Here is a 72089-nt window from a genome sequence, read left to right on the forward strand (position 1 = left end):
TACCGTACAATCCTTTTAACTTCATCCTCTCACATAACAACACCAATACCTGCATCTCATAACAACTCAACAACTCAGACCAACAATACCATTTCAGTTACACCTTCCCGCCTGCAATCTTCAGATCACTATAGCCTCACAAGTATACCAACTACTGAAACATCTTAACTCAGCCCCCAACCATCATGTTCACCATCATATAATTCATGCCTTCAGTCAACCACCATACCTCATCTGAAGCACTAATTGCACTTCACACACAAAACTTTAAACCCATGTGCATTAGCATCTCAACTGTAACTCCATAAGTGGAGCAACACTTCTTATTGTCTTATCTCCCATAAGCTACAACATCACACAAACAATACCACCAGCACCGTCAGACTATCCCCAACTTCATCTGCATTCAATCACCCTTTCAAAGTCATCACCACCAATTACAGCTGCACCACAACCCCTGTAACTCATCAGGTACCTAATTAACATCCATTGCTTCACTTCAGATTACCAACAAGAATTATACAACCACCTCTACTAATGTATTCAGTGTACTCCGCACAGTTCAGTTCCATACCCAACACATCTACCACAGATCTTAATTCAATTATCAACTACATATAATCAATAAAATTCAATAGCTTTACTAAATTAACTCAGGAACAATTACCTCAAAGTAATTCCCTTCAGCATCCAATCATCCCCATCACCACCACATATTCTCAACAATCCTAGTTTATTCTCAATCTCCATTAAAACAAAATCAAACCCTAACAACCAAAATCAAACTATTCTTCCCCCTCAGACTCTAATCCAGACAAAACCCACCTTCAATTTCTTCTCAATCATCATTATACAGCTCAACTCTTCCATGCATGAAACCCAACTCAAACCCTAATTTATAATTCCCAAATTCCCAATTAAACTGAAATTAGAACTCCATACATTTGATTCTACTTCAATCTAAACAAACCCATCTTCAATTGCTTACATCCATCCTTGATTTCACACAAATACTCAACTAACTCAAGAACCCTAACTTTCCAAATCTCTTCTTCTCTAAATATTCATGTCAACACAACCCATCTCTAATCTTCTCCTTAATTACTCAATTTCACCATCTACATCTTCACAGAACTTATCAAGAAACCTAATTCTTAATTTCACTTCCTCCTTCGAGTCTAAATCAGCAACAAACCCCATCACCATCACTACCAACTACTGCATAATATTCTACACCTCCTATCGATCACAAAACTTCCGCTTAATCTCTCGAATTCGACAGAGAAGGAAGAACATGAGAAGAAAAGAGAAAGAGAAAGAGAAAAGAAATAAAGAAGAAGAAGAAAAGAAGAGAATGAAATCTTCTCGAACCGGTTGGGTATAAGGTCATCCCAAAAATCTAAAGGCACACGAGAAAAGAATAAGGGCATCCAGACGGCTAAGATATATCTTCTTCGTCCGGTGTCCGATTGACACGTTCGAGTAGGCCACACTGCGTAACTTTTTGAGATATATCTAACGATACTAGTTTCGAATCTAAATTGTAGTTATTTTAATTTCTCATAATTAAGTTTTATATTAATCGAGTCATTATCGACTTAATCGGTATCTTGATCATCGCTAGACCAGTCAAATAGCGTTGACGATCTTGAGGGTCTTTACAACTTCATTTTCTTTCGGATAATTTAGGACATCTTCGACATTCATTGAATTGCGATATCCCAACTTCTCGATCAAATATGATTGGATATTGTGTTTATAAAAATATGATTTGATATTGGTATTGTATTTATATAGGAAATATAAAAGATATGATATGGTATTTTGTTTGTATAGAAACTAATTATTTGATATGAAATTTATCTATAAGTTAATAAAGTATTAATTATTTGTCGGTTAAATAATATCTCGCTTAATTAATAAATTTTGATGGTCCCGATAACATTAATTTATAGAGTTTCTACTGTATATCCATGGACACTCTTACATGGACAAGGTCACACAAAAATTGTATCATTTTCTCCGCAAAACCCAAACGACAATAAATTTAAGTATAATATTTTGATGATATGTTCCTCTTATAAGACTTTACATTCCCATATAAAAAAATGAGCGCAATTCGAGATGTATAAAACGACCATCTACCCCTTTGAATATCAACCGTTCAAAGTTAACGGTTGAAATTAAGATCAGTAGATGGTGAGGTTTGCTATCTCGAATTGCGTTCATTTTTTTTGTGGGAGCGTAGTCTTATAAAAGGAATATATCATCAAAATATTACACTTAAATTCATTGTCGTTTGGGTTTTGCGGAGAAAATGGCACAAATCTCTCTTTATAGCCCATTATGTCTGAGTATGGATCCCTTCACAAATAAAAACTAGGGGAAATAATCGTTTGGTCCTTTTTTAGATGGTCCCAAGACTATTTGGTCTAGCGGGAAAAGTCGTTTCCTGTTTGGTCTATAATTATTTAAAAATATTGATGAAAAAAAAATCCTTCCGTAATGTTTCAGCTTTAATTTTCGTACTCTTCTATTCCTATAATTATTTGAGTTCATGCTCTCTTATGAACTCTGAACTTCCTTTTATTTTCGTACAGGAGTTCTTTCTCTTTGATGAACTATCAGGCATTGGTCATGATTATGTAGATCTGAGTTCATTCTGTTTGATGAAACAACTTTAAAAAAAGGAAAATAACAAAGTTCATTCTTTAAAGTGAACACCCAACAAAACTTCTACTATTTATGACAAAAAATAGAATTCATTCTTTCTAATGAACACACAACAGAATAAACCAAAATTCAAACTATAATAGAGTTCATTCTTTAAAATGAACACCCAACAAAACTTCCGTTATTATGAACAAAAAACAGAGTTCATTCTTTCAAATGAACACCTAATAAAAACCAAAATTAAAACAGAGTTCATTCTTTCAAATGAACATTTAATCAAAGTTCATTACTATGAACAAAAAAACTGAGTTCATTCTTTCAAATGAACAGCTAATTAAAACAAACTAAATTAAGACTAAAATAAAGTTCATTTATAAAAATGAATACATAATAAAACACAGAGTTCGTTTTTTCGAATGAAACACATAACAAAACTTTCATTATTATGAAGAAAAAAACAGAGTTTATTATTCGAATGAACACCTAATTAAAAACACAGATCTACAAAAATCAAAGAACAAAAAGATGATTTACAAAGATTAAATGAAACTCACCAGAAAATCAAATTAATCTCTCTAAATCAAATCTTCATAATCTTCGAATCTTCAAACCAAACATTCATAATTTTCATAATCTTCAAATCTTCAACAGCAGTAGAAACTCGTCTTCATCATCTTCAACAATAACAAAGAAGAAAGAAACATAGTTCATTCTAATCAATGAACTTCATCATTTTCAACAGCAGCAGCAGTAGCAGCAGAGAAGAAGAAAGCACAAAATCATTGTTGTCTTCATCATCTTCATCGTATTAACCAACAGCAGCATCAACAAACAGTGACCAAGAAACACAAAATCTACATCGTCCTCATCATCTTCAACAGTAGCAGCAACAACATAAAAGAAAAAACTTAAAACCTTCGTCGTTCACCATCATCTTCATCATCAGAAGCATAAAAACAAAAATGGAGAGAAGAGAGAAACTAGATCTGAAAGTTAAAGAAGAGAGAGAAAGTGAATTTGGAAATAAAATATTTTCTATTGATTTTATTTTATACATATGGTCCCAAATTAAAGGGTATTTCTGTCACTATAAAAGGAAAGTTACATCATCCATGACATCATCGTGCATGAGTATTGTCCACCCTAGGACCAAAAAATAATATCTAGGACCAAACAACAATATATATTTTTAAAAAGGACCAAACAGACTGTTGACTCGGTCAACTGGACCAAACTAACTCTAATATATTATTATTAGGTCTAACTGGTATATCCTACTAAAAACTAAGTAGTAATAAATTAAAAGTTAAATTTTTTGGGATATGTTCTTATTGCAAAGCTCGACATACCTACCGGAAATGAGCGCATTCCGAAATGTATAACCCCATCATCGACCGATCTTAATTTCAATGGTTAAAGATCTGTTGATTCTCAGGGGTTGATTTTCAAAGTAGTGGATGGTGTTATACGTTTCAGAATATGCTCATTTTTGGTGAGAGCGTAGAGCTTTATAAGAGGAACATATCTCCAAAATATTAGTTTCAGATTCGTAATTTTTGGGTTTTTTTTTTAAATAAATAATGTCCAATAAGTGAGATAATGTGAGAATAAAAGTGTGAGGGGATCCTCCCTCATTTGTATATCATTCGATGACTCTATGCTCTTTGATGTGCCTCCCTATGATAAGGATAAAGGGCGTCTAAATACGATGAAACTACCAATTTACCTTCCATTAAATCTTAATACTACCAATTTACCCCCATTGAATCATAATAATTCTTTTTATTTCCATTTCATCTCTACTCTTTCATCAATCGATTCTTATTCTCTTCTTCTCCCTTTTTTTTGTTTTTTCATTTTCAAATGAAAATGTAGCGCCCCCTAAGCTAGCAGCTGACTAATCCTAGAGATTAACTAAATAAAGAGGCACTACGAATCTAAATCAAATAGTTAAACATTCACTTAAGAAATCTGCTACAAAACTTAACTCAAAACTAGCCCAGCTCAGAATTATATATATACAAGAGCTTCTCTCAAATGATACATATACATTAGTCATTTGGTTTACAAATAAAACATACAACATAATAACATAGCCGAAGTTAATCAAACTAATAAACTCAACTCCTCGAAGCTTCAACTGCGCACCTATGATCTGTCTCTGAAACTGAAAGTGGGAATGGATGAGCACATCATCCCTAAAAGGGTGCCCAGCAGGAATAACATTTAACTTTAAAGAAATCATGAGAAAGATTTAGAAAACAATTCATGTTTTCCCAAACATCAAAGTGACTAAGTCACTGGAAATGCCCAAACATGTATATGGACAAACTCCTTCTTCAAACAATATATATTAGTGATGCCGGGTTTTTGCACACCTACATAGCTATATTGATGCTGGGTTGTTCCACACCTAATAAGCATAAAAGATGAATTCATGTAGATATAAATGAAGGAGCGTATCCTATATGCCACACATGGAAATTCTCATTTCCCATAACAATTCATGTTGACAACAAAATATTACAGGTCCTTTCCAATTCATGGAAAGATTCAAAGAATCAACGGAACAATCATAATACAAACTAAACAATGCATGAAATGCACAAACTGACAATGCATGAGTTTGTTAAACATAAGATTTTGTAAAAGAAACAACAATGGTTTCAAAAGAGTTAAAAGTATTCCCACCTCTTTTGATGACAAGCCACGCCTACTTCGATATCCACGATCCACTGGTTCATCCTTTGAATCGATCGTTGTTAAATAGACTAACTGTTAATCATACAAGCACTCTAAGAATTTAGCCAAAAGGCTCACACAAGGCTCATAACATAATCTCATTCAAGTTCCATTTAAACTAAGTAAACTATCTAATGGTTCTAAGCCCGTTTATGACTTTACACCTTTTTATTATCTATCTTTATCATATCTAAAGTTTACCAATTCAATTAGATTAGTTCTATAATCCATTAGATAAGTCTTTAAGAAGATCTAAAAAACTGTAGAAGAAACTGAAGGCTAATTCGGACCCTAAGGATCCAAACAATCAAAATAGGAGTACTAGGTCTAAGCCCAAGTCCGCCAAACTCAGCCCATTAACATAAGGCCTGGTCAACTAACAGTCTCTAACGATCAAACTGTCGGTCAAGGTCAACTAACAGTAAACGTCAGTTGACAGAGTCAACTCGGTCAAGGTCTACTGAGTCAAAACTAGTCAGGTCTGCTTATTGGGTTAACTCAGTCAGTCAGACAACTGAATCAGACAAGGACAAACCGAGTCAGACTGAATAAGTTCAGTCAGATAGGTCAAAGGTTCTTACACAATTGTGATTTTAACCCCAGTTCAACTTCATTTTGTACATTGCATCAATACATTCATTCTTAAACAAACTTCAAATTTGAATTACAACTTCAAACTATGCTTACCTGCAATTGCAGCTTTAAGCAACAATGTTCCTATATTCTGCTACAATATCAATTCACATAGCAACAATAACTCCAGGTCTACAACCTTTGGTTAATCACCAACTCCTTTCAAATCCATTTCACCTCATCTTTACAAACAACACCATCTCCAGTGACCACTACTTCTAATCGTCAACTCAAACAACAAAACCATCATGAACTAAACTTCATATCAATATTTACCAACCTGAAATCTTCATTTCTAAACTACAAATTTAATTACAACCACAGTTCCACTGACACTTCCTACAACTGCAACTCAACCATAACTTCAATTTGATAACCATTCTATGTTCCACTATCAATTAAACTTCATCAATATCTGTAAATAACATTTACCAACTCAGACAACTTGGTATACACAACTGGAACTCCAACAACACCCTCATTATCACTTCAATAATTACACACACATATATTCATCAACTCAATTCCACAATCATCATCAACTTCTCTACCACCTCTGCAATACAGAAACACTAGAAGCAATATTGTCATCCAAACTCATCTGTCACTACAACATCATTATCAATTTCTCAAAATCTCAACAACAACAGTTCATCCTTTAATTTCTCAAGGCTTATATCATCAACACACCTCAATTTCAATTTCATTCATAACTACTTAACCTCAACAATTTAAACAATCCAATTTAAAATCACAAACTTAGAATAATTAGAAGCTTACCCAAACTTTGGTATCCCCTTAATTACTAATACGCCAAATCAATTCCACCAAAGATCCAGTTTCTGTTTTGGGAAAGAACAAGAACCCTAATTCTCGAATCTTCACCAAATTGACTTCAGAACTTCATTTAAACAAATACCCATTAGTTCTCAGTCCATCAACAACTCGATCTACATCTCAAATCCAAACAACTCCAAAATCAAATTGAAAACCATTATTTTGATTTTTCCTGATTTTGTATCAACACACGACTTAACACCACCATGATCATCAGATCGACCAACCCATCCTTAAATATCTTCTTAATCATCTGAAATCGTAACTCCAATGAATATCAGAAACCCTAACTTCGATTTTATATCATCATCTCAATCTTCTTCTTAATGTTTAACAGAAACACCAACTCCTACCTCATCAGAGCAACTTCATCGGCAAACCCTCTCTAATCGATTCTCACACTTCTCTCAGAAACCGCAGCCGTGAAGAACATGGGAAGAAAGAAGAAACGAGAAGAAGAAGAAAGAAAGAAGGAGAAAGAAAATAAGAGAATGAAGAGAAAAAGAAAGAGAAACTAGAGTTATCTTCTTGATCTGGAGATAAGGCCGATCAAAACTTATTAAGGCACCCCAAATATTGATACGGGCGCCACTCGGTCTAGAAGCAAAACGACTATTTTTCCCTTCACACGTATCTAATGATTATATCTTCGTCTGGTATTCAAATGACACGTTCAAGTAGTTCATTCTGTGTAAATTTTCGAGGTCTATCTAACGATACTAGTTCCGTATCTAGTTCGTTATTAAATTAATTCCTAATAATTAACGTTCGTGTTAACTAATCGAGTTATTATCGGCTAAATCGTCACTTGACTGGTCTAATAGCGTTGACGAGCTTGAGGGTCTTTACATTCTCTCCACCTTATATATTTCCGTCCTCGAAAATCGAACCATCCTTCTGGTCTTCATAACTCCCCACCTTATAATTAATCTCATCTCTTGTTTAAGCGCAAACAACACAAAACAAAGTACAAACCTATATGGCTCTCTACAACTAAGATTAAAATTTGTAGTTGTAGGTTCAATTATGCTGATTAAAGATCTATTTAATATGGAAGTCTAATTAAGTTTCTTACACTAATTTATACAATGAAAACTGTATATTATAGTCTTTAGGATCTTTACACTAATTTCTATCTATGAGATGATTGTCTCTAATTACAAAGGAAATTCCTACGAATCTTTCTAAGTAAATTTGTAATTATTGGTTTCCTAACGAATTATACCAAACTTCTATGATCGGTCATCTCTGAATGCAGTTGCCCTGTCAAGATTGGTCAAGCCGAACAATGCCTTCCTACGAACATACAAAACACAACCTTCACTATTCCCCAGTGCTGGATTAACTAATTATTAATTTATTAAAATTAATTAGTTTCTAAAATTTTATCGTAATTGGTGTAAGTATTATAATTTATTTCGTAAAATATATAAATAGTTCACAACATTTTAAACAATTTAGTTATCTAAATTATTACATATTATCTTCAATGTATCTATTTGTTTATTTCATTATGTAACTGGATATAAGTGACTAATCACTACCAATTTGTCACAATCGTTTGGTATTAACATTTATTTCTTATTTCTTAGGCCGATAAAAGTTAATCGTAATTAAATTTTATATTATTGCTAAATAATCCTTAAGTTGTACAATTAACAAAAATTACATTTTGATGTTATTATCCTATAGTTATTATAATAATATTTTTATTATTAACATCGATGGTCGAACTCTTATTCTAACTAGTCTTCCAATTATTATTGAGTCCCAAAAGTATCCTTATTATGTGATAATAAATTATTGACCCTACAAATAAGTCAAGGTGCTTAAAAAGTATATATGCGACTTTCAAGATTTATCAATAATACTAATCTCACTATTTTTAGTATTGAATTGTGTAAGTGTGCATATTTTTAGATTAATTATTCTCAAATCCTTATTAGCTAAAGTTATGGGAGTACGCAACAATTTTTACTGAATTACACATACAAACAAACAAACAAACAAATCATCAATCAAATAATTCTTTTAATTATTGATAGCTTTTAGTGATTAAGATTTACCTCACAACCGAACCCAGTTCTAAACTAATTTAGTTCTCTAACTGGCACTGGCTATTCCTATTATTTCCCATATAAGATCTAATAGTGAGCTTTGATACCAACACTGTAGCGCCCCCTAAGTTAGCAGGCTAGCAGCTGACTAATCCAAAAGATTAACTAAATAAAGAGGCACTACGAATCTAAATCAAATAGTTAAACATTCACTTAAGAAATCTGCTACAAAACTTAACTCAAAACTAGCCCCGCTCAGAATTATATATATACAAGAACTTCTCTCAAATGATACATATACATTAGTTATTTGGTTTACAAATAAAACATACAACATAATAACATAGCCGAAGTTAATCAAACTAATAAACTCAACTCCTCGAAGCTTCAGCTGTGCAACTCTGATCTGTCTCTGAAACTAAAAGTGAGAATGGGTGAGCACATCATCCCTAAAAGGGGGGGCCAGCAGGAATAACATTTAACTTTAGAGACATCATGAGCAAGATTTGGAAAACAATTCATGTTTTCCCAAACATCAAAGTGACTAAGTCACTGGAAATGCACAAACATGTATATGGACAACCTCCTTCTTCAAACAATATATATTAGTGATGCCGAGTTTTTCCACACCTACATAGCTATATTGATGCTGGGTTGTTTCACACCTAATAAGCATAAAAGTTGAATTCATGTAGATATAAATGAAGGAGCGTATCATATATACCACACGTGGAAATTCTCATTTCCCATAACAATTCATGTTGACAACAAAACATTACAGGTCCTTTCCAATTCATGGAAAGATTCAAAGAATCAACAGAACAATCATAATACAAACTAAACAATGCATGAAATGCACAAACTGACAATGCATGAGTTTGTTAAACATAAGATTTTGTAAAAGAAACAACAATGGTTTCAAAAGAGTTAAAAGTATTCTCACCTCTTTTGATGACAAGCCACACCTACTTCGAGATCCACGATCCACTGGTTCATCCTTTGAATCGATCGTTGTTAAATAGACTAACTGTTAACAACACAAGCACTCTAAGAATTTAGCCAAAAGGTTCACACAAGGCTCATAACATAATCTCATTCAAGTTCCATTTAAACTAAGTAAACTATCTAATGGTTCTAAGCCCATTTATGACTTTACACCTTTTTATTATCTATCTTTAGCATATCTAAGGTTTACTAACTCAATTAGATTGGTTCTATAATCCATTAGACAAGTCTTAAGAAGATCTAAAAAACTGTAGAAGAAACTGAAGGCTAATTCGGACCCTAAGGATCCAAACAATCAAAATAGGAGTACTAGGTCTAAGCCCAAGTCCGCCAAACTCAGCCCATTAACATAAGGCCTGGTTAACTAACAGTCTCTAACGATCAAACTGTCGGTCAAGGTCAACTAACAGTAAACGTCAGTCGACAGAGTCAACTCGGTCAAGGTCTACTGAGTCAAAACTAGTCAGGTCTGCTTATTGGGTTAACTCAGTCAGTCAGACAACTGAATCAGACAAGGACAAACCGAGTCAGACTGAATAAGTTCAGTCAGATAGGTCAAAGGGTTTTACACAATTGTGATTTTAACCCCAGTTCAACTTCATTTTGTACATTGCATCAATACATTCATTCTTAAACAAACTTCAAATTTGAATTACAACTTCAAACTATGCTTACCTGCAATTGCAGCTTTAAGCAACAATGTTCCTATATTCTGCTACAATATCAATTCACATAGCAACAACAACTCCAGGTCTACAACCTTTGGTTAATCACCAACTCCTTTCAAATCCATTTCACCTCATCTTTACAAACAACACCATCTCCAGTGACCACTACTTCTGATCTTCAACTCAAACAACAAAACCAGCATGAACTAAACTTCATCTCAATACTTACCAACCTGAAATCTTCATTTATAAACTACAAATTTAATTACAACCACATTTCCATTGACACTTCCTACAGCTGCAACTCAACCATCACTTCAATTTGATAACCATTCTATGTTCCACTATCAATTAAACTTCATCAATATCTGTAAATAACATTTACCAACTCAGGCAACTTGGTATACACAACTGGAACTCTAACAACACTCTCATTATCACTTCAATAATTACACACAGATACATTCGTCAACTCAATTCCACAATCATCATCAACTTCTCTACCTCATCTGCAATACAGAAACACTAGCAGCAACACTGTCATCCAAACTCATCTGTCACTACAACATCATTACCAATTTCTCAAAATCTCAACAACAACAGTTCATCCTTTACTTTCTCAAGGCTTATATCATCAACACACCTCAATTTCAGTTTCATTCATAACTACTTAACCTCAACAATTTAAACAATCCAATTTAAAATCACAAACTTAGAATAATTAGAAGCTTACCTAAACTTTGGTATCCCCTTAATTGCTAATACGCCAAATCAATCGGGAGCAGAACTCAATTCATTGTTTCAGAGATAATGAATGTTTCTAATTCTATTAGTGTTTGCATCTCGCTAAAGAAAAAATGACACATTTTGAACAATACATGTCTTTCACATCCAACATGGCAGGAATTGATTGAAAGTTTAGCATGGGCTCATGAACGCACACCTTTGGTTAATTTAATTCGGTCGAGAGATAAACCAGTGGCTCTTTCCATTGTGCAAGCAAGAATTCCACCAAAGATCCAGTTTCTGTTTTGGGAAAGAACAGGAACCCTAATTCTCGAATCTTCACCAAATTAACTTCAAAATTTCATTTAAACGAACACCCATTAGTTCTCAATCCATCAGCAACTCGATCTACATCTCAAATCCAAACAACTCCAAAATTAAATTGAAAACCATTGTTTTGATTTTTTCTGATTTTGTATCAACACACGACTTAACACCACCATGATCATCAGATCGACCAACCCATCCTTAAATGTCTTCTTAATCATCTGAAATCGTAACTCCAATAAATATCAGAAACCCTAACTTCGATTTATATCATCATATCAATCTTCTTCTTAATTTTTAACAGAAACACCAACTCCTACCTCATCAGAACATCTTCATCGACAAACCCTCTCTAATCGATTCTCACACTTCTCTCAGAAACCGCAGCCGTGAAGAACAGGGGAAGAAAGAATAATGTTTAACAGAAACACCATCTCCTACCTCATCAGAACCTCTTCATCGACAAACCCTCTCTAATCGATTCTCACACTTCTCTCAGAAACCGCAGCCGTGAAGAACAGGGGAAGAAAGAAATAATGAGAAGAAGAAGAAAGAAAGAGAAAAAAAATAAGAGAATGAAGAGAAAAAGAAAGAGAAACTAGAGTTATCTTCTTGATCTGGGGATAAGGCCGACCAAAACTTATTAAGGCACCCATAAAATTGATACGGGAACCACTCGGTCTAGAAGAAAAACGACTATTTTTCCCTTCACACGTATCTGATGATTATATCTTCGTCTGGTATTCAAATGACACGTTCAAGTAGTCCATTCATTGTAACTTTTCGAGATCTATCTAATGATACTAATTCCATATCTAGTTCGTTGTTAAATTAATTCCTAATAATTAATGTTCGTGTTAACTAATCGAGTTATTATCGGCTAAATCGTCACTTGAATGGTCTAATAGCGTTGACGAGTTTGAGGGTCTTTACATAAAATTTGTCGAGTATCAACGATCCACAAAACAATTAGTCACTTTTTTCTTCTTATATAAAATGACGGATCATCCACAAGTGAAGAAAGCCACTGGAATTACTTATCCTAGTTTGGACGATCTAGGAATTGGGAGAGCGACTTAAAAGAGAAGATAATTGGGGGTCAGAAGATGTTTTAGGTTGGTCAACTACGGCTTAGTATAAATCTTTTTTTAACAACCTCGAAATAAACAACCATCAAAGCCAACGGTTACGGAAGAAGAACCAACTTTTAGCGCCACACAAGCTGAGAAAATGGCATGAATTGCTTTTCAATTAACCCAATCCTTTAAATTAGGTTTTAATAACATGAAATCACTCAAAATTTGAATTTGACTTTTTTTTTTGAAATCAAAGTTTTACGAGTTTACCAGAATCTACGTAAATAGAATTGTAAACCAATTTCTCTAGGAAAAGGTCGTTGTTCATGCCCACAACGACCGCTTTTTCTGGAAGTGTTTTCTGGTTGGAGAAAATTTAACAAGAATCGGTCCATGTTCATGCCCACATAGACCGATTCTGGTATGGAAGACATAAATGTTTTTATGTATGTTTTTATTTTTTTAGAATCAGATTGAATGAATGTCCACATAAACCGATTATGTAGTCTTTGATTTCTTAACTGCTTAGCCCATAATCGGTTTATGTAAATGTCCATATAAACCGTTTCTTGGTGGAAAAAATTCCCAACTTTTTTGTATACTTTTTAACCTAGAATCGGATTACATGAGCACTTCTACAAAACAATTACTTCTGTGCCATGTTAAGAATCGATCTTTGTGTGTGTATCGTGTAATCGATTCTATACTTGGAATTCATAAATATACTTTGATTTGATTATTGTTTATCGTTTATCCCCTTATTATCCAGGGACAACAAGGGATACTAAAGACAACCCGAAAAGAAATATAAAAATAAACTTGCTTCTGCTCAGAGTCTGGAACCTCGTCGAAAGTGCAAAAACTTGGATGTTAAATACCGTAGGGGATCGACGGGTAAACCGAAAGGGATTCACATCTATGAACCACCACCTCAAGCGTACCTTCCACCACAAGATGAATGTGGTTCAGATACACCTACTGAAGAAGAAAGGAATGAAGAACAAACTGGTGACAAGGAAGTTGATGAAGAAGAAAGTGGCAAGGAGGTTGATGAAGAATAAGGAGGGAGAAGGAGAAGTTCAACAACAAGTTGAAGATCAAGTTCAAAAACAAGGTAAAAAAGATGGTCCAAAGAAGAAGAAAGGGAACCACATCCCTGACCCGAAGAAGATGTTCCCACGCAGTCTTACTGATCCTGTTTATGGGTTACCCAGTGATGAAGGACTATTGTTATAGGGGTACAAAGAGAGTTAGTCCGCTCTCATCTGCCCCTAATAGTAAATATCGCAACCTTATTTTATTTAAGATATAACTTATTATCCACTTAGTGTTTTAATTATTGTGTAATGATTATTTTTAGGAGCACGCTGATATCATGCTTCCTATGAAGCCAGGAACATCAGAGAGTATGATGACCTTATGGCCACTGGAAGGAAAAGAAGCTGGTGTATGAGAATTACTGGAAGTAATCAAACTATTCGATTTTACGAGGTTTTTGGTTGTGGTCGATAATTCAGTTATTGGAAACGACAAACCTCTTATTTCCGCCTTCACCGAGAGATTTTACAAGAAAAAAATACTTTCTATCTTCTGGTTGGATAAATAGTAATAAATCCAAATGAAACGGAGTTGATAAATAGTGAGGGGGAAAGACTAGCGTGAATGATCTTGGGTGGGACAAAATTTACAAGTTCACCAAGAATGTGTTCGGTTGGGATGAGGAGAAGACCAAGTCATAGATGCTTATAGGTCAAGCAAAGGAAAGGATATTTTGTCTTGCGAGCTTGAGGGACCAATTCATGGGAATACATAATCTTCTTGCATATGAAAAAGAGGTGACTAAGGAACATATCGAAGCTACAGTCCACGCATATGTGCTCTACATCTTGGGAGATGTTATCTTTCCCGATGTTTCAGGTTCCCGTATGACGCAAACTATATTCAACTGCTACAACCCTTTCACAAAAGTGTTGAATTCTTTTGGGGCTCTGACATCCTTGCACACCCGTTGAACAATTTGAGAAAGGATTCTAGGGCTCAAAGGAACCAAATTAGAGATGGATCTTATGCAGGTGCAGATATATTTGCAATTCCCAGAGTTTGCTGAAAAGGCTTTTATAAACAAGCACTGGGACAGTTCTTGTTATGGAGATAAATACACCTTCAACGGTAATCCAAAGTCCCCAAAAGAGGAATATCTGGAGTTGAGACACCGACTGGACAACTTTACAGCGAAAGATGTTGTCTTTCACCTTTACAAGTTGGATTTTGCTGAAGGAAGGATGGTTGGGTGCAAATATCAATGTTATTTTAACCCTTTGTTTCACCCCAAAGGATATGTAATGTACAATCCGACGAGAGTCGCGATATAATGCGACGGTATATAAGATATCTCAGCACTTGGAAAGTATAAATTGGACATGAAAAATTATAAGTCTCTTGACAACGATATTGAGGTTTTCACAATCTCGTACCATCATATACAGATTGGGATAATAGAAGATACCACATCAACAAGGTGGATGGATACCCCAAAACAAATGATTAGGCAACTCCGATTATATGACATGGTACCTCCATATTTTGTATACTCGAGTGATACGAGTAGAGGAGAGACCCCAAATCAAGGACCAAGAAAAAGCTCTCGAATATTTGGTGCATATTGTTACTCAATGGTTTCGTTAATGGTTTTAGCGTAATTTGTTCAATGTTTGTTGTTTAATATGAAAACAGAGAAGACGAATAGGGTGTCATTTGATAAACAAAGCAAGGCTATGTATATGAGAAGGAGTAAAGGTCAAAGAGAATCAAGAGAACAGTCTGGAAGAGGTAAATACGAGTACAAAGTTTGGGAAGCGGTGGAGAAGACAAATCCAAAGAGTAAGAAAGTCATTGCGAAAAGAAACTCTCAATGTGAATCAAGCGACGCCCAACATGATGTCGGCGAAGAAATACCTTCTAAACGAGGATGAGGTGTTCTTGGTCGTGGACGTGGACGTGGTGGGGATGTTGATGCTGATGAAGATGATGATGAATGAATGAACTTGTGCTTTTTAACTATGGATAATTACTGAGTCAAAACTTATGAATTAAACTTATGTTTGTTGGTCGAACTATGTTAGGTTATGTTCGTTAGTTTATGGATGAATGAATCTGGTTAGTTTTGAAGTTATCATGTTTGCCTAAGACGCGAAAAAAACTACAATTTGGGAAGAAAATATAGGATTATGGCAGTTTATTCAGTCACAATGTGTTTACGTTTATCTTCCTAAAAACCGATTACGGATTTTCTCCAGGGTTACAATTACAGAATCGGTATTTACTGTTTACTACATATATTGATTCTGAGAAGTTAATTATATTATTTTTCCAGGGTTCATAATCGGTTTATAGAGAGATAGTTAAAGATCGCTTCTGAGAAACAAAAAAATACAGAATGTTGATAACCTACTAGAATCGGTCTATGTGGTAACACATATAATCCGATTCTTGTAAGCAAAACAGTCAGCTTCTGTGTTTTTTTTTTTTTTTTGAAAAGAATCGGATTACGTGGAACCGACAGTGGTAAGGAAAATTTTACATGATTTAGCAAGGTCAAAACTGGTCTATGTGGTTATCATTAAAAGCCGATTGTCTGAGTTGATTTAAAAAAAAAATGTTGACTCTTCAACTATATAAGGACAATCTATTTCCCAAGCACATTTTCCCCTAAAATTGCAGCTTTGAGACACTCCTACTTCATTCACTACTCAAATAAAGCTTAGAAAAATGGAATGGGATCCGGAAGAAGATATACAACTCGTGAAATCGTTTATTCCAGCCTTCCACGACCTCCTAATGAACTATATTCAATGTTTTGGAAGAGATTTGAAAGAGTTCTATTACGAGCGCACACGGATCCAAAAAAACATAGATGGGGAGACCTAGTATTTCGATTCGAATACATAAAAAGTGCAATGCGAGAGTATGTTAAAATTAGAAAATGGTGTACGACCATCATCCACAAGATCCTCTTAGTGAAAAATGAGTAATCCCATATTTATATACCTATCTCGCCGTTTAACGTTTGCACCCTAGCGTGTAATTCATTTAATATCATTTATAACGGTTCAATGGCCTACGAAGAATTTGTAATAGGGAAACAAAGTTCATTCACCATATGGAATATGTGGTGTTGTACCATCATGCTCAGAGGTTTATTGACGATGTATTGATGTGTGAGATTCAAGAATTCACGTACTAAATTGTCATATATAATGTGTTATTTTCCTGAACTATGTAATGCATGTGCCTATAAATGAATATTTTTTTTATGAAAGTATCACATAATCGGTCTATGCGTACGTTAACAACTTTCTGTTTCTAATAGTTGTCTTTCGTGATAAGTAATAACCGATCTTGGGTTTTCTTCGTGAATTAAAAAAATCAACCTAGAATCGGTCTACAAGTGCATGAAATCCACCAAGTTTGGGTTGATATTTAAATTTTTATTTTTTTACTTTTTTCATGTATTGATGATGAAATAAGATTAGTTGATTTATATGTGAATAAGATTAAACATCTCTTAATCAACCAAACTAATACTAATTAATCAGGGATAAATTATCCATTTAAATAGTTGGCTACGGATATTCCGTTTTACTTCAAAATGTCTAATATTGTCTTCTGGTGATAGGCTTAAAATAACATGTGTAGGGAGGTTGATTTTATGGGTACCAGAACCAAAAATTTATTCGGTGTTAGTTGATGAAATTACCCTTAAAAAGTACATAAACTTTATTCACATTGGTGATTATTATGGGTAAAATGGTCATTTGATTCAATAATTTCTCTTTTGGGTTAGTTATAATGCTCATCCCACAACACAAAGAATTGGAGAAAGTCACTTTTTTTTTTGTTCACCATTGAGTTCTTTTCAGAGATCCAATGGAGTTTTGGTATTTTGAGATAGAATGAGACATCAAGAGTTTGGCTTGGGCACCAGGGGTTGGTGAGGAACTCTAGCAAGTCTTAGGCACTTTTGAAATCCAAACCATTTTTGTTCTTAATATTCTTACGGTATTTCACTAAATACTCTGTTTCATTTTAGGTTTTCCTTATTTCCAACCCTCATTTTTCCTATTTCCATCCACATTAAATCATATCCCCCAACTATCCTATGTATCATTCATTTTATATTTTGAAAAACCCTAAATACTACTTTATATATTTTGACATTTTTGTGTACCCTGTTATAGGGGCGGCATGTTCCATTAGAGGGGCGGCAAGTGTGATAATAATGTCCCTCTAGTTGGTTAGGGAATGTCCTATAGAGGGTGTAAATTGACTAGGTTACCCTTTTCACCTTAAATGGACTAATTTACCCTTCCTTTTTTGGTTGAAAAGACTGAATTGTCCTCTCTTATTTTTAACCTAATGGAATCAGAAAAATCAAAACAGTTTTTTTTCAACTTCTTCTTCTCTTCTCCTCCATTAAAACTGATTTTTCATCGTCCTCGATTGATCGGTGATTTGAAAAATTGATAACGTTGGTTGAAAACTATATGAGAGATGCCGAAGAAGAAGGTTGACAAAGATTGTAACCGTTCTAACAAACCACATCCTCCATCAAGTCAAGAACATCAATTTGAAACTCCTCAACCGTCAAAATCAAACACAATGACTTATATGAGGTATGTTTTGAAAAACCCAGTTAAGGTTTAGTCTATTGTGTTTGATTTAAGTTAGTTTTGTATCAAAAATTAGGGTTTTGGATCAAAATTGAAATTGAAATTTCTGTGTTGCATGTGAGTTACGGTTGGTAATAACACCAATTGGAACCGTAACTATTGATTTGGTTGATGCTACGGTTCGTTGTAACTGAAATACGAACTGTAAGTTCTTGATTTTGAGAAAAAATATGCAGTTACACTTTTTTTTTTTGCAACCGTAAATGGCTTACGGTTGGTCTCATTACTTTAGTTACGAACCGTAATTTGTCATGTAACTTTCATTTTTTTTTTTACAGTTTGTAATTGCATCACTGTTATCAACTGTATTGAGTTAAGACTTGTAACACAAATAACCTTACCAACCGTAGAACATCCTGTAACTTAGTAATTTGCCCAAAGAAAACTTACGGTTGTAAAATAAGATCAAATACCAACCGTAGGTTAGCTACAGTTGGTCTCGATCCATTAGTTACCAACCGTATGTTTGCTACGGTTGATCTTTGTTCATTAGTTACAAACCATAAATATGCATGCTCACCAATTTTTTTGTTTTTTGTTTTCTATATTATTTGTTATATCCTTAGTAAATCAATCAATTGTAATGCTTGTGTAGGAATCCTGATAGGGTGAAGAATAAGAGAGGAAATAACTTAACCTCGATTTACCCCTCGCGGTGACAAGCATTTAGGGGTAGATAATAGAGGTATCCACGAGAATGAGAAGAGGAATAATAAGTTTGAAATTAAGTTGAGAGAACAACCTGTGGCTGAATCTGGAGTTGAGTTAGAAGGAGTGGAACATAATGATCAAGAAGAGGTCGGAGTCGGAACTAACCGTGAAGGCAACAAAAATGAAATTGTAGAGGAAAAAACTAATTATGATGAAGATGAAGAAGAATCTAAAGATTCCAATGATGAAGAAGAGGATGAAGAGGAAGCAAATGATGAAGAGGAGGAAGAGGAAGCAAATGATGAAGATGAAGAAAATGATGAAGACAAGGAAGAGAAAGAAAATGTCATGGGAAAACAGGTTGTTGTTGCTGCACCTCGAGTGAAAAAATAAGCCGAGAAAGGAACCCGCACCGAAAGGGATGCATATTCCTAAAGGCAAAGAGTTGTTGTTGCCACCGAAGAAGAATAGAAGACCTTGGGGCGAGGCCCCAGATAAATCTTCAATCATATTAGGTTATAAATATTCCTGGGCCGCAAAAGTCTGTGAGATAAGGGTATGATTTTTCTTACTTTTCTTAAAACATTCAATTTATAACTTATTTTGATACATTTTGTTTGTTTATATTTTTGTTTTTTAGGACCATGCAAGATGCACAAAATTGCTCAAACGTCAAAGGGCTAAACATTGGCCATTAAGTAAAGAATGTTCTGCGGTTCGCAATCTAGTGGTTAGTACAGGATTAGGGCCCGGAATTCTTCATTCCCAATCGGAGTATGATATTGTTGTGGTATTTTCCTTTAGGGAACGATTTTGTCTTGAAACCGACATTTTTCATCTTCCATTTGGAGAGATGACAATAACACCGGACGATGTGAAGAAAATTCTTGACCTTGAAGTTGAAGGAAAATCTGTGGCAGAAGGTTTCGACAACAACATGTCTTGGAGTGACCTTTACATCCTTGTTCAAGAAACACTTGGGTGAGAGAAAGATGAAACCGAGATGGAGTTTCAGTTGGCTGGTGGTTATAACCCTGATGAACCACATAAACCACGTATCATCAAAAAGCTTTTGTTGAAGAATCTGAGGAAAAAGTTTAAAGGAACGCTCAAAAAGGAAAAGGCAGGTGAGGTGATGGATGAAACAAGATTTAGGTGTACAACCACAAATTATTTGTTGTATTCTCTTTGGACCGTTTTCTTTCTCGATAACTCTGGAAATAGGGTGAATGTTCATTACCTACGCTTGTTGAAGAATTTGGACGAGATCAAAAATTATTCGTGGGCCACTGCCACCCTTGCATATTTACTTAAGAGCCTAAGAAAGGCCTCAAGGCTTGGAGCTACTGAAATTGCCGGGAATGTTGCGCTTTTAATGGTAAGTTTGGTTACATTTTTATTATATGATAGTTTTTTATATTTTTAGTCATGTGCCAATTGTTTATACTTAATATTTTTTAGGCATGGGTTTATGACCACTTTCCGAGCCTGAGACCTCCCACTGAATGGGAAGAACATGATTATGGCCCTACAGGAAAGAAGTTCAAGTTCACTGGTAGACAACAAAGGTACAAAGAGGACAAACTCATTCGAATGAGGGAGAAAATAGATGCTTTCACTGTTGAAGATGTTATCTTTGACCCTTATTTGAGGATCCAAAATGGAGTTGATGCTCGTAGGTTCACAGAGACCGCAGGCTACAACGGACCATTGTATCATCCCACAGGTTACGTTATGACCAATCCTCGTCGAACTCTACGCCAAATTGGTCATATTCAAGAAAGGGTTATCATGGAAAAATTCATATTATCCAAGCAAGGATCCGAGACAAAAGGACCCGCAATTATTCTCAACTACCGGCCAACTCTGACGGTTGATGCTTGGAACAACCGCCATCAATAAACTTACCAACTCGCAACGGGAGAGGCAAGGGTTTGTAATAACACGAAAGAATCATCTGATGATTACATGGATTGGTATTATCATTTTGGTCATCCACATGTGATCAATAATGATGCGGAGGCCCAGCAACATATTCAAAAGGCTCTAGCACAAAGAAAGGTGGTCGACGAGACCAAAGAGAAAAAGGGTCTATTTGGTTTGACTTGGAAGAAGCTATACTTCATGTCGGTACGTAATTTTGTTATCCTCATGACTTTGGATTTTAAGATTATTGTATATTATGAAATAATCTCTTAGCACTCTTTTTTATATGTTAATATAAAGAGTGATCCCAAGGTTTGGCAGATAGCGTGACTACATGCATCCGTAGTAATGGTGTGATCAAATCTCCTCAACAAAAGATCTTACAAGACCAAATAAGGAACATGCATAATCCAAACATGGCATATTTGTTTGAGGGGTTGGTCACGGAAGAAAGAGGCATAAAGAGGAGTAGAAACTCTCTTGGAGGTGAGAGCAGTAGCCGTAGACAACCTTCACCTAGCAGCGAAGAGGAGGTGCACGGTGTGGGTGCTAGCCAGAGAGATAGTCGTGATCGCGGTCGCGGTAATCGCGGTGGTCGTCGTGATGGTCCTAAAACTCGTGATGATGGTACCACAAACAAAAGGGGTCATGGTGGGCGCCATGCTTAGTTATGGTTGTGTGTTAGTTATTGATTTATGTTAGTTGTGTGTGGTTAGTTATGAATTTCAACCTATGGATATTATGACAAACTAATAGTTGTGTGTTAGTTATGGATTTTAGATTATGGATATTATCTATGAATTTGAACTTATTTGTGTTAGTTATGGATTTGAACTTATGGATATTATATATGAATTTAAAGTTATGGATATGTATGTTGGTTTGTGACAGTTTTGTTTTGAAAATTTTAAGTTACATAGTCAATTACGCTTCGTCACCAAATAAGGAGACGAACCGTACATAGGGTTATGGTTCGTACCTAATATTTCTTACGAACCGTAAAACACACTGGAACCCAATTTTTTTGCTAACTCAAGTTACTATTTGTAGATCTTTCACTTTCACGAACCGTAACTTACCATTAGAAGTTATGATTGGTTTATTTATTATTCTTACAAACCGTAAAACACTCTGAAACTTTCAATTTTCAGATAAGACAAATTACGGTTGATTTGTACTAATCTAACTAACCGTAATTCTGTATACTTTTTTTTTGCAAAGTTACAGTTTGTAACCTCTGCCTTTAATAAATCGTAACTCTGGAATACAGTTTTTGCCAGAGTTACGATTGGTAAGTTAGAAATAGTTACGAACCGTAACTATGGAAAAAACTGTATTCCAGAGTTACGGTTCATCTCTTGATTGTAGTTTCCAACCGTAGCTTTACTTTTCCAACAACAAAAAAGTTGTTTGCACTGATATGTCCTTGTTTGATTTGAAAATATAGTCGTTGCAACGTTCAACAACTTTATTTTCAAAAAATAGATCCGTTACATAGTACATTTTTTGTGTATGACATATATATATATGCTTATCCTCCTCAATAGAAGTTACACCTCCACATGAATCATCTCTTACCTTAAATTAGATTATGGCTCAAAACCTTGAATTCACTTTGGAAGAAGATTTATGTATTTGACGCAACTTTGTTCTTTGCTATCCAAAAAGAGAAGAAGAACGACGTCGATGTGGTTTTGTGAGTACAAGTTATTTGAGAACTCTTTTTGAAAACTTTTGTTCCGAAACAGGTAACCCTTATAACCGCGATAAAATTATGTTGTATGTTCGATATAGAACTATTCGGGATAACGTTAAAGAATTTATGGCATTAGTTCATATTACGGGTGAAAAACGATTAAGGGGTGAAACTGACGCTGGATTTTTAGAGAGCTCTATTCAAGAATGGAGACAATGGAAAAGGTCGAGTTTTCAATACTTACCTCATTTCAACATCCTTAAAGATTTCTATCGCACTCGTAGACCTGGATATTAGTATCATTTTAAGTCGCATGAATGAATGAGTTGTAATGTCATTTATATTTGTAATTGTTTTAATGGTTGTAATTTTGGTTTAGTAATGAAGATGGTTTAATGGTTTTAAATTACTTATATTTGCTTTGTTTTTGTTGTCAAGGTTAGTTACGATTGGTAACAATATTATCATTATCAACCGTAAATGACAATGGCACTTAAAATATGTTTGTAAAGGTAGTTACGGTTGGTAATTGAATCTTGTTACCAACCGTAAATAACCCTGAAACCTTGCATCCTATTAATATTATCTCAACTAGGTATCACCGGGGCCTTACGGCCCCGGCTCAACTTACCATGTTAGTGTCAGTTTACATAATTTATTTATTTATCATTCCAGGGTATACTCATAATTTTATAACATTAGTAAACACCTAATAATATAATACTAATCGAATCAGTCTGCATTTAGGCACTCATTTCCAGCAAAAATAATAATCAATCACTTGATTTAATTTCATCAATACTCCAATAATTGTTTTCATTACTGGAGCGTTTGTAATCGAGTTTCGAGGTTAGTGGTCCGTTTCAAATTAACCAAGACATGTTCCGACAATTGCATTGTTTTGTTAGTTAACATACCATTATCCTTTGCAACAGGTGCACTTGCATTGGAAAGTACCAATGCCTCTAAGAGTAAATATCAATCTGGAGGTATGATTCAATGAATTCAAGAAGAAGTAAGTGCTCAGGTCAAAAAGTAGTACCATCTTTTTTTGAATGCTAAAACCACGACATAAATTTACACAGGTTCACATCCGGGTACAAGTGAGTCACAATGACCGGCGCGCCACAACCGGATGATCCTAGTAAAAATAGGAAGGTTATTTAGGAAGCAACGTAGTTTAGTTTAGAATTTAATGATGATAACGATGAGAGAGCAACAAATGAGATGTCTTTTTTCTCTACCAAACATATTTCAATATATTTAGAGAATGATACAGAACAGAAGTGCTCATATTGGGTCAACATATGAAAGATTAAATTGCTGGTAATTTACTTTGAAAGTACAATATGCTAGTCTTCTACTTAACAAAATACATGTAATAGAGCGTAAGATTTATAACAACGTGATACTAAAACATAAATTTGGTAAAATAAAATAATGGTATAAGCATGCTCAATTTGGTAAACATTATTTTCTAGCAAATAAGATTCTAATACATTGTAACTTGTTTTTCAAATCATCTGATTTAGTATATGTAACCAATTTGATTGCTTACAAATTTTCCGAGCAGTTGCACGTTGACAAATTATCTTGAACAACTGTATCAAGTTTCTAATGTTTAATGAAACTTCTAGAATTCATACGTGTATCTACTAATAGCAATAACAATGCAACACAATGTACATGTTTGGATTACATGATCATAAGAATCCATAAAATCGTTCATTAAATAACACAGAAAAATGAGATGTTTATCCCCACTTCTAGTTGTCATATTTCTACTAACCTGGTAACTACATACATTCACAAAATCACCAAAAACACAATCTATGTCACCACTTTCATCCACCACCATCGATCAACGACATCATGACAAACATGATCAGCAATATGATCCGGTTCTCTCTTCCTTAGATCAAAAAGATTAAACAGACAATCATCATGTAAATATATTAGTGTCTTTTCATCTCCTTTAGTATACATACCGATGTAGTTGAGTACTTTCGGAAAGTCGTATTTAAAAAGCACTTAAGAATAAACATTATACTTTTTAAAAACATAAAGAGTAACTCAGGACATAATATTTTAAATTAAAAATTATATTAATAAGAATATAATATCAGACTGAAGTAGGATTTAATAATATCATCGTAGTTCTCTTCCTAATATAATATAAATAAACTTTTAATATCAGATTAGTCCAATATTTGCAGAATCCTTAATATTTGTAATCTTAACGGGGAATTGGTTCCTGTGCAATTTGCATGGTATTATTGTCTTCTAATATTAACTATTTCACTGATATTGTCTCCCATGATTATCTTGGCCTTGATATCCCCGCCTCTAGCCACCGGATCTTCACCCATCCTTGATTTATCACAGTTATCGTGGATCGATCCAATATGTAGTTTTATAATGTGTTCTGGTAAATCGTCAAATTGTGCTGTATTCAGGAATTTGGAAATGAAACCTCTTCCGTTAAATATCGTTGGATGTCTCAGCTTCAGTACATCTTCACCGTAATATTTTTGTTTATCACATTTGATGATACCATCGCTTTTCCAAGTTGCTTTTCAACTCCATGTAAGCATCATCCTATGCACAATATACTTTTGTTAGATTAAAAATTAGTTCATTAAGAAACATTGCAAAACGTATGAACATACCCAGGGAAAAAGAAAAAAACTCCTAAGCATGTGGTAGTTTTCTAAATTGAAGAAGCTTAAGGAGACACCTACATGATCAAATCTAACTGCACCACTAACAGGAATATGATCGTAATGAGCATAAGCAGTCATATTCTAAGGTTATGGAATCTGATAAAATACAGTAATATTATCAGAAGTTAACATCATGATCTTCATTATTTTAATGACGAACATCTTCTAGAACTTAAATCCATGTTTATGTTGCATCATCAATATGTGCATAATGTCTACATATGGATGTTGAGAACTAAGTAGTATCATACACCAACCTCATTCTGTATTTAGTCAGCAATTTGAAATTAAAATTTCCACTTTTAGCATCGACTCCATCTTTTTTAAACATATTTCTTTAATTTGTGCTTCTAATGTCTTGGATTAGTAAGTTTCTCACAGCACTACAGTTCTACGCCATATTTATATCTAATTTTAAGATTTCCTACGGCTACAATTTCGTGATATTTATCAAGATTCAATGGCCATCACTCAGTTTAATCATTATCTAGATATATTTCTAACAATGACGACGAATACGCGTTGGAAAAAATATAAGTTGTTCCTGTTTATTTTTCTCCTATTTCCGCTGGCCTAAAGACCTTTTATTACAAAGGTTAACATCAGCATGTAAATTTGGTTCCATGCTTGGCTGTTTTTTTTCCATCTTCTATACGCTTTCGCTATGCCGTCGACCCTTTACTGCTAACTTTGAGATATGCATCTTTTGGTGGCATATTTGCTGCAGGATTTGTGTGAAGATAATGTGGATAGAGAACTGATAGCTGCAGGATCTGTGTGAAGATAATGTGGATGGAAAACTGATAGTACAGAATATAGAAATCTGAGTTTATTTTGCGAAGAAATTTTCGTTAACTTATCCTTTTACTTTTGTTTAAAAGGGAACTGATATACATACATAAAAGTATTAATAAGTTTGGTCGTGTTTCCATAAAAGGGATTCATGGTAAATTCCAGGCCATCCATTTGAAAACCCCATCCGGATGATTCCGGCGACCGGATAACAATTTTTCGTAAATCCTGTCTGTTCTTTGACTCTTCGATTAAGGATACACATAACTACTACCCGATGATTAAAAAAGCAAAAATGCAATTGGGAAAAACGGCAATAAAAACATTAGAACTAAACCAAGGCTCAAGCTTCATCTTCAACTCCCGAATTAGATTTGATCACGTAGGTGTCTCCTTAAGCCTCTTCAATTTAGAAACGCAACATTACCTAAAAGATAATAATAAAAAAAAGTTTTATTTTCACGGCGTGCCAAGTGGATCCTACATTTTTTTCTTCCTTTCTTCAAAAAAAAAAACTACATGTTTTTCTTCCCAGAAAAAATGTCCACGCGCAAACAACATTCCTAATTTTATGACGGTTAATTAGATATTTCGGGAAAAAATTATTCGGTCCAAACCCTGATGTAATAAACAACATCCTGGATTGGTTTCCCCAGATTTTGTAGTTGTCACTTGATACATTAAGATGATTACCTATAATCTTCAACGATAAGGAAAAAATACACTAAACCCCAAACCCATGTACTACGTTCAGTTTAGCATTTAAGACTTTAACTATCATATAAGACTTCTGGGCATCAATTGATTCAGATTCAAAATGTTGGAGACCTACTTCAGAAGAATTGATACCTTCAACATCCATAGGTAATATCCTTCAAATTATGCATAACTAATGATTTTTCGAGAGAATGTCTGTCTTTGATGCTTGCAGTAGGGCTTTAACAGATATTCAAAAAGTAAGCATTACAGGAACTCCCAGTAAAGATCCATGCGTTATGTTAAGAAAAAGCAGTTTTAGCACAAAATACAAAGTCAACCTTAAAAGATTACATCTTTAAAGGAATAAAATTGAATTTTTACAACTATAGTAACATGCATCAGTACATAAGTTAGCAACAACAGAACATAGAAATACCCCACAACTGTCGTTCAATTGGTAAAAAATGTGCATAAAAATAAACATGCAATAACTATGTTGTTCAGAAAACAAAAAAGTTAATAATTGCTCACAATTTTGTGCCTTGGGCGTTTATCAGCTAGTCGCCCTTAGGAGACTTGTGTGCCTAGGAGGGCACCTAGCTCGCCTTTGACAACATAGATTGCAAAGTAAATATCGAAAACCAATTAATCCGAGGTTGATAGCAATCATCGATTCATTAACAGATGGTATGTCATCATAGAATAATCGTTTATTATTATTCCAGATATCATTGCAACTTTGTGTAAACATGTCGGCCGATGATAATGCTAGATTTAGTGCAAAAACATGAGTAGAATGGGTGCGCTGCTTCGAACTGCATATACTAAGTGGTATCTATCTTATCAAATTCCCTATAATGACTACTGTTAATAATGTTGCGAGTAAGCATATTGTTGATATTGGAAGTGGAAAATTTTAACCCGTTCCGACATGAATCTGGGCATGTAGACGTGAATGGAGCGTCAAATCCGGGTTAAACATATGAAAATGTACCTAGCGATTACGAAGCTTTGCTTTGCTAAATGGGGTACAATGTAACATAAATTTTAGTTTTAATAAAGGATACATAATGATCTATCAGAATCATATCTACGAATATAAGCAAGTATTATATACATAAACGAAGTGTATCTTCATGAAGTTTAACCTTGCTCTTAACAAAAGCTGATGGATTGCAAATGAGAAATAAATGAAGTTGGAATAATATAAAGTAAAACATAAGTTAAGTTTCATTTACCTCTAGCGAGTAAATATACTTTCCCCTCACATATTCTTAGGATCTTAAATGATTTTTCGTGCTTACATCAACCCGTCAGTAAACCTAACATCATGTCAGGCCAGACTGCCACCATCCAGAGGAGGATAAACTCTGCAAACATAAACATAGTATTAATATGGATTATTACACTTAAGCAACAAAACTCCTGCAAAACAAAACTTCTAAAAAATCAGGATTAGTAAAAGCCACCCAGCATGACTCGTAGAATAATATTTCAACTTCGTAGAATAATCTAAGGAGTAACATCGTAGAATTATATTTCAAAATTCACCGAGATATAAATTGTTACCTTTGGGACAATTTTCTAGCGCAAATCAAGATCACAAAACCCTAATTTTCATTTATTATAAGAGGCGACCCTAATTTTGTTGAAATGCAGAACTTGTATTATATTAGTATCACAGTACGAAAACCTACACAACCCATATGACTCGTTGATGTTTTTAACTGTACATATAATATCAAAGCTTCCAAAAGCATTGTAGATTAGATGTACATACACGAACCGAATTCGGGTAACATCTCTGCCTCCCTCTTCTTCTAAACCCATTTCCATGTAAAAGTAAGTTGTTATTTTACTTCAGTAGAAGAGCAGGAATATAAGAATACAAAGAAGCCATTCACTTTCGATTTCATTATTTAAACCGAGAATGTGGTTTGGTTTTCTATAAATGAGCTTAGAAACAGATCACTCAGAATAATCAAAACAACCCAACCGTATTAAAAATCATGTAGTTGTGAAATTCAATTACCCATATCCCTATGTGCAAATTCCGTGGTACTTGAATTACTACTTGTAAGCTAGCGATGAAAATAACTAAACAGTAACCATAGAGTACTGAATCTGGTGTGGATCGAACAAACGATCTTCTGACTTGATGTCAGACGCACTACCATTGTGCCACAGACTCATATTCATTAATCAACGGTTTGAACCATGAACTCTGTTCTAAAATAAATTAATTAAACATGTCAAAATGAAAGATCTAAAGAAAGAACCACGTCGCTGATTTTGTGAATCTACCAAAACATAATCGCTAAATATACCATAACAAATATTTGCTTAGCGCCTGCTAAGTTCAGACAAAATAAGTAAAGGTCATTAGAGATTGAAATTGGCCTATCTAGCTTCTATCAATCATTCCTCTACTATATCCCAAAAGCAGGACGAAGTTGACCCAACTCGTAGTGAACCCTTCTTATCTGGGTCTGGGTTTGTGTCGTTTTATACATAGCGAACATAATACTATTGTAGATATTAGAAACTAAAATCTCATGAAGATATGCATGATACATCAATTTATTGTGTAAAAACAGGACGTGATACTATTACATTCATCAGTTTCAGCTGCATTTACTATATTCTCTAAGAAGTTTCAAAGGAAAACGGAAGTTTATTTTAAGTTTTAATTAGCCAACCATGTGTATACTTCCAAGTTTTAAAAAAAAAACGGAAAGATGTCCACAAAAAATGTAAAACTTGTATAGCATGTAAAGGGGTGGAATTGGCTCTCAGAGAACACCCAGCTACTTGGGCAATATTCAAGAGCATCATGAAACAAAACATTTTCTCTCTTATGAACTGAGTATTATGCATTCACTGCATAAGGGAAAACCTTGTATCCACTTACTGTGCATAATCCATGAAAGTAAAATAGATGCAAAAAACTTCATCGAAGGCAGACATATTATCTGTTTAAATGACCCAAATAATATCAGCTCTCCAAGGTATGAAATGAAAGTAAAGTCTCACAACTGTAGTAGGGAGACTTCCATGTTAAAACTTTAATAAGACCAAGGTACGAAATGAAAGTAAAGTCTTACAACAGTAGTAGGGAGACATCCATGTTAAAACTTTAATAAGAACATGCAAACTTAAAGTAAAATGAAAATTAGTGATAATAAGAGAAAACTAACACCTTACCGATACTGGTAGTTGCTAGTCATATACAGATGATTAATTTTCAAGATAGTTAAAGCCAAACTGAACCTACAAAGAAAACATTAACAGAGATGGGTGAGTCGCTGATATAATAGAAACAACAAATAGCAAATGTACTCATCAAAAAAATATCAAAAGTCCAAGTTAATTACAGTACTTCAAAGCAAAAGATGGAGAGCAAACTCGAAAACAAAGAGACAAAAAGTTAGGAGCCTAAAAACTTCTCAAACATTCATTTAATAAATCTATAAAAAACAAAACAGACCCAAAAAAATCTTGTACAAGACAAAACAAACCCAAAAAAGTTGCGAGCAACCAATCACGAAAAGAGTCAAAATCAATCTAAGCTGAGGATTGCAGCATCTATGTGTGTACTCAACATTTAGAGTTTGTAAGGAACTCTTTAGACATGAGAAAAGAGATAGAATCATGAAATCCACAAATAAGCTTTTACAATTAATCATACAAAATATAGATGCTATACAAAGTGAGTATTCATCCAATCTAGAAATGATTCTTCTGAAGGAGCATCCAATTTAGCTCTTCTAAACAGAACATCATGATAAACTCATAAATCTGCAGATCATTATGTCAACTTAATACCTTTGGAATGGGAATATATTTCTATGAAAAACTCTCCTTTGATAATATAATTCCTTAATTGACCCAACTATTCCGTATTCAAGTGATTCAGATGCACGCCTAGAGCGTTTGAATATTTTGCAAAAACATAAGAAGCAAGTCCTAAATACATGCAGGAAAGCACAAAGACAACACCATATTACCGTGCTCATCCATAGATTATGTAAACACCACATGCACTTATTCTTTCCAATATGGCAGCTAACTTGGGAATCATTGCAGAGAAGTTACAAAGAGAACACCCCTCAACATTTCACTATTAACGATTACATCATTAGGAAAAAATGATTAGATGGATATTTACCTATATCTATGTCATTGTAGTGCAAACCTCCTCATCTTCCTGGCGAAAATACTATTTGGATGTGGAGAGTAGAAAGTATAAAGTATCAAGGAGATGTGCAAGTTGTCGCAAGACGGCAAGGCCTTAAACACCCAATCAGGAGTGTTGAGTTTTTTTTTTTTTTTACAAAAGTAACTTTTTTGCTATTCATTAACTCCAGAATTGCTTCACCACAAAATAAGGGTCGTGGGTACTTCACCTGCAGTTATGAATAAAGATTTAAATTTTAGAATAATAAACACGTAAACTTCTTCACACCTCACTACCCTTACAATCACTTCCCAGGTTCAAACATATACACATACAATTTAGAGATTATAAAATATACACATGATCAAGATTCATTAGCTGGTGGTAAGATAAATACTCATAGGGGATATCACTATAGAGGTAAGCAAATTCAATAATGCTTCACTTAAATTTATTGGATTTTCAATAATCTCATATAGGTTTATTCAAGTGAAACATCGCTGCGGAATACGAATATGCAGGTATAATATGGACTTAACAATCAACAAAAAAAAAAGATGGACCTGTAACATTAGGTTCAACTTTCAACAACATTCATAGATTTATTCTCAAGTGATGTGAGGGACAATCAATGTTTGGTAACACAAAGCCCCCAGAGTTGTACCATCAGTAACATAAACAAAACCCCAATTCATATTTCATATTAATAATTATTCAAAATCCATAATTAAAATTCAAGATTTAAAATCCCACCAATTTGGAAAGAATATAGAAGCAGAAATCAAAAATACATGATCGGCAAATCTCCATCACTCCCCAGCTTATCTTATTCTTGATAATATTGACATTTAAATCCAAGGTGATCGTTGTCGTATGCGTCAAAAATAATATTACTTTCTCACTACTCAAAATATAAAATATAGCAAGGGCAAGAAAGGATCGTTTCCACAGAGAGGACTAGGTTGTCAATATGTTTCGCTTTCTTATGTAAAGCAAGAGGAGACTTTTCTGATTTTTATGTAAAATAAATTATACTAAAAACAAATAAAGCAAAGCAAGCATGCAAATATGTGAAGATATTGGTTAAAGATTTCGTCTTCAATCGCAAACATGTTTTTGAATGTATGAATAGAATTCGTATGTGATCTCGCTATCATCAAAAGCCCTAGAATACCTTATTAAAAGAATACTCCGTAAATTTCCTAAGTCATTAAACCACACATTAGAGCTGCGTATGTGAATTGTACCTAAAGAATAACCTAACGCCTTGCGCTAATTAAGTTCAATTCCTAGGAGCATTAAATTTCAGAAATAGGCTAATCAATGCAATTGTCATAGATCGCGCATGACAATTCGGACAAAGGTCAAACTCTACATATGATTACAAGAGTGTATCACTACAAACCATAATCATATCATGCTACTCGTATTCAAGGTTATCGCTTGATGATGAACCCTCAATTAACTATAGATATGGATGTGAGTTCAATCAATTCTAGACTTAACTAAACAAACATTCAATCATATTACAATACGTCAATCATGCAATTATTATAAACCGTAGAAAGTGAACGATGGTTTTGAGAGAAAACTAATTCATAAATCAAATGCTTGTAAAATCCGACTACATCTTTAACCAATAAAAATTAATTAAGTACTTGTGTTTATGGAGTTCATAATAAAAAGCATAGAAGAAAGCATCATGTTCTAAACCCTAGAAAAGAAAAATAGAAGAAGAGATAAAGAGAGATCCCCCTTCTTGTTGTGAGAATAAGCTTTTTATATCCTGACTTGTTCCACATCTCGACCAGAATAAGCTTTTTATATCCTGACTTGTTCCACATCTCGACCAACTCCACCACTGTGCGCTTCCATATGGCCCATGAGTGAAGCCCACTAAAAACATGTCCAAATCCAGCTGAGTCAAACCGGGTCAGGTGAGTCAACTCGCCTGAATCCGAAACCGGCAAAGTCTCCCCTGTTTATGTGCGACTTCCGGCCAAATTTCTGCCTATTCCTTCACTCCCTGCAGTTGTATCAATCCTAACATCAATCTATAAAGGCAATAACTCCAGTTTAGCTACAACTGCAGCTCACTCTCGAACCAACAACATCAAAGAAGCAGCCATAGTCCATTCCTAGCATAACCTGCAACCTCCAACAACATCACTTCAATTCTACGCACTGGACCAACCGCTAAACACCAACAGCTCCATCCAAGTCTGAGTTACTGCTCTGCGATGCATCTGCTCCTCACTCCCTTGCAGTCTTGAACTCAACCAATGTTGCGGCGAACACCACATGACTTCCATTTCTCCTCATAATTACTAGCCAGCTCAATCGATTATTTGCATCTCAGATTCAAGACTGAACTCATAAACAATCTATATTGACACTGCCTCATACCAAGTCACCATAGATCAGGCCATAACTTCTACTTCATTTCATAATCACCACCAGTTCCTGGCACTTCACTATATCAACTTAATAAACTCAACCCATGACAGCAAACAAAACCCAGTCTTCATCACCTTCTCTCTAGCCATCAATTCATTGCTTCTGCAACGCATCCATTGTAATATCAGCTGCAATCACCAGCAACAGTTCTGTCTTCTCAAATCCAACATTTCATACACAATCATTCATCGACTTGAACCACCTTGGCCTTTGAAATTTGCCAAAACCCATGAATTTCTTCACCACTTGCATCTCCTCCATTTCAGACAGAAACAAATCTGCACTCAACCATTTTCTAATCAATTCTCAGTGCAGCTGCAATTATAACTCCAAGCCATACATTCCCTGCAATCCAATTCCAGCTGCAACTTCAATTCTGCAACTCACCAATTCAGCTGTAAAGCACCACCACAAACTGCAGCTTCAGTCCCATCGCAACTGCAACAACATCAAATTCAGTTCCTCCCTGCAACTCCAGCAACATTGTCTTTTGTTATAGCTTCAAAACTCCAGAATGCCCATTATTGTAGCTCAGTTCACCTCCATTCATCCATCACCTAACTGCAATCCACAACAACCAACTTTCTTCTCTGTTCAAGACCCACTTTCTTCTCAAGCCACTGTTAACTCAATCATCAAACCCATCTTCTGATTCAAATTCGATTTAAACCCTAAATTCACTCTTCAGCTTCACAAATCTCTGTCAAAATTTGTAACAAACTCGAATCCAGTTAACACCCATTTAACCTTATTGCATCAGGCTCAAAGCTCTCTCTCCGTTCAAGACACAACATCAGTACAAACCCATGCCTTCCATCCTTACTCGACCACTCCATTGAATCTCACAGTTCCACCTTAACCATCATAAGAACCCTTTTCTTTCTGAAATTAACAGTACAACAATTTCTACCTCAAATTATAACAAACCCACCTAACGATTCTTCCTCATCTTTCGATTTGCAGTTCAGGAAACCTTAACTTTAATTTCAGAAGTCAAATCTTCAATTCATCCATAACCCGTCGCTTCTGGTTCTTCATCAGCTTGAATTCCTCTTTAATCTCCAACTTCTGCATCTCTATCAATCTTGTTAACTCAACACAAATCCCCATCTGCAACTGAAGTTTACCCAAAATCTTTCAACAACAGCGAACACCACAGCCATCTGCTAGATCATATCAGTTTAACCATTAACAGAATTCGATTCCTCCATCTCATTGTCAACTCAGAACAGATTTTTCTTCTCAATTTCTCCCTGAATTTCCCAGCATCTACAACTCCCGGGAACCTCCACTTTCTCTCTCGATTTCAGGTGGAGTAAAGGCCGACAAATTTATGAGGAAATGATTATTGTCTCATATTTTTAGGTTTTGTGTAGGAAATGAAAGTAGTTAACAACCCCACTCAAGTGAAGTAGATAGGGGTACCCAGAATGATAATCGGCACCCATAAATAAGCCAAGCAAATAGCATCCCTATGTTGACTTAGCTCGACTCCCATGTCATTCGCCTACGCCCTTATGTTCTAATTGAACGCTTTCTCCTTTTTTCGAGTTCCTCCACCGACAACAACCATCTTTTATTTCTTAATACACTTCTTTCCTTCAATTCTATACATCACTAAAGCTATCATGCTTTTCAGACAAAATTTGTATCACTAAAGCTGACATGCTTTTCAACCAGAGATGAAGAAATAAAAGCAAATAATGAGAAATAGTTCGCCTCCAACACTTTTGCCTTGTTTCCTCTTCTTTTGTTCCAAATGACTCCAAAGTACCTAAACACTCAAAAACAGACATAAGATACATAATTTATAGGAAAACTAGCAAAGAAAGCATAAACAATAGATAAATATTAAGGTGTTTTAGACACCTATCAAATTCTCCCACACTTAGACTTTTCTAGTCCTCAAGAAAATCAAACAAAATAATTCTAAAACATACAAACAACTCCATGTCGCCGATGATACAGTTACTCTTAGCATAAATAACAAGCCTTTAAACCCCTAGGTGTCCCTAGTGGACGAGATATAGTCTCGTGAAGGTTTACAAGAGGTCTACCTACAAAATCTATATTTTCAACTCCATCTACCTGCGACAAATTTATGAACGAATCCAAAATGGCTATTGGAGGAGGTACCCTGATGCGAATCCAAATTAATATATATGTAAATTAAGCTCTACTCAGAAAGTTGAACAAACCATAATACTCGGAATCTGACTAACCACAATAACATATGAATAGATTAAGAAGATGGATATGGAGATAGATGTTTGCGAATGTTGACTAAGTGAATGGTGCTTCCCATATTTGTCTGAAGGTCACCTCCAAGATGAACCTAAAAATCCTATTGGATTGAGATACTGGTCTGAATTCTAATATCAAATCAGCTGGAATATACAAGGGAACCAGTAGCCAATAATCCTAATTCTAGATCAATTCAACTGGCATATACAAGGGAACCAGTGATCGATTTTATTAAACAGTAATAACCATTTTTTTTTATTTTCACCTTTTTTTTTTTTTCGAATTGACAACATGATTAGATCTTTTGGACCCAAACGCATGCTTATTATCATCAGATTACATGGTAATTCCCGTGGATCCTGCGTTCCACGCTTTCTTAAGCGATGGAGACAGGGAGAACACGCACATATTGCTATCCAAGTGTCATCTTTTTTTTTATATATATATACACCGGTTGGTCTAATTGGTCTGGTCTGGTCTTTTTTTTTTTTTTTTTTTTTGTAATTCAATCACTCTATTTCATCCTAGCAGTAATAACAATTTGATGTTAGTGACCCACCAAATCACTTAGAGAAACAAAAAAATTTGCAAAAATAAAAACAGAAAGTGATATGGTGACATTCCGAGATATGGTAAAAACTATCATATTATTTCTAACACTTGAATAATTCTGTCCTTTTAGTTAATGGGTTCCTCAACTCCTGAAGCCAAGATGGTTCCATCCATTTAGATTGATAGTGTCATCCTATAGGCACAGATTTCTATGTTTCGGAGTGTGTAAAGCGATTTTTTTTTAACTAAAGGCATCAAACAAACTATACAAACATATAAATGCTCCCCCACACTTAAACTTTACATTGTCCTCAATGTAAAATTTAGTCATTCAAAGTAAAGTTCAAGGTGGGAAATTCCGCAAATGATATGCAAAAACAAAGATAAAATGCTTAAAAATAAAAAAATAAAGATACAAAACCGGTGGGTTGCCTCCCACTTAGCGCTTGGTTTAAAGCCGTCAGCCCGACTTTCAAGACGAATTCCCCATATACCAACAATCTGAAAAGTTGGGGATCCTTCCATGTAACCTGTTTTGGAAATACTAGCTTCACAAAAATGTTAGTATGATAAAACAGAAAAGAAGCTATTAACCGATAGAAGTTTCCCCCACACTTATTCTTGTCCACACATGGAAGTGTATAAAGAATATATAAGTCGGGTCCTTCCACGGTTTCTTGTTCCAAAACCTGCATAGTATGAGAATCAAGCATCTCTAATGGAGGATATCGAGAAACAAAGTCATTCAACAATATTCTTGAAGCACATACATTCAAACCAATTAGAGGTAAAGGAAAAGAAACAATATGCAAATGGTTAGACAAACCTATCAACTTTTGTATTACGGTATCCTCTTCATCCATAGAAAATTCAAGTGAATTACTTACCTCTTGCACATCGTGGTCCCCTATCAAAACTTGCAAGCATTCCTCGTCTGTTTCTGTCTCAACTATGTCTCGAAATCAACATCATCATTACAATTCATTGCAAGCTCAATTGGGTCTTCCACAATATTGGTCATAACGGTCACATTCTCAATACATTCTTCTTCATTAGACTCAAACCTTGTTGCAAGGAAGTTCCGTAAAACACTAGGTTCATCATACTCATGTACCTTTTGAATAGGTGCTTGATCATTATAAAGATCAAGAGTTGAGTCAACTACACCAATGTAACCGAATATGTCCAAAGGTTGGTCCTTTTCAACACAATCATCTTCATTTTCAGACTCACCGTAATAAGAATCTTCATCGGTTTCCCAACCTTTATCACGACGGCGTTTAAGTTCTATCCGTGTGGTCCTACTAATTTCTTCAACAAGCTCTTCCGAATCTCCCTCATCTTTCAACTTGTATAATTTTTGCGCAAGTTTTCTGACGTTCACACGCTTACCACCATTAACTACAATGGGTTCTCTTTCCCATGACTCTTCCCTTTGAATGGGTGAATGATCATAACTACGATCCAGAGTCGAGTAAGAAAAAGTGTTGCAGAAATTGGTTTGTGCGACATTCTTTCTATCACGGTCAAGTTGGTATAGTCTTTGTTGCATATGTTGCAATCCATTCAAAATATGCATACAACTCGAATGAAGACAATTAGAAGTAGAATTATCCCACCATGGTGCTTCACTTACATACCCACTACAAGGTTGTTGTTGGTATGTATGAAGATCACCGTAAGGTTGTCTAGGATATGCATCATAGACAATAAATTGGTTTTCATTGTATCTCATAGATGGTGGGTGATTGTCATGGTGTTGAGGAGGTTGAAAACCGTATCCATTGCTCCAATATGCTCCTTCCATTGAAATTGGTACCTGAAACAAGATTCTCAACACTAGGTTAAAACCAGAAAATAAGAAAAACTAAAAACAAAAAAATAAGAAACCAAAAACAAGTGACAACCGCTGCCTCCCTGGCAGCGGCGCCAAAATTTGATCGCTGTTGTATGCGTCAAAAATAATATTACTTCCTCACTACTCAAAATATAAAATATAGCAAGGGTAAGAAAGGATCGTTCCCACAGAGAGGATTAGGTTGTCAATATGTTTCGGTTTCTTATGTAAAGCAAGGGGGGACTTTTCTGATTTTTATGTAAAATAAATTATACTAAAAACAAATAAAGCAAAGCAAGCACGCAAATATGTGAAGATATTGGTTAAGGATTTCGTCTTCAATCGCAAACATGTTTTTGAATGCATGAATAGAATTCTTATTTGATCTCGCTATCATCAAAAGCCCTAGAATACCTTATTGCAAGAATACTCCGTAAATTTCCTAAGTCATTAACACACACATTAGAGCTGCGTATGTGAATTCTACCTAAAGAATAACCTAACGCCTTGCATTAATTAAATTCAATTCCTAGGAGCATTAAGTTTCAGAAATAGGCTAATCAATGCAATTGTCATACATTGCGCATGACAATTCGGACAAAGGTCAAACTCTACATATAATTACAAGAGTTCATATCATACTACTCGTATTCAAGGTTATCGCTCGATGATGAACCCTAAATTAGCTATAGATATGGATGTGAGTTCAATCAATTCTAGACTTAACTAAACAAACATTCAATCATATTGCAATACGTCAATCATGCAATTATATTAAACCGTAGAAAGTGAACGATGGTTTTGAGAGAAAACTAATTCATAAATCAAATGCTTGCAAAATCGCTACTACATGTCTACATCTTTAACCAATAAAAATATATCAAGTACTTGTGCTTATGGAGTTCATAACAAAAAGCATAGAAGAAAGCATCATGTTCTAAATCCTAGAAAATAAAAATGGAAGAAGAGATAAAGAGAGATCCCCCTTCTTGTTGTGTGAATAAGCTTTTTATATCCTGACTAGTTCCACATCTCAGACCAGAATAAGCCTTTTATATCCTGACTTGTTCCACATCTCGACCAACTCTACCACTGTCCGCTTCCATATGGCCCATGAGTGAAGCCCACTAAAAACATGTCCAAATCCATCTGAGTCAAACCGGGTCAGGTAAGTCAACTCGCCTGAATCCGAAACCGGCAAAGTCTCCCCTTTTTCAGTGCGACTTCCGGCCAATCTTCCGCCTATTTCTTCACTCCCTGCAGTTGTATCAATCCTAACATCAATCTATAAAGGCAATAACTCCAGTTTAGCTACAACTGCAGCTCACTCTCGAACCAACAACATCAAAGAAGCAACCATAATCCACTCCTTGCATAACCTGCAACCTCCAATAACATCACTTCAATTCTGCGCACTGGACCAACCGCTCAACACAAACAGCTCCATCCAAGTCTGAGTGACTGCTCTGCGATGCATCTGCTCCTGACTCCCTTGCAGTCTTGAACTCAACCAATGTTGCGGCGAACACCACATGACTTCCATTTCTCCTCATAATTAATAGCCAGCTCAATCGATTATTTGCATCTCAGATTCAAGACTGAACTCATAAACCATATATATTGACACTGCCACATACCAAGTCACCATAGATCAGGCCATAACTTCTACTTCATTTCATAATCACCACCAGTTCCTGGCACTTTACTATATCAACTTAATAAACTCAACCCATGACAGCAAACAAAACCCTGCAGTCTTCATCACCTTCTCTCTAGCCATCAATTCATTGCTTCTGCAACGCATCCATTGTAATATCAGCTGCAATCACCAGCAGCAGTTCTGTCTTCTCAAATCCACCATTTCATACATAATCATTCATCGACTTGAACCACCTTGGCCTTTGAAATTTGCCAAAACCCATGAATTTCTTCACTACTTGCATCTCCTCCATTTCAGACAGAAACAAATCTGCACTCAACCATTTGCTACTCAATTCTCAGTGCAGCTGCAATTATAACTCCAAGCCGTACATTCCCTGCAATCCAATTCCAGCTGAAACTTCAATTATGCAGCTCACCAATTCAGTTGTAAAGCACCACCACAAACTGCAGCTTCAGTCCCATCGCAAGTGCAACAACATCAAATTCAGTTCCTTCCTGCAACTCCAGCAACATTGTCTTTTGCTGTAGCTTCAAAACTCCAGAATGCCCATTACTGTATCTCAGTTCACCTCCATTCATCCATCACCTAACTGCAATCCACAGCAACCAACTTTCTTCTCTGTTCAAGACCCACTTTCTTCTCAAGCCACTGTTAACTCAATCATCAAACCCATCTTCTGATTCAAATTCGATTTAAATCCTAAATTCACTCTTCAGCTTCACAAATCGCTGTCAAAACTTGTAACAAACTCGAATCCAGTTATCACCCATTTAACCTTATTGCATCAGGCTCAAATCTATCTCTCCGTTCAAGACACAACATCAGTACAAACCCATGCCTTCCATCCTTACTCGAACCACTCCATTGAATCTCACAGTTCCACCTTAACCATCATAAGAACCCTCTTCTTTCTGAAATTAACAGTACAACAATTTCCACCTCAAATTATAACAAACCCACCTAACGATTCTTCCTCATCTTTCGATTTGCAGTTCAGGAAACCTTAACTTTAATTTCAGAAGTCAAATCTTCAATTCATCCATAACCCGTCGCTTCTGGTTCTTCATCAGCTTGAATTCCTCTTTAATCTCCAACTTCCGCATCTCTATCAATCTTGTTAACTCAATACAAATCCCCATCTGCAACTGAAGTTTACCCAAAATCTTTCAACAACAGCGAACACTACAGCCATCTGCTAGATCATATCAGTTCAACCATTAATAGAATTCGATTCCTTCATCTCATTCTCAATTCAGAACAGATTTTTCTTCTCAATTTCTCCTTGTATTTCCCAGCATCTACAACTCTCGGGAACCTCCACTTTCTCTCTCGATTTCAGGTGGAGTAAAGGCCGACAAATTTATGAGGAAATGATTATTGTCTCATATTTTTAGGTTTTGTGTAGTAAATGAAACTAGTTAACCCCACTCAAGTGAAGTAGATAGGGGGTACCCAGAATGATTCTCGGCACCCATATATAAGCCAAGCAAATAGCAGCCGTTATGTTGACTTAGCTCGACTCCCATTGTCACTCGCCCACGCCCTTATATTCCAATTGAACGCTTTCTCCTTCTTTCGAGTTCCTCCACCGACAACCGCCGTCTTTTATTTCTTAAATCCATTTTTTTCCTTCAATTCTATACATCACTAAAGTTTTCATGCTTTTCAGACAAAATTTGCATCACTAAGGCTGACATGCTTTTCAGCCAGAGATGAAGAAATAAAAGTAAATAATGAGAAATAGTTCGCCTCCAACTTGCCTTATTCCCTAAGAAATAAAAGTAAATAATGAGAAATAGTTCGCCTCCAACTTGCCTTATTCCCTCTTCTTTTGTTCCAAATGACTCCAAAGTACCTAAACACTCAAAAACAAACATAAGATACATTATTTACAGGAAAACTAGCAAAGGAAGCATAAACAATAGATAAATATTAAGGTGTTTTAGACACCTATCAAATTCTCCCACACTTAGACTTTTCTAGTCCTCGAGCAAATCAAACAAAATAATTCGAAAACAAATAAACAACTCCATGTTGCCGAGGATACAGTTACTCTTAGCATAAATAACAAGCCTTTAAACCCCTAGGTGTCCCTAGTGGACGAGTTATAGTCTCGTGAAGGTTTACAAGAGGTCTACCTACAAAACCTATATTTTCAACTCCATCTACCTGTGACAAATTTATGAACGAATCCAAAATGGCTATTGGAGGAGGTACCCTGATGCGAATCCAAATTAATATATATGTAAATAACGCTTTACTCATAAAGTTGAACTAACCACAATACTCGGAATCTGACTAACCACAATAACATATGAATATATTAAGAAGATGGATATAGAGATAGATGTTTGCGAATGTTGACTAAGTGAATGGTGTTTCCCATATCTGTCTGAAGGTCACCGCCAAGATGAACCTAAAAATCCTATTGGATTGAGATACTGGTCTGAATTCTAATATCAACTCAGCTGGCATATATAAGGGAACCAGTAGCCGATAATCCTAATTCTAGATCAATTCAACTGGCATATACAAGGGAACCAGTGATCGATTTTATTAAACAGTAATAACCATTTTTTTTATTATTTTTTTCTTCGAATTGACAACATGATTAGATTTTTTGGACCCAAGCGCATGCTTCTTGTCTGCAGATTACATGGTAATTCCCGTGGATCCCGCGTTCCACGCTTTCTTAGGCGACGGAGACAGGGAGAATACGCACATATTTCTATCCAAGTATCATTTTTTTATATATACACACCGGTTGGTCTAATTGGTCTGGTCTTTTTTTTTTGTAACTCAATCACTCTATTTCATCCTAACAGTAATAACAATTCGATGTTAGTGACCCACCAAATCACTTAGAGAAACAAAAAAATTTGCAAAAATAAAAACAGAAAGTGATATGGTGACATTCCGAGATATGGTAACAACTATCATATTATTTGTAACACTTGAATAATCCTGTCCTCTTAGTTAATGGGTTCCTCAACTCTTGCAGCCAAGATGGTTCCATCCATTTAGATTGATAGTGTCATCCTATAAGCACATATTTCTACGTTTCGGAGTGTGTAAAACGATTTTTTTTTTAACTAAAGGCATCAAACAAACTATACAAACATATAAATGCTCCCCCACACTTAAACTTTACATTGTCCTCAATGTAAAAATTAGTCATTCAAAGTAAAGTTCAAGATGGGAAATTCCGCAAATGATATGAAAAACAAAGATAAATGCTTAAAAATAAAAAGATAAAGATACAAAACCGGTGGTTTTCCTCCAACTTAGCGCTTGGTTTAAAGCCGTCAGCCCGACTTTCAAGACGAATTTCCCATATACCAACAATCTGAAAAGTTGGGGATCCTTCCATGTAACCTGTTTTGGAAATACTAGCTTCACACAAATATTAGTATGATAAAACAGAAATGAAGCTATTAACCGATAGAAGTTTTCCCCACACTTATTCTTGTCCACACATGGAAGTGTATAAAGAATATATAAGTCGGGTCCTTCCACGGTTTCTTGTTCCAAAACCTGCATAGTATGAGAATCAAGCATCTCTAATGGAGGATATCGAGAAATAAAGTCATTCAACAATGTTCTCGAAACACATACATTCAAACCAATAAGAGGTAAAGGAAAAGAAACAATATGCAAAGGGTTATACAAACCTATCAACTTTTGTATTACGGTATCCTCTTCATCCTTAGAAAATTCAAGTGAATTACTTACCTCTTGCACATCGTGGTCCTCTATCAAAACTTGCAAACATTCCTCGTCTGTTTACGTCTCAATTATAGTCTCGACATCAACATCATCATTACAATTCATTGCAATCTCAATTGGGTCTTCCACAATATTGGTCATAACGGTCACATTCTCAACACATTCTTCTTCATTAGACTCAAACCTTGTTGCAAGGAAGTTCCGTAAAACACTAGGTTCATCATACTCATCTACCTTTTGAATAGGTGCTTGATCATTATAAAGATCAAGAGTTGAGTCAACCACACCAATGTCACCAAATATGTCCAAAGGTTTGTCCTTTTCAACACAATCATCTTCATTTTCAGACTCACCGTAATAAGAATCTTCATCGGTTTCCCAACCTTTATCACGACGCCGTTTAAGTTCTATTCGTATGATCCTACTAATTTCTTCAACAAGCTCTTCCGAGTCTCCCTCATCTTCCAACTTGTATAATTTTTGCGCAAGTTTTCTGACGTTCACATGCTTACCACCATTAACTACAATGGGTTCTCTTTCCGATGACTCTTCCCTTTGAATGGATGAATGATCATAACTACGATCCAGAGTCGAGTAAGAAAAAGTGTTGCAGAAATTGGTTTGTGCGACGTTCTTTCTATCACGGTCAAGTTGGTCTTGTGTTTGTTGCATATCTTGCAATCCATTCAAAATCTGCATACAACTCGAATGAATCCAATTAGAAGTAGAATTATCCCACCGTGGTGCTTGACTTACATACCCACAACAAGGTTGTTGTTGGTGTGTATGAAAATCACCGTAAGGTTGTCTAGGATATGCATCATAGACAATAAATTGGTTTTGATTGTATCCCATAGATGGTGGGTGATTTTCATAGTGTTGAGGAGGTTGAAAACCGTATCCATTGCTCCAATATGCTCCTTCCATTGAAATTGGTACCTGAAACAAGATTCTCAACACTAGGTTAAAACCAGAAAATAAGAAAAACTAAAAACAAAACTAAAAACAAAAAAATAAGAAACCAAAAACAAGTGATAACCGCTGCCTCCCCGGAAGCGGCGCCAAAATTTGATCGCTGTCGTATGCGTCAAAAATAATGTTACTTCTTCACTACTCAAAATATAAAATATAGCAAGTGCAAGAAAGGATCGTTCCCACAGAGAGGACTAGGTTGTCAATATGTTTCGGTTTCTTATGTAAAGCAAGAGGGGACTTTTTTGATTTTTATGTAAAATAAATTATACTAAAAACAAATAAAGCAAAGCAAGCACGCAAATATGTGAAGATATTGGTTAAGGATTTCGTCTTCAATCGCAAACATGTTTTTGAATGCATGAATAGAATTCGTATTTGATCTCGCTATCATCAAAAGCCCTAAAATACCTTATTGCAAGAATACTCCGTAAATTTCTTAAGTCATTAACACACACATTAGAGCTGCGTATGTGAATTCTACCTAAAGAATAACCTAACGCCTTGCGCTAGTTAAGTTCAATTCCTAGGAGCATTAAGTTTCAGAAATAGGCTAATCAATGCAATTGTCATACATCGCGCATGAAAATTCGGACAAAGGTCAAACTCTACACATGATTACAAGAGTTCATATCATACTACTCGTATTCAAGGTTATCGCTCGGTGATGAACCCTAAATTAGCTATAGATATGGATGTGAGTTCAATCAATTCTAGACTTAACTAAACAAACATTCAATCATATTGCAATACGTCAACCATGCAATTATTATAAACCGTAGAAAGTGAACGATGGTTTTGAGAGAAAACTAACTCATAAATCAAATAGCATGCTTGCAAAATCCGACTACATCTTTAACCAATAAAAATAAATCAAGTACTTGTGTTTATGGAGTTCATAACAAAAAACATAGAAGAAAGCATCATGTTCTAAACCTTAGAAAACAAAAATAGAAGAAGAGATAAAGAGAGATCCCCTTCTTGTTGTGTGAATAAGCTTTTTATGTCCTTACTGGTTCCACATCTCGACCAGAATAAGCTTTTTATATCCCGACTTGTTCCACATCTCGACCAACTCTACCACTGTCCGCTTCCATATGGCCCATGAGTGAAGCCCACTAAAAACATGTCCAAATCCATCTAAGTCAAACCGGGTCAGGTGAGTTAACTCGCCTGAATCCGAAACTGGCAAAGTCTCCCCTGTTTCAGTGCGACTTCCGGCCAAATTTCTGCCATTCCTCCCTGCAGTTGTATTAATCCTAACATCAATCTATAAAGGCAATAACTCCAGAATAGTTACAACTGTAGCTCACTCTCGAACCAACAACATCAAAGAAGTAGCCATAATCCACTCCTAGCATAACCTGCAACCTCCAACAACATCACTTCAATTCTGCGCACTGGACCAACCACTCAACACCAACAGCTCCATCCAAGTCTGAGTTATTGCTCTGCGATGTATCTGCTCCTCACTCCTTTGCAGTCTTGAACTCAACCAATGTTGCGGCGAACACCACATGACTTCCATTTCTCCTCATAATTACTAGCCAGTTCAATCGATTATTTGCATCTCAGATTCAAGACTGAACTCATAAACCATCTATATTGACACTGCCTCATACCAAGTCACCATAGATCAGGCCATAACTTCTACTTCATTTCATAATCACCACCAGTTCCTGGCACTTCACTATATCAACTTAATAAACTCAACCCATGACAACAAACAAAACCCTGCAGTCTTCATCACCTTCTCTCCAGCCATCAATTTATTGCTTCTGCAACGCATCCATTGTAATATCAGCTGCAATCACCAGCAGCAGTTCTGCCTTCTCAAATCCACCATTTCATACACAATCATTCATCGACTTGAACTACCTTGGCCTTTGAAATTTTCCAAAACCCATGAATTTCTTCACTACTTGCATCTCCTCCATTTCAGACAGAAACAAATCTGCACTCAACCATTTGCTACTCAATTATCAGTGCAGCTGAAATTATAACTCCAAGCCATACATTCCCTGCAATCCAATTCCAGCTGCAACTTCAATTCTGCAGCTCACCAATTCAGCTGTAAAGCACCACCACAAACTGCAGCTTCAGTCCTATCTCAACTGCAACAACATCAAATTCAGTTCCTCCCTGCAACTCCAGCAACATTGTCTTTTGCTGTAGCTTCAAAACTCCAGAATGCCCATTACTGTAGCTCAGTTCACCTCCATTTATTCATCACCTAACTGCAATCCACAACAACCAACTTTCTTCTCTGTTCAAGACCCACTTTATTCTCAATCCACTGTTAACTCAATCATCAAACCCATCTTCTGATTCAAATTCGATTTAAACCCTAAATTCACTCTCCAGCTTCACAAATCTCTGTCAAAACTTGTAACAAACTCGAATCCAGTTAACACCCATTTAACCTTATTGCATCAGGCTCAAAGCTCTCTCTCCGTTCAAGACACAGCATCAGTACAAACCCATGTCTTCCATCCTTACTCGAACCACTCCATTGAATCTCACAGTTCCACCTTAACCATCATAAGAACCCTCTTCTTTCTGAAATTAACAACACAACGATTTCCACCTCAAATTATAACAAACCCACCCAACGATTCTTCCTCATCTTTCAATTTGCAGATCAGGAAACCTTAACTTTAATTTCAGAAGTCAAATCTTCAATTCATCCATAACCCATCTCTTCTGGTTCTTCATCAGCTTGAATTCCTCTTTATTCTCCAACTTCTGCATCTCTATCAATCTTGTTAACTCAACACAAATCCCCATATGCAACTGAAGTTTACCTAAAATCTTTCAACAACAGCGAACACCACAGCCATCTGCTAGATCATATCAGTTCAACCATTAACAGATTTCGATTCCTCCATTTCATTCTCAATTCAGAACAGATTTTTCTTCTAAATTTCTCCCTGAATTTCCCAGCATCTAGAACTCTCAGGAACCTCCACTTTCTCTCTCGATTTCAGGTGGAGTAAAGGCCGACAAATTTATGAGAAAATGATTATTGTCTCATATTTTTAGGTTTTGTGTAGGAAATGAAACTAGTTAACCCCACTCAAGTGAAGTAGATAGGGGTACCCAGAATGATTCTCGGCACCCATAAATAAGCCAAGCAAATAACATCCCTTATGTTGACTTAGCTCGACTCCCATGTCACTCGTCTACGCCCTTATGTTTCAATTGAACGCTTTCTCCTTCTTTCGAGTTCCTCCACCGACAGCAGCCGTCTTTTATTTCTTAAATCCACTTCTTTCCTTCAATTCTATACATCAATAAAGCTGTCATGCTTTTCAGACAAAATTTGCATCACTAAAGCTGACATGCTTTTCAGCCAAAGATGAAGAAATAAAAGCAAATAATGAGAAATAGTTCGCGTCCAACACTTTTACCTTGTTTCCTCTTTTTTTGTTTCAAATGACTCCAAAGTACCTAAACACTCAAAAACAAACATAAGATACATAATTTACAGGAAAACTAGCAAACAAAGTATAAACAATAGATACATATGAAGGTGTTTTAGATAAGTGTGGCCCTTTGTCATTCCCAGCCGTCCAACTCAAACGAAATCCAGACGATAAGGACCGCGAGATGATCCTCTCCGGTGAATCCTGTCCACTGATTGACTCTTTGATCAAAGAAACAAACACCACTATTTTTTATAACAATGGTATACTTGGATTTGATATATATTAATTGAAAAAAATACTTTATTTATAACGTGAATCAAATAGATAAGATATTGTCAGTTTTAATCACATCACATTTAGTCAAAATACAAAAATACAAAATATAAAATATATTTCACCACCCTTCACAACATTTACGCATCTGAATCATCGGTCATAACTATGAATTGGTATGGCCTAGACAACATTATGACCTTCCATAATTCAATCCTTTCCTCAAATCTATTGCACCAAGACTTGGGGAGTTCAGCGTCACAATAGATTCCCTCCACAATGGAGGTAATGGGCTTCCTTCTTGCAATCGGAGGCCGATGTAATGATTTCCTTCCACGTGGCCCATGGTAAGCTCAGAAACCTACAATAAAATACTGCAAGCGCACAACGTCTAACTAGTAGACAATGGCAAGTACAGGTCGTTCCCACGAGGAGTGTGAAATACTTTACCAACTAATACCAAGAATTAACTAATCAATAGGATGATGTTTAGGGATTTTTCAGATATCCGGAACAAAATGAAATAATAAACAATCGTAACAAAATGGGTTATGGGTTATTAAGGTTTTCGATTTCCACCAATTCAATCATATAAACTCAACTAATCTCTATGTATTACTCAAGACAAATATTGAACCCAATCTCATGCCTCGGAAGATGGTATGTTAAATTCTAAAATATTGTTTCTCCGCTGTAATCTCCTTCGCTTCATGGGTAGTGATTCTAAAGCATTACCTATCAATTCTAAAGCATATCACGTCAATGGATTTAACTGAAGAACGAAACATCAATTGAAAAGCATAGATAATCAAAAAAACCACATAAACGATTAATCACCAAGCTATATGAAGAGAAATTACTAGTCAATGAATTATTATTAGAGATATCATCGTAGTGTTTAAACAATTAATTGGCTTCCATCTAGACCCTAACAAATGATTTAACAAACCATGGAGAAAATGAAATCAAAATCACAAAACCCTTGTTTCTCCTCTGCGGCTCTGCAGCCGCGCCTCCCCTCTCAAATATTTGAATCCTTCTTATACACCTTCCCTTTCTTTTATTTCATTAAACAAAGTATCAAAATAAATTATTTTATGAAATACTTGCACACAATTTGATGTCGTCATCAGTATCTTTCCCCAAATAGTATTGCCACTTCGTTCTTCCAATGAAATAATAAACTCTCCTTATTTCCAAAATCTCCCAAATGAAGAAAGAATTTATTTTATTTCCAAAATAATCTCACGTGTAAATATTCCTCAATTAATTCTTCACATGGCAAATAAATTATCTTTCCCGGTGGAATATATTTGTAATAAAGTAAGAAAGATAAAATACTTCTCATTTTCAGTTTGCATGTGCTAACCCCCTTTTTATTTCAATTCCTTTGTTGCGTTTTTGCCTCGCATATGAAACAATTTTATGCTGCTGATATATATGGAGATACCAGGTCAGCTATATTTTGTCATTTTCTTCATTGTGGTTGCTGATATATGGAAATACCAGGCCAACCCCATTTCATAATTGTGGTTGCTGATACATGGAAATACCAGGCCAACCCGGCTGCTGATACATGGAAATACCAGGCCAACCCGGCTGCTGAAACATGGAAATACCGGGCCAGCATAATAAGTGCTGCTCATATATAAAAATACCAGGCCAGCATAATTGATCATTGTGGTTGCTGATACATGGAAATACCAGGCCAACCACATTTCATCATTGTGGTTACTGACATATGGAAGTACCAGGCCAACTACATTTTTTTCATTTTCGTCGCAAACACCATTAAATCTCACATTTTACTATTTATTCGCTGGAAGATCGAATTTACTTGTACTTTCTACAAAAGCACTAAAATAGTATTAGTAACTAAAATATTGTATCATAGCTAATATAAATATGGGTATAAAATGTAGCATATGCATGCTTATCAACACCCCCACACTTATATTTTACAAATTTTCCTCGAGCAAAACAGAGATATTATGCAATTGATTTTTTTTTTCTTGTTCTAAGAAAAGTGAAAACCTGCAAAAATATGGATAATTACCCACTCCCCCACCCTTAAACATTACATTTTCCTCAATGTAATTGAGTCATCCAACGTAGAAATTAAGATGGGAAATACAAAAATAAACAATAAGAATAAGAATAGAGTAGAGGGAACAAATCTGATGGGTTGACTCCCATGAAGCGAAATATATTTGTTTCCCTAATTGCCAATATCATGTAGTCTCAAACAAGGTGAGGTAGGTACCCCAAAGTAGACATCCAATCATATATATAGAGTCTAAAAAGTTGAGGATCATCCCAACTAATCCGGTCAGCTGAAGATATATCCCTGTGAACACTATAAACCTCCAAAACGGTATGTAAATTTATTCTCAATCGAAAACTGTAAGCAATATTCAAATAATGCATAGATGGGATAAGTAAATTCAGATTGTTTGACAGTTTTTATTGGCGGAACACGCTCTAAATCAGGTTCTAAATCAGCTGAAATAATTTCCGCGGAACAAGATCTCAATGGAGCAATAATATCACGACTCATAGACCCATTATCATCTAAAACGGTTTCACTATTAATATCATCAAGACGAAAAACTTCATAACTTAATGGCTTAAGGGTAAAGGTCGGATCTTTCTCGACTGATGGAACTAGTCGAGACTCGGACAAAACTAGAGGTTCAAATTTGGGGTTCCATTTATTAGTGTCTAGCAACGGTGCGGAGTCTAACAAGGCATTGAATTCACAAATAACACTATCATCATCAAAACCAAACCCAAAATGAGCTAAGCAAACCTCTAATGGATCTTCCAAGTGGCTCTTGCAAAAGCTTGCCGAGTACATACTTGCTTTTCACCCGCAGCACTTCGGACTAAGGTACCTAAAAAACAAAAATCAAATAAAATGCGTAAAAAGAACTAAAAGAAATCTAAAAGAAGAATAAAAATAAATTATGTACAGAAAATAAGCTATATACAGAAATTGATATCAATTAGAGAGTATTATGCAACCACTCCCCGGCAGCGGTGCCAAAAACATGGTAGGCTCAGAAACCTACAATAAAATACTGCAAGAGCACAACGTCTAACTAGTAGACAATGGCAAGTACAGGTCGTTCCCACGAGGAGTGTGAAATACTCTACCAACTAATACCAAGAATTAACTAATCAATAGGATGATGTTTAGGGATTTTTCAGATATCCGGAACAAAATGAAATAATAAATAATCGTAACAAAATGGGTTATGAGTTATTAAGGTTTTCGATTTCCACCAATTCAATCATATAAACTCAACTAATCTCTATATATTACTCAAGGCGAATATTGAACTTAATCTCATGCATCGGAAGATGGTATGTTAAATTCTAAAATATTGTTTCTCCGCTGTAATCTCCTTCGCTTCATGGGTAGTGATTCTAAAGCATTACCTATAAATCCTAAAACATATCACGTCAATGGATTTAACTGAAGCACGAAACATCAATTGAAAAACATAGATAATAAAAAAAAAACCACATAAACGATTAATCACCAAGCTATATGAAGAGAAATTACTAGTCAATGAATTATTATTAGAGATATCATCGTAGTGTTTAAACAATTAATTGGCTTCCATCTAGACCCTAACAAACGATTTAACAAACCATGGAGAAAATGAAATCAAAATCACAAAACCCTTGTTTCTCCTCTGCGGCTCTGCAGCCGCGCCTCCCCTCTCAAATATTTGAATCCTTCTTATACACCTTCCCTTTCTTTTATTTCATTAAACAAAGTATCAAAAAAAATTATTTTATGAAATACTTGCACACAATTTGATGTCGACATCAGTATCTTTCCCCAAATAGTATTGCCACTTCGTTCTTCCAATGAAATAATAAACTCTCCTTATTTCCAAAATCTCCCAAATGAAGAAAGAATTTATTTTATTTCCAAAATAATCTCACGTGTAAATATTCCTCAATTAATTCTTCACATGGAAAATAAATTATCTTTCCCGGTGGAATATATTTGTATTAAAGTAAGAAAGATAAAATACTTCTCATTTTCAGTTTGCATGTGCCAACCCCATTTTTATTTCAATTCCTTTGTTGCGTTTGTGCCTCGCATATGAAACAATTTTATGCTGCTGATATATATGGAGATACCAGGTCAGCTACATTTTGTCATTTTCTTCATTGTGGTTGCTGATATATGGAAATACCAGGCCAACCCCATTTCATAATTGTGGTTGCTGATACATGGAAATACCAGGCCAACCCGGCTGCTGATACATGGAAATATCAGGCCAACCCGGCTGCTGAAATATGGAAATACCGGGCCAGCATAATAAGTGCTGCTGATATATAGAAATACCAGGCCAGCATAATTGATCATTGTGGTTGCTGATACATGGAAATACCAGGCCAACCACATTTCATCATTGTGGTTGCTGACATATGGAAGTACCAGGCCAACTACATTTTTTTCATTTTCGTCGCAAACACCATTAAATCTCACATTTTGCTATTTATTCGCTGGATGATCGAATTTACTTGTACTTTCTACAAAAGCACTAAAATAGTATTAGTAACTAAAATATTGTATCATAGCTAATATAAATATGGGTATAAAATGTAGCATATGCATGCTTATCAACACCCCCACACTTATATTTTACTAGTCCTCGAGCAAAACAGAGATATTATGCAATTGATTTTTTTTTTCTTGTTCTAAGAAAAGTGAAAACCTGCAAAAATATGGATAATTACCCACTCCCCCACCCTTAAACATTGCATTTTCCTCAATGTAATTGAGTCATCCAACGTAGAAATTAAGATGGGAAATACAAAAATAAACAATAAGAATAAGAATAGAGTAGAGGGAACAAATCTGATGGGTTGACTCCCATGAAGCGAAATATATTTGTTTCCCTAATTGCCAATATCATGTAGTCTCAAACAAGGTGAGGTAGGTACCCCAAAGTAGACATCCAATCATATATATAGAGTCTAAAAAGTTGAGGATCATCCCAACTAATCCGGTCAGCTGAAGATATATCCCTGTGAACACTATAAACCTCCAAAACGGTATGTAAATTTATTCTCAATCGAAAACTGTAAGCAATATTCAAATAATGCATAGATGGGATAAGTAAATTCAGATTGTTTGACAGTTTTTATTGGCGGAACACGCTCTAAATCAGGTTCTAAATCAGCTGAAATAATTTCCGCGGAACAAGAGCTCAATGGAGCAATAATATCACGACTCATATACCCATTATCTTCTAAAACGGTTTCATTATTAATATCATCAAGACGAAAAACTTCATAACTTAATGGCTTAAGGGTAAAGGTCGGATCTTTCTCGACTGATGGGACTAGTCGAGACTCGGACAAAACTAGAGGTTCAAATTTGGGGTTCCATTTATTAGTGTCTAGCAACGGTGCGGAGTCTAACAAGGCACTGAATTCACAAATAACACTATCATCATCAAAACCAAACCCAAAATGAGCTAAGCAAACCTCTAATGGATCTTCCAAGTGGCTCTTGGAAAAGCTTGCCGAGTACATACTTGCTTTTCACCCGCAGCACTTCGGACTAAGGTACCTAAAAAACAAAAATCAAATAAAATGCGTAAAAAGAACTAAAAGAAATCTAAAAGAAGAATAAAAATAAATTATGTACAGAAAATAAAAATAAATTATATACAGAAATTGATATCAATTAGAGAGTATTATGCAACCACTCCCCGGCAGCGGCGCCAAAAAATTGGTAGGCTCAGAAACCTACAATAAAATACTGCAAGAGCACAACGTCTAACTAGTAGACAATGGCAAGTACAGGTCGTTCCCACGAGGAGTGTGAAATACTCTACCAACTAATACCAAGAATTAACTAATCAATAGGATGATGTTTAGGGATTTTTCAGATATCCGGAACAAAATGAAATAATAAATAATCGTAACAAAATGGGTTATGAGTTATTAAGGTTTTCGATTTCCACCAATTCAATCATATAAACTCAACTAATCTCTATATATTACTCAAGACAAATATTGAACTTAATCTCATGCATCGGAAGATGGTATGTTAAATTCTAAAATATTGTTTCTCCGCTGTAATCTCCTTCGCTTCATGGGTAGTGATTCTAAAGCATTACCTATAAATCCTAAAGCATATCACGTCAATGGATTTAACTGAAGCACGAAACATCAATTGAAAAACATAGATAATAAAAAAAAAACCACATAAACGATTAATCTCCAAGCTATATGAAGAGAAATTACTAGTCAATGAATTATTATTAGAGATATCATCGTAGTGTTTAAACAATTAATTGGCTTCCATCTAGACCCTAACAAACGATTTAACAAACCATGGAGAAAATGAAATCAAAATCACAAAACCCTTGTTTCTCCTCTGCGGCTCTGCAGCCGCGCCTCCCCTCTCAAATATTTGAATCCTTCTTATACACCTTCCCTTTCTTTTATTTCATTAAACAAAGTATCAAAATAAATTATTTTATGAAATACTTGTACACAATTTGATGTCGTCATCAGTATCTTTCCCCAAATAGTATTGCCACTTCGTTCTTCCAATGAAATAATAAACTCTCCTTATTTCCAAAATCTCCCAAATGAAGAAAGAATTTATTTTATTTCCAAAATAATCTCACGTGTAAATATTCCTCAATTAATTCTTCACATGGCAAATAAATTATCTTTCCCGGTGGAATATATTTGTAATAAAGTAAGAAAGATAAAATACTTCTCATTTTCAGTTTGCATGTGCCAACCCCATTTTTATTTCAATTCCTTTGTTGCGTTTGTGCCTCGCATATGAAACAATTTTATGCTGCTGATATATATGGAGATACCAGGTCAGCTACATTTTGTCATTTTCTTCATTGTGGTTGCTGATATATGGAAATACCAGGCCAACCCCATTTCATAATTGTGGTTGCTGATACATGGAAATACCATGCCAACCCGGCTGCTGATACATGGAAATATCAGGCCAACCCGGCTGCTGAAATATGGAAATACCGGGCCAGCATAATAAGTGCTGCTGATATATAGAAATACCAGGCCAGCATAATTGATCATTGTGGTTGCTGATACATGGAAATACCAGGCCAACCACATTTCATCATTGTGGTTGCTGACATATGGAAGTACCAGGCCAACTACATTTTTTTCATTTTCGTCGCAAACACCATTAAATCTCACATTTTGCTATTTATTCGCTGGATGATCGAATTTACTTGTACTTTCTACAAAAGCACTAAAATAGTATTAGTAACTAAAATATTGTATCATAGCTAATATAAATATGGGTATAAAATGTAGCATATGCATGCTTATCAACACCCCCACACTTATATTTTACTAGTCCTCGAGCAAAACAGAGATATTATGCAATTGATTTTTTTTTTCTTGTTCTAAGAAAAGTGAAAACCTGCAAAAATATGGATAATTACCCACTCCCCCACCCTTAAACATTACATTTTCCTCAATGTAATTGAGTCATCCAACGTAGAAATTAAGATGGGAAATACAAAAATAAACAATAAGAATAAGAATAGAGTAGAGGGAACAAATCTGATGGGTTGACTCCCATGAAGCGAAATATATTTGTTTCCCTAATTGCCGATATCATGTAGTCTCAAACAAGGTGAGGTAGGTACCCCAAAGTAGACATCCAATCATATATATAGAGTCTAAAAAGTTGAGGATCATCCCAACTAATCCGGTCAGCTGAAGATATATCCCTGTGAACACTATAAACCTCCAAAACGGTATGTAAATTTATTCTCAATCGAAAACTGTAAGCAATATTCAAATAATGCATAGATGGGATAAGTAAATTCAGATTGTTTGACAGTTTTTATTGGCGGAACACGCTCTAAATCAGGTTCTAAATCAGCTGAAATAATTTCCGCGGAACAAGAGCTCAATGGAGCAATAATATCACGACTCATAGACCCATTATCTTCTAAAACGGTTTCATTATTAATATCATCAAGACGAAAAACTTCATAACTTAATGGCTTAAGGGTAAAGGTCGGATCTTTCTCGACTGATGGGACTAGTCGAGACTCGGACAAAACTAGAGGTTCAAATTTGGAGTTACATTTATTAGTGTCTAGCAACGGTGCGGAGTCTAACAAGGCACTGAATTCACAAATAACACTATCATCATCAAAACCAAACCCAAAATGATCTAAGAAAACCTCTAATGGATCTTCCAAGTGGCTCTTGGAAAAGCCTGCCGAGTACATACTTGCTTTTCACCCGCAGCACTTCGGACTAAGGTACCTAAAAAACAAAAATCAAATAAAATGCGTAAAAAGAACTAAAAGAAATCTAAAAGAAGAATAAAAATAAATTATGTACAGAAAATAAAAATAAATTATATACAGAAATTGATATCAATTAGAGAGTATTATGCAACCACTCCCCGGCAGCGGCGCCAAAAAATTGGTAGGCTCAGAAACCTACAATAAAATACTGCAAGAGCACAACGTCTAACTAGTAGACAATGGCAAGTACAGGTCGTTCCCACGAGGAGTGTGAAATACTCTACCAACTAATACCAAGAATTAACTAATCAATAGGATGATGTTTAGGGATTTTTCAGATATCCGGAACAAAATGAAATAATAAATAATCGTAACAAAATGGGTTATGAGTTATTAAGGTTTTCGATTTCCACCAATTCAATCATATAAACTCAACTAATCTCTATATATTACTCAAGACAAATATTGAACTTAATCTCATGCATCGGAAGATGGTATGTTAAATTCTAAAATATTGTTTCTCCGCTGTAATCTCCTTCCGCTTCATGGGTAGTGATTCTAAAGCATTACCTATAAATCCTAAAGCATATCACGTCAATGGATTTAACTGAAGCACGAAACATCAATTGAAAAACATAGATAATAAAAAAAAACCACATAAACGATTAATCACCAAGCTATATGAAGAGAAATTACTAGTCAATGAATTATTATTAGAGATATCATCGTAGTGTTTAAACAATTAATTGGCTTCCATCTAGACCCTAACAAACGATTTAACAACCATGGAGAAAATGAAATCAAAATCACAAAACCCTTGTTTCTCCTCTGCGGCTCTGCAGCCGCGCCTCCCCTCTCAAATATTTGAATCCTTCTTATACACCTTCCCTTTCTTTTATTTCATTAAACAAAGTATCAAAAAAAATTATTTTATGAAATACTTGCACACAATTTGATGTCGACATCAGTATCTTTCCCCAAATAGTATTGCCACTTCGTTCTTCCAATGAAATAATAAACTCTCCTTATTTCCAAAATCTCCCAAATGAAGAAAGAATTTATTTTATTTCCAAAATAATCTCACGTGTAAATATTCCTCAATTAATTCTTCACATGGCAAATAAATTATCTTTCCCGGTGGAATATATTTGTAATAAAGTAAGAAAGATAAAATACTTCTCATTTTCAGTTTGCATGTGCCAACCCCATTTTTATTTCAATTCCTTTGTTGCGTTTGTGCCTCGCATATGAAACAATTTTATGCTGCTGATATATATGGAGATACCAGGTCAGCTACATTTTGTCATTTTCTTCATTGTGGTTGCTGATATATGGAAATACCAGGCCAACCCCATTTCATAATTGTGGTTGCTGATACATGGAAATACCAGGCCAACCCGGCTGCTGATACATGGAAATATCAGGCCAACCCGGCTGCTGAAATATGGAAATACCGGGCCAGCATAATAAGTGCTGCTGATATATAGAAATACCAGGCCAGCATAATTGATCATTGTGGTTGCTGATACATGGAAATACCAGGCCAACCACATTTCATCATTGTGGTTGCTGACATATGGAAGTACCAAGCCAACTACATTTTTTTCATTTTCGTCGCAAACACCATTAAATCTCACATTTTGCTATTTATTCGCTGGATGATCGAATTTACTTGTACTTTCTACAAAAGCACTAAAATAGTATTAGTAACTAAAATATTGTATCATAGCTAATATAAATATGGGTATAAAATGTAGCATATGCATGCTTATCAACACCCCCACACTTATATTTTACTAGTCCTCGAGCAAAACAGAGATATTATGCAATTGATTTTTTTTTTTCTTGTTCTAAGAAAAGTGAAAACCTGCAAAAATATGGATAATTACCCACTCCCCCACCCTTAAACATTACATTTTCCTCAATGTAATTGAGTCATCCAACGTAGAAATTAAGATGGGAAATACAAAAATAAACAATAAGAATAAGAAATCGAGTAGAGGGAACAAATCTGATGGGTTGACTCCCATGAAGCGAAATATATTTGTTTCCCTAATTGCCAATATCATGTAGTCTCAAACAAGGTGAGGTAGGTACCCCAAAGTAGACATCCAATCATATATATAGAGTCTAAAAAGTTGAGGATCATCCCAACTAATCCGGTCAGCTGAAGATATATCCCTGTGAACACTATAAACCTCCAAAACGGTATGTAAATTTATTCTCAATCGAAAACTGTAAGCAATATTCAAATAATGCATAGATGGGATAAGTAAATTCAGATTGTTTGACAGTTTTTATTGGCGGAACACGCTCTAAATCAGGTTCTAAATCAGCTGAAATAATTTCCGCGGAACAAGAGCTCAATGGAGCAATAATATCACGACTCATATACCCATTATCTTCTAAAACGGTTTCATTATTAATATCATCAAGACGAAAAACTTCATAACTTAATGGCTTAAGGGTAAAGGTCGGATCTTTCTCGACTGATGGGACTAGTCGAGACTCGGACAAAACTAGAGGTTCAAATTTGGGGTTCCATTTATTAGTGTCTAGCAACGGTGCGGAGTCTAACAAGGCACTGAATTCACAAATAACACTATCATCATCAAAAAAACCCAAAATGAGCTAAGCAAACCTCTAATGGATCTTCCAAGTGGCTCTTGGAAAAGCTTGCCGAGTACATACTTGCTTTTCACCCGCAGCACTTCGGACTAAGGTACCTAAAAAACAAAAATCAAATAAAATGCGTAAAAAGAACTAAAAGAAATCTAAAAGAAGAATAAAAATAAATTATGTACAGAAAATAAAAATAAATTATATACAGAAATTGATATCAATTAGAGAGTATTATGCAACCACTCCCCGGCAGCGGCGCCAAAAAATTGGTAGGCTCAGAAACCTACAATAAAATACTGCAAGAGCACAACGTCTAACTAGTAGACAATGGCAAGTACAGGTCGTTCCCACGAGGAGTGTGAAATACTCTACCAACTAATACCAAGAATTAACTAATCAATAGGATGATGTTTAGGGATTTTTCAGATATCCGGAACAAAATGAAATAATAAATAATCGTAACAAAATGGGTTATGAGTTATTAAGGTTTTCGATTTCCACCAATTCAATCATATAAACTCAACTAATCTCTATATATTACTCAAGACAAATATTGAACTTAATCTCATGCATCGGAAGATGGTATGTTAAATTCTAAAATATTGTTTCTCCGCTGTAATCTCCTTCGCTTCATGGGTAGTGATTCTAAAGCATTACCTATAAATCCTAAAGCATATCACGTCAATGGATTTAACTGAAGCACGAAACATCAATTGAAAAACATAGATAATAAAAAAAAACCACATAAACGATTAATCTCCAAGCTATATGAAGAGAAATTACTAGTCAATGAATTATTATTAGAGATATCATCGTAGTGTTTAAACAATTAATTGGCTTCCATCTAGACCCTAACAAACGATTTAACAAACCATGGAGAAAATGAAATCAAAATCACAAAACCCTTGTTCTCCTCTGCGGCTCTGCAGCCGCGCCTCCCCTCTCAAATATTTGAATCCTTCTTATACACCTTCCCTTTCTTTTATTTCATTAAACAAAGTATCAAAATAAATTATTTTATGAAATACTTGTACACAATTTGATGTCGTCATCAGTATCTTTCCCCAAATAGTATTGCCACTTCGTTCTTCCAATGAATAATAAACTCCTTATTTCCAAAATCTCCCAAATGAAGAAAGAATTTATTTTATTTCCAAAATAATCTCACGTGTAAATATTCCTCAATTAATTCTTCACATGGCAAATAAATTATCTTTCCCGGTGGAATATATTTGTAATAAAGTAAGAAAGATAAAATACTTCTCATTTTCAGTTTGCATGTGCCAACCCCATTTTTATTTCAATTCCTTTGTTGCGTTTGTGCCTCGCATATGAAACAATTTTATGCTGCTGATATATATGGAGATACCAGGTCAGCTACATTTTGTCATTTTCTTCATTGTGGTTGCTGATATATGGAAATACCAGGCCAACCCCATTTCATAATTGTGGTTGCTGATACATGGAAATACCATGCCAACCCGGCTGCTGATACATGGAAATATCAGGCCAACCCGGCTGCTGAAATATGGAAATACCGGGCCAGCATAATAAGTGCTGCTGATATATAGAAATACCAGGCCAGCATAATTGATCATTGTGGTTGCTGATACATGGAAATACCAGGCCAACCACATTTCATCATTGTGGTTGCTGACATATGGAAGTACCAGGCCAACTACATTTTTTTCATTTTCGTCGCAAACACCATTAAATCTCACATTTTGCTATTTATTCGCTGGATGATCGAATTTACTTGTACTTTCTACAAAAGCACTAAAATAGTATTAGTAACTAAAATATTGTATCATAGCTAATATAAATATGGGTATAAAATGTAGCATATGCATGCTTATCAACACCCCCACACTTATATTTTACTAGTCCTCGAGCAAAACAGAGATATTATGCAATTGATTTTTTTTTTCTTGTTCTAAGAAAAGTGAAAACCTGCAAAAATATGGATAATTACCCACTCCCCCACCCTTAAACATTACATTTTCCTCAATGTAATTGAGTCATCCAACGTAGAAATTAAGATGGGAAATACAAAAATAAACAATAAGAATAAGAATAGAGTAGAGGGAACAAATCTGATGGGTTGACTCCCATGAAGCGAAATATATTTGTTTCCCTAATTGCCGATATCATGTAGTCTCAACAAGGTGAGGTAGGTACCCCAAAGTAGACATCCAATCATATATATAGAGTCTAAAAAGTTGAGGATCATCCCAACTAATCCGGTCAGCTGAAGATATATCCCTGTGAACACTATAAACCTCCAAAACGGTATGTAAATTTATTCTCAATCGAAAACTGTAAGCAATATTCAAATAATGCATAGATGGGATAAGTAAATTCAGATTGTTTGACAGTTTTTATTGGCGGAACACGCTCTAAATCAGGTTCTAAATCAGCTGAAATAATTTCCGCGGAACAAGAGCTCAATGGAGCAATAATTCACGACTCATAGACCCATTATCTTCTAAAACGGTTTCATTATTAATATCATCAAGACGAAAAACTTCATAACTTAATGGCTTAAGGGTAAAGGTCGGATCTTTCTCGACTGATGGGACTAGTCGAGACTCGGACAAAACTAGAGGTTCAAATTTGGAGTTACATTTATTAGTGTCTAGCAACGGTGCGGAGTCTAACAAGGCACTGAATTCACAAAAACACTATCATCATCAAAACCAAACCCAAAATGATCTAAGAAAACCTCTAATGGATCTTCCAAGTGGCTCTTGGAAAAGCCTGCCGAGTACATACTTGCTTTTCACCCGCAGCACTTCGGACTAAGGTACCTAAAAAACAAAAATCAAATAAAATGCGTAAAAAGAACTAAAAGAAATCTAAAAGAAGAATAAAAATAAATTATGTACAGAAAATAAAAATAAATTATATACAGAAATTGATATCAATTAGAGAGTATTATGCAACCACTCCCCGGCAGCGGCGCCAAAAAATTGGTAGGCTCAGAAACCTACAATAAAATACTGCAAGAGCACAACGTCTAACTAGTAGACAATGGCAAGTACAGGTCGTTCCCACGAGGAGTGTGAAATACTCTACCAACTAATACCAAGAATTAACTAATCAATAGGATGATGTTTAGGGATTTTTCAGATATCCGGAACAAAATGAAATAATAAATAATCGTAACAAAATGGGTTATGAGTTATTAAGGTTTTCGATTTCCACCAATTCAATCATATAAACTCAACTAATCTCTATATATTACTCAAGACAAATATTGAACTTAATCTCATGCATCGGAAGATGGTATGTTAAATTCTAAAATATTGTTTCTCCGCTGTAATCTCCTTCCGCTTCATGGGTAGTGATTCTAAAGCATTACCTATAAATCCTAAAGCATATCACGTCAATGGATTTAACTGAAGCACGAAACATCAATTGAAAAACATAGATAATAAAAAAAAACCACATAAACGATTAATCACCAAGCTATATGAAGAGAAATTACTAGTCAATGAATTATTATTAGAGATATCATCGTAGTGTTTAAACAATTAATTGGCTTCCATCTAGACCCTAACAAACGATTTAACAACCATGGAGAAAATGAAATCAAAATCACAAAACCCTTGTTTCTCCTCTGCGGCTCTGCAGCCGCGCCTCCCCTCTCAAATATTTGAATCCTTCTTATACACCTTCCCTTTCTTTTATTTCATTAAACAAAGTATCAAAAAAAATTATTTTATGAAATACTTGCACACAATTTGATGTCGACATCAGTATCTTTCCCCAAATAGTATTGCCACTTCGTTCTTCCAATGAAATAATAAACTCTCCTTATTTCCAAAATCTCCCAAATGAAGAAAGAATTTATTTTATTTCCAAAATAATCTCACGTGTAAATATTCCTCAATTAATTCTTCACATGGCAAATAAATTATCTTTCCCGGTGGAATATATTTGTAATAAAGTAAGAAAGATAAAATACTTCTCATTTTCAGTTTGCATGTGCCAACCCCATTTTTATTTCAATTCCTTTGTTGCGTTTGTGCCTCGCATATGAAACAATTTTATGCTGCTGATATATATGGAGATACCAGGTCAGCTACATTTTGTCATTTTCTTCATTGTGGTTGCTGATATATGGAAATACCAGGCCAACCCCATTTCATAATTGTGGTTGCTGATACATGGAAATACCAGGCCAACCCGGCTGCTGATACATGGAAATATCAGGCCAACCCGGCTGCTGAAATATGGAAATACCGGGCCAGCATAATAAGTGCTGCTGATATATAGAAATACCAGGCCAGCATAATTGATCATTGTGGTTGCTGATACATGGAAATACCAGGCCAACCACATTTCATCATTGTGGTTGCTGACATATGGAAGTACCAAGCCAACTACATTTTTTTCATTTTCGTCGCAAACACCATTAAATCTCACATTTTGCTATTTATTCGCTGGATGATCGAATTTACTTGTACTTTCTACAAAAGCACTAAATAGTATTAGTAACTAAAATATTGTATCATAGCTAATATAAATATGGGTATAAAATGTAGCATATGCATATCAACACCCCCACACTTATATTTTACTAGTCCTCGAGCAAAACAGAGATATTATGCAATTGTTTTTTTTTTCTTGTTCTAAGAAAAGTGAAAACCTGCAAAAATATGGATAATTACCCACTCCCCCACCCTTAAACATTACATTTTCCTCAATGTAATTGAGTCATCCAACGTAGAAATTAAGATGGGAAATACAAAAATAAACAATAAGAATAAGAAATCGAGTAGAGGGAACAAATCTGATGGGTTGACTCCCATGAAGCGAAATATATTTGTTTCCCTAATTGCCAATATCATGTAGTCTCAAACAAGGTGAGGTAGGTACCCCAAAGTAGACATCCAATCATATATATAGAGTCTAAAAAGTTGAGGATCATCCCAACTAATCCGGTCAGCTGAAGATATATCCCTGTGAACACTATAAACCTCCAAAAAGGTATGTAAATTTATTCTCAATCGAAAACTATAAGCAATATTCAAATAATGCATAGATGGGATAAGTAAATTCAGATTTTTTGACAGTTTTTATTGGCGGAACACGCTCTAAATCAGGTTCTAAATCAGCTGAAATAATTTCCGCGGAACAAGAGCTCAATGGAGCAATAATATCACGACTCATAGACCCATTATCATCTAAAACGGTTTCATTATTAATATCATCAAGACGAAAAACTTCATAACTTAATGGCTTAAGGGTAAAGGTCGGATCTTTCTCGACTGATGGAACTAGTCGAGACTCGGACAAAACTAGAGGTTCAAATTTGGGGTTCCATTTATTAGTGTCTAGCAACGGTGCAGAGTCTAACAAGGCATTGAATTCACAAATAACACTATCATCATCAAAACCAAACCCAAAATGAGCTAAGCAAACCTCTAATGGATCTCCCAAGTGGCTCTTGGAAAAGCTTGCCGAGTACATACTTGCTTTTCACCCGCAGCACTTCGGACTAAGGTACCTAAAAAACAAAAATCAAATAAAATGCGTAAAAAGAACTAAAAGAAATCTAAAAGAAGAATAAAAATAAATTATGTACAGAAAATAAAAATAAGCTATATACAGAAATTGATATCAATTAGAGAGTATTATGCAACCACTCCCCGACAACGGCGCCAAAAACATGGTAGGCTCAGAAACCTACAATAAAATACTGCAAGAGCACAACGTCTAACTAGTAGACAATGGCAAGTACAGGTCATTCCCACGAGGAGTGTGAAATACTCTACCAACTAATACCAAGAATTAACTAATCAATAGGATGATGTTTAGGGATTTTTCAGATATCCGGAACAAAATGAAATAATAAATAATCGTAACAAAATGGGTTATGAGTTATTAAGGTTTTCGATTTCCACCAATTCAATCATATAAACTCAACTAATCTCTATATATTACTCAAGACAAATATTGAACTTAATCTCATGCATCAGAAGATGGTATGTTAAATTCTAAAATATTGTTTCTCCGCTGTAATCTCCTTCGCTTCATGGGTAGTGATTCTAAAGCATTACCTATAAATCCTAAAGCATATCACGTCAATGGATTTAACTGAAGCACGAAACATCAATTGAAAAACATAGATAATAAAAAAAAAACCACATAAATGATTAATCACCAAGCTATATGAAGAGAAATTACTAGTCAATGAATTATTATTAGAGAAATCATCGTAGTGTTTAAACAATTAATTGGCTTCCATCTAGACCCTAACAAACGATTTAACAAACCATGGAGAAAATGAAATCAAAATCACAAAACCCTTGTTTCTCCTCTGCGGCTCTGCAGCCGCGCCTCCCCTCTCAAATATTTGAATCCTTCTTATACACCTTCCCTTTCTTTTATTTCATTAAACAAAGTATCAAAATAAATTATTTTATGAAATACTTGCACACAATTTGATGTCGTCATTAGTATCTTTCCCCAAATAGTATTGCCACTTCGTTCTTCCAATGAAATAATAAACTCTCCTTATTTCCAAAATCTCCCAAATGAAGAAAGAATTTATTTTATTTCCAAAATAATCTCACGTATAAATATTCCTCAATTAATTCTTCACATGGAAAATAAATTATCTTTCCCGGTGGAATATATTTGTAATAAAGTAAGAAAGATAAAATACTTCTCATTTTCAGTTTGCATGTGCCAACCCCATTTTTATTTCAATTCCTTTGTTGCGTTTGTGCCTCGCATATGAAACAATTTTATGCTGCTGATATATATGGAGATACCAGGCCAGCTACATTTTTTCATTTTTTTCATTGTGGTTGCTGATATATGGAAATACCAGGCCAACCTCATTTCATCATTGTGGTTGCTGATATATGGAAATACCAGGCCAACCCCATTTCATAATTGTGGTTGCTGATACATGGAAATACCAGGCCAACCCGGCTGCTGATACATGGAAATACCAGGCCAACCCGGCTGCTGAAACATGAAAATACTGGGCCAGCATAATAAGTGCTGCTGATATATAGAAATACCAAGCCAGCATAATTGATCATTGTGGTTGCTGATACATGGAAATACCAGGCCAACCACATTTCATCATTGTGGTTGCTGATATATGGAAGTACCAGGTCAACCACATTTTCCATTTTCGTCGCAAACATCATTAAGTCTCACATTTTGCTGTTTATTCGCTGGATGATCGAATTCACTTGTACTTTCTACAAAAGCACTAAAATAGTATTAGTAACTAAAATATTGTATCATAGCTAATATAAATATGGGTATAAAATGTAGCATATACATGCTTATCACCCCATGACAACTGTTTTTTTTGTTAACAAATCTTCGTCCAACGGTATTCTTGTTGGTTCAAATGTATGGCTCATGTCTTTGGAGATTAAATGAATGACACAATTGAATGCGTTAGCGAGTAGTTGGACACACATAGGCATGCGCATCCAATATTCGCTTGTCAAACATATATTGCCGGTTAACCGCCTTTCCATTTTTGCGAAGCTCTCATTTAACACCTCATCGGTTTCATCTCTTTCAACTCTCATCATCGACTTATAGAAGTCGCGGTGACCACGTAGTTCCATTAAGCATTTTTGACTTACATAAGTAACTTGGTCACAACCCCACCCTTTCGGGTCTTCAAAGGGTCCAAGTTGATCCACGAAGACGTGGTAATCACAATTCCCATCACCATGAACATCCTCCGTGGCCTTGATATATTCACGAATAAAGTCGGGGAAAAAACGAAAGTAATATTCATAGAGAATGTAATAGTTCCGACTATATCGACCATTCTCATCTCTATGTGGTGGTGTAGGCACTTCTTTTATATGAATCGTCTCCTTCTCCTTCTCACCACTTGACGGAATTTTTCAACCATCGGACTATTTCCATTGTTCCTTGCTAATTGTTTAACACCAACTTTACCAACAAGTCTTTTTATTGAACTATCTTGGGAGGAAACCTCGGGACCGACATAGGAACCTTTACCTTTAACTCCATCATCTTTTTTTCCACTTTCTTTGCAACCATTTCCTTTAACAATAACTTTGCTACTTTGTATTTCTTTGGAGCGAAATACCGGACCTTTTCCTTTAACATCAATTTTGCTTGTTGCGCTTTCTTGAGTAGGAAGCTCGATACATTTTTCACGTACATTTCGACGGCTTGGTTCTCCTTTATCCGCTTGACCTCTTTTCCGTTTGTTTCTACCTTGAACATCCTATTCCCTCTCATCCTCTGCTTCATATTCCTTTCTCAACCATTCATAAGCCGAAGGATATTTTTTCTTTGATTCTTCCGCCAATTCCCTTGCTTTTGTATTTCCTATGTACCTCTTTTTTTTTGGTAGGACGCCTCCCCTTACTCTTCCCTTTTGGTGGTTCCTTTATATCATACCTAAATTGTGGATATACGAAATCTCTCAAGTTACTCAACCATATTTGCCTTTGGCCTCGGCTTAGTGTAGCATATTTCTCGGCTCGAGCTTTTCCAATCTCGGTATCGGCAAACGTTCCTCCAAATTCTTGATCAAAAATTGTTTCACGGAATGTTAATTGTTGCCAAAAGGGATCAACATCTTGAATCGGGATCACTTTGTCTTGGTATGTGGATATAACATGCGGACATGGGAGTCCCAAACTTGTCATGTTTGGACAAACACACTCTTCTTCATAATCCCCCAATTTATAATGTTGTACTTCATACATTATCTTATCAATTGCGCGGTGTGAAACTTTATATGTAATTCCCCTTAGCCATTCATTGTCTAACCATTTGGTATGTTTTTTACTTCGGTTTTTTTCAAAAGACTCCGTAACTCTATCGTGATCACGGCGGAAATACGAATCCATGGCTTCGAATAACGTAACTAACCCACCATTACAACTATGAAATTTCTTCTTCAACCGGTTGTGAGATGACTCCGCCGTACTTGTAGCTTGGTTGTCATAGTGCCTATATTGGTTAGTGAACGCCGCTACAAACTTCTCTTTGAGCGGATCCAGCCAATTATCCAACAAATACTTCACAACACTTGGATAACTTCCTTTCCAATGAGCCACTAACATACGAGCTCTATCCTCATATTCATCCATGGTGATAGAATAGGTCAAGGCTCTCCGCTCAATTTTGAAAATATCCAATTTTAGTTCCGCCAACTTTTCATCCTTCTTATATTTCTCTTTGGCTTCCTCTTGTTTATGTAACAGTAGTTTCTTTATTCTATCCATTTCGCTTTTTTTGTTGGACGGACAAGGCGCATGCACTTAGTTTCAATACTTTTCCACAAGTGGAAGGTGCAAAGAAGGTTATGAGCTTCCGAGAAAACCCTCTTTATTGCATTCAACAAGTCTTGTTTCTTGTCGGTAATAATCACCTTTGGAGTATATCCCTCTACGTAGAATAACTTCACTTGTTCTAGTGCCCACACATAGCTCTCTTCGAGCTCATTTTTCAAGAAGCAGAAACCAACACTAAAAGGAGCATTTGTAGAAGTTTGCCCGACAATGTTCAACAACGGCATCTCAAGCTTGTTGGTTTTGTATGTGCAATCCATTAGAAGCACTTGATGAGAGCACCGTGCCAACTTCACAAACCCAGGATGAGCCAATAAAAGATATCTTATTCGTCCTTTCTCATCTTCATCGTGGAAAACCGAGTAATTATGTGCCTCCCCCAAATGCCTTAATTGTTGCATTTCGTTCCTTTGTTCCCATTTCTTAGCCTTCAATTTTGTTCTTGCGTTGTAGATGTTATCCAAAGTAGAAGCATTTTGTGAGTTTCTTTCTTTTATGTGAGCGAGGATATCAATGGGCTTCATACGAATTTGTGTCATTGACTCTACGATCTTCTCTTCTTCTTCTTCAGTAAGGCGTCCAACATAAGAGTGTGATTGCAAACTCTCTGGTATATGGTGGTTATGACTACCGCATATAACTTTCTCCAAAAACCACCTTTTTGTCGCGTTCCTTTGAAATTGAAGCTTGAAGGGGCATCGGGTCTTCTTAGTGAAAGTAGTATTCTTCCTCTTTGTCTTTGCTACTTGCATGGTACCCTTTTTTGCTTGACTTCTATGTTGTCCACTACACTCGCAAACCATTTGAAAGGCACTTTCACTAGTGGTACCATTACAAACTATGATACACATAATCAACTTGCCTCGTTCTCTAACCCACTTATTTGCATCATCTTTCTCCTCCCATGTCTCCTCGGTTAAATAGTGAAATCTAGAATATTCGGTGAGAAGTTCATTTGCTAAAGGTTGTTCATCCATTAGGGGAGGTACATCCACGATCTGGACAACAATATATCCACATTAGTCTAAACGAGGCAATAAAACTAAATCATATATAAGATACGGTTGGTTACGACAGAGGGAAAACAAACCATAACAGGATTACGGTTGGTAACTACAATCATACATGAACCGTAACAAACTTACGGTTGGTAATGGTCCTCCAATAACAAACCGTAAATAGGGTGAAGTAAAAATGAAACACACATAGTGATTTACGGTTGGAAAAAAAAGTACATAACAAACCGTAACTTCCGTTACGGTTGGTCTCGATTCACATATTAACAACCGTAAATAGTGCAGTAAATACTCCCATGCACATGATGAGTTACAGTTGGTAATTATTGAAGGACATAACCAACCGTAATGTAGTTACGGATCATAACAAAAATTTTTATACCAACCGTAACTGGTTTTACGATTGGGTTTTCCCCAAATTGAACCAGTTAAGTTGGTGTTTGATACTTTTCGAACCGTAACTTTGAGTTACGGTTGGTAACGAGCTAAATTCCAACCGTAAGTTCTTCTGAAATTTTAAAAGTTCTGATTTTTTTTACGTACTTAAGATAATTTTGAGCGACAAAAGCTACTGGGAACTAGTTTAGAAGTATACCTGGTCATTTTCAGGCTCTCGTTCTTCAGTTTGTTGGCTAATTTCTTCAATTGGTTGAGATTGACCTTCATTTTGGGTTAAAACATCTCTACCATCTAACAGATACTCCATATCAGGATCTCCATCAAGAGGTATGTAGTATTTGTTTTCTCTATCATATAGAGATTCACCCATCTCAAATTTGCCACTGGAATCACTCATTTTGGTTGAGTGAATTAAAATCTAGGGTTTCACAAATATCACAAAAGTTTTTCTTTTCTTCTCCTCTAAACTTTCTTTTTCTTTTTTACTCTAACAATCTGATTTTGATTTGTTTTAGAGTAAATATAAGTGAAATTTGATTATCAAAATTAAACTAGATTATCATCAACACTAAACTATATAAGGGTCAATTAGTCATTTTCAGCTTTTTTTTATAAGGGGCACTTGAACTTACCATCTAATGACCCTTTTTGTCCTATTCAATGCCTTCCCTCTAATTGAATCAGCCGCCCCTGTTTTGTTTTTTTTACAACCCTATATATGTTTTATCCTCCCCAATCCATCACTAAAAACCCCAAGTACACGAATCCTATTTACCGTCCCCAACCTCTTCTTCTCAAACTTTGATTGTTGATCTACTACCTAAAGATGCCTCCAAGAAAAAGGGTGGTTGTTCAAACAAAATCAAATTCAAGAAAAAAAAGTTAAATCTAAACCTAACATGCAGTCTAATACAAGTGTGATCGTATAATCAAAATTTTTTTCAATTTTTTTTTAATTATATATTTTTTTTTTGCTATACGAAGAACTAGTCGCTGAAATTAAATCGACTAACATTTGATTGTATTAGTTCGATATGAACGACTTTGGATGAACTTGGCACTTAATTCCCATTGGTGCAGAAACTACATTTCGTGTATAGTCGAAGAACTTGTGCAAATACACATCTAGTGTAGTGGAATTAGAACGATGGTGTCTTTAGCATGTGGATAGGAGCTTGGGTAGTGAGGCATTAAATATAATAAGAGTTAATTTGAGTGTCGCCCATATCTAAATTGATAATATATACAATAAATACTTTGGATGGAGTTTAGGGGCTACTAGGTGTCGATCATAATACTGTTTTTGGATGCCACTAAAAACTTGTCGTTCACCTGTAAACACTAATGGTTGAACTCTGTAGTCCAGATGACGGGATATCGTTGATTATGATTATCCAACTAGTGATGTATTTTAATTAATTTTTTAATTTTGTTTTTCAATCTTAGTATATCATAATGATTGTAGGGATAAGAAACATACAACCAGGCAGGGCAAAAGTCGGTCGGCCAAAGAAGATTTGGGAAGACTATGTTCGCGAGGATCTAGGAAAGATACCACTGTCGCCAGACATCGCGTCCGATAGGAAAACATGGAAAATCGCAATCCATGTAAAGAAACTCTGAGGCGCTCATTAAGGCCCCTTATACCTCGATTCCGGATGTTAGTGTACACGTTAACCCAAGCCCGATGCCTCCTTAGACTTCGGATCTCGGTCCTTAGTCAGTCCTTACTAGCCGCGGTAAGCGTCGACGGGGTAAACACTAGGACCAGAAGGAGCCAAGGAATAAATTGATCCTTGCGCCTACAACGCATTGGGTTCGTTCTTCAACTTGCGTGTTCGCTAACTGTCCTCTAGGCGGGAATCGACGGACTGAGCCAACGTGTAGCGATCCCATTGAGTGTGTGTAGATACGGAGTCAAGCATTGTGAGACACGTCAGGTGGGATACAGTTTGTTCCCAAAACAACAAGATCTACGCTTCTCCGTACATCTACGACGATACAGGGACCTACATTGGCCAGTCCACCACAATCTTCAACTACGAAACCAAGCAAAAGTCAGATCGGATATCGTTGGTGGACGGGACGGAACAACGGCTCGATGGATTAAGCCTGGGTGGCTGTCCCGAACTGGACAACATGGTCGGGAGGG

General features: G+C 35.4%; 1 long non-coding RNA gene across 2 annotated transcripts; it reads right to left on the minus strand.

Moving 5' to 3' along the window:
- Positions 1 to 9103: 9103 nt before the first annotated feature.
- LOC113322914 lies at positions 9104 to 12245 on the minus strand. 2 transcript variants are annotated; one of them, XR_003347354.1, is made up of 3 exons: positions 10623 to 12245; positions 9886 to 9969; positions 9104 to 9360 (listed from the first exon to the last, which is right to left on the minus strand). It is a non-coding gene; the product is annotated as an uncharacterized LOC113322914 (long non-coding RNA). The 2 variants fall into 2 exon arrangements; XR_003347355.1 differs by having other exon boundaries at positions 9143 to 9354.
- Positions 12246 to 72089: the final 59844 nt, after the last annotated feature.

Source organism: Papaver somniferum, chromosome 11 (assembly GCF_003573695.1).
Source record: "Papaver somniferum cultivar HN1 chromosome 11, ASM357369v1, whole genome shotgun sequence".
In the NCBI taxonomy this organism is placed as follows: domain Eukaryota; kingdom Viridiplantae; phylum Streptophyta; class Magnoliopsida; order Ranunculales; family Papaveraceae; genus Papaver; species Papaver somniferum.